The sequence below is a fragment of the Trichosurus vulpecula genome, chromosome 2 (assembly GCF_011100635.1).
Source record: "Trichosurus vulpecula isolate mTriVul1 chromosome 2, mTriVul1.pri, whole genome shotgun sequence".
Taxonomy (NCBI): domain Eukaryota; kingdom Metazoa; phylum Chordata; class Mammalia; order Diprotodontia; family Phalangeridae; genus Trichosurus; species Trichosurus vulpecula.
This window is the reverse complement of record NC_050574.1, coordinates 264,234,546-264,306,634: the sequence shown is the minus strand read 5'-3', so window position 1 is coordinate 264,306,634 and position 72,089 is coordinate 264,234,546. Positions and strand designations below refer to the sequence as shown.

The 72,089-nt window shown below is 37.9% G+C and overlaps 5 protein-coding genes across 7 annotated transcripts in view; 4 read left to right on the top strand and 1 right to left on the bottom strand.

The window, feature by feature from the left end:
• The window catches only part of LOC118839668 (von Willebrand factor A domain-containing protein 5A-like), a 31,320-nt gene extending 17,739 nt beyond the window's left edge, over positions 1 to 13,581 (top strand). For all 3 annotated transcript variants that reach the window (XM_036747174.1, XM_036747173.1, XM_036747172.1), the window contains exons 17-19: positions 10,759 to 10,895; positions 11,260 to 11,386; positions 12,291 to 13,581. In XM_036747174.1, the coding sequence (XP_036603069.1) occupies positions 10,759 to 10,895; positions 11,260 to 11,386; positions 12,291 to 12,370 (344 nt within the window). In that variant the 3' untranslated portion in view covers positions 12,371 to 13,581. The remainder of the gene's footprint in view (positions 1 to 10,758; positions 10,896 to 11,259; positions 11,387 to 12,290) is intronic.
• An 11,995-nt stretch (positions 13,582 to 25,576) lies between these two features.
• LOC118839667 (olfactory receptor 149-like) lies at positions 25,577 to 26,637 on the top strand. The gene has a single exon (XM_036747171.1). The coding sequence runs from the start codon at positions 25,577 to 25,579 to the stop codon at positions 26,507 to 26,509; it is 933 nt and encodes a 310-aa protein (XP_036603066.1). The 3' UTR covers positions 26,510 to 26,637.
• Positions 26,638 to 47,693: 21,056 nt separating this feature from the next.
• LOC118839666 (olfactory receptor 149-like) lies at positions 47,694 to 48,632 on the top strand. The gene has a single exon (XM_036747170.1). The coding sequence runs from the start codon at positions 47,694 to 47,696 to the stop codon at positions 48,630 to 48,632; it is 939 nt and encodes a 312-aa protein (XP_036603065.1).
• A 3,600-nt stretch (positions 48,633 to 52,232) lies between these two features.
• Positions 52,233 to 53,171, bottom strand: LOC118839665 (olfactory receptor 10G9-like). The gene has a single exon (XM_036747169.1). The coding sequence runs from the start codon at positions 53,169 to 53,171 to the stop codon at positions 52,233 to 52,235; it is 939 nt and encodes a 312-aa protein (XP_036603064.1).
• Positions 53,172 to 63,261: 10,090 nt separating this feature from the next.
• Positions 63,262 to 70,187, top strand: LOC118836978 (putative olfactory receptor 10D4). The gene is made up of 2 exons (XM_036744040.1): positions 63,262 to 63,273; positions 69,261 to 70,187. The coding sequence occupies exons 1-2, from the start codon at positions 63,262 to 63,264 to the stop codon at positions 70,185 to 70,187; spliced, it is 939 nt and encodes a 312-aa protein (XP_036599935.1).
• Positions 70,188 to 72,089: the final 1,902 nt, after the last annotated feature.

Below are 72,089 nucleotides of genomic sequence, written 5' to 3'. Positions count from 1 at the left end.
AATCTTGATATATATTCCTGATTTTTCAAAGCTTTCTCCTTACCTCCTTACTTTCCAGTTGCAATTTATCAATATATCTGGTTAACCAGAAGAGAAGAAAGACTTAGGAGTAGGAGTTTGCCAGTCAGAAATGAGATAAAGTCAAGACAGGATAAACAGATATCATCAAACATTTCCTGAGATCGCAGTACAGGATGAACCTACTCTTAAAAGTTTCTTTCTGATTCAAATGTTAATCTAGCTCTTCTGTCATTTAGTGCGTTAATATTTATTACTCGGAACTGGCAGAAAGATAAAGATAGATGGTATATACTCACAGGCTACTGATTACCCTCTATATATGCTCCTCTACCATTCCTATTGGTAGTTTTCATGGTCAGACTTTTTCATTGTGCTTGGGATGCTTTTTCTGTAGTTATTTCTTTTTTTTAAATCATTTTGTTTTCTTCCAATTACATGTAAGAACAATTTTAGTCATTTTCAAAAAAGTTTTTGAGTGCCAAATTTTAATTTGCCCTCTCTCCCTACCCCTACCCCAGATAGTAACTGATATAGGTTATATGTGTGCCATTATGTAAAACATATTAGGCATTTTGTGCAAGAAGCCAAGGATGAAGGAAGAAAGAAAGGAAGGAAAGGAAGGAAGGAAAGAATGGAAGGAAGGAAAGGATGGAAGGAAAGAAGGAAGGATGGAAGGAAAGAAGGAAGGATGGAAGGAAAGAAGGAAGGAAGGGAAGGAAGGAGGAAAGAAAGGAAGAAAGGAAGGAAAGAAAGGAAGGAAGGAAGGGAAGGAAGAAAGGAGGAAAGAAAGGAAGACAGAAAGACAAAGGAAGGAACAAGGTGAAAAATAGTATCTTCAGTCAGCATCAGTTTTTTCTCTGGAAGATGATAGCATTTTTCATCATGAGTCTTATCATTGTATTTCTGAGAATAGCTAAATCATTCACAGTTTTTCAGTGTACAATATTATTGTTACTGTGTACAATATTTTCCTGGTTCTGCTTACTTCACTTTTTATTAGTTCATGTAAGTTTTCTGTTTTTTTTTGAAGTCATCCTGCTTATCATTTCTTGTACCACAATAATATTCCATTACTATCATATTCCTGAACTTGTTCAGGCATTCCCCAATTGACAGACATTCCCCCGATTTCTAATTTGTAGCCATCATGAAAAGAGCTGGAATAAATATTTTTGTATGAATAGGCTCTTTCCCTGCTTTTTTCCTTTTCATTCTCTTTGGGATACAGACCTAAGAATGGTATAGCTGGATCAAAAGGTATGCACAGTTTGATTGCCCTTTGGGCATAGTTCCAAATTGCTTTCCAGAGGGTTGCATCAATTTACAACTCCACCAACAGTGCATTAGTATCCCAGTTTTCCCACATCCCCTCCAACATTTGTCATTTTCCTTTTATGTAGTATTATCCAGGGGGGCGGAGCCAAGATGGCGGCTGGAAAGCAGGGACTAGCATGACCTCCCTTCCGAGTCCCTCCAAAAACCTATAAAAAATGGCTCTGAACCAATTCTAGAACGGCAGAACCCACAAAACAGCAGAGGGAAGCAGCGCTCCAGCCCAGGACAGCTTTGATGGTCTCTGGGTGAGGTCTATCCCACACGGAGCTGGGAGCAGAAGGGAGCTGAGCCCAGCCGAGCCTAGGGTGAGCTGCGCGGACCAACCAGACCAGAAGCTGGGCAGAAAGTGCCCTAGCACACTGAATCAGTGAGCTATGGCAGTTACCAGACTTCTCAACCCACAAACACCAAAGACAGTGGAGAAGGTTAGTGGGAAAAGCTGCAGGAGTGGAAGGAGTTCGAGGTTCAGCTACCAGCCCCGGAGGCAGCGGAGGTGGGGCAGCTACAGCTGTTGTTGCTTCTGGCCCCAGGCCCACCTGGTGGGAGGAATTAAGTGGTGGATCAGAGCAGGAGTGCACAGCCTGCTGAAGATCTAAGCCCAATCCGGGTTGGCGGTTCTTGGGGAAGGAGCAGTGCTGGTGTGGCAGAGCTGGCACATCCCCCCCAAATGTGGACATAGAACTCTTTAGTCTACAAGCAGTCATACCCCACTGAAAAACTCAAGGGTCAAGTTAGTTGGTTGGGAATATGGCCAGGCAGCGAAAACACACCCAGATTCAGTCTCAGACTTTGGATTCTTTCTTTGGAGACAAAGAAGACCAAAACATACAGCCTAAAGAAGTCAACAAAGTGCAAGAGCCTACACCAAAAGCCTCCAAGAAAAACATGAACTGGTCCCAGGCCATGGAAGAGCTCAAAAAGGATTTGGAAAAGCAAGTTAGAAAAGTAGAGGAAAAATTGGGAAGAGAAATGAGAAGGATGCGAGAAAACCATGAAAAACAAGTCAATGACTTGCTAAAGGAGACCCAAAAAAATACTGAAAAATATACTGAAGAAAACAACACCTTAAAAAATAGACTAACTCAAATGTCAAAAGAGCTCCAAAAAGCCAATGAGGAGAAGAATGCCTTGAAAGGCAGAATTAGCCAAATGGAAAAGGAGGTCCAAAAGACCACTGAAGAAAATACTACTTTAAAAATTAGATTGGAGCAAGTGGAAGCTAGTGACTTTATGAGAAATCAAGATATTATAAAACAGAACCAAAGGAATGAAAAAGTGGAAGACAATGTCAAATATCTCATTGGAAAAACCACTGACCTGGAAAATGATCCAGGAGAGATAATTTAAAAATTATTGGACTACCTGAAAGCCATGATCAAAAAAAGAGCCTAGATATCATCTTTCAAGAAATTATCAAGGAGAAGTGCCCTGATATTCTAGAGCCACAGGGCAAAATAGAAATTGAAAGAATCCACAAATTGCCTCCTCAAATAGATCCCAAAAAGAAATCTCCTAGGAATACTATCGCCAAATTCCAGAGCTGCCAGATGAAGGAGAAAATACTGCAAGGAGCGAGAAAGAAACAATTTGAATATTGTGGAAACACAATCAGAATAATCCAAGATCTGGCAGCTTCTACATTAAGAGATCGAAGGGCTTGGAATATGATATTCCGGAGGTCAATGGAGCTAGGATTAAAACCAAGAATTACCTACCCAGCAAAACTGAGTATCATGTTCCAAGGCAAAATATGGATTTTTAATAAAATAGAGGACTTTCAAGCTTTCTAAGTGAAAAGACCAGAACTGAATAGAAAATTTGACTTTCAACCACAAGAATCAAGAGAAGCATGAAAAGGTAATCAAGAAAAAGAACAAGAAAAAGAAATTGCAAGGGAATTACTAAAGTTGAACTGTTTTGTTTACATTCCAAACATGGAAAGATGACATGTATGGTTCATGAGACCTCAGTATTAGGGTAGCTGAAGGGAATATGCATATATGTATGTATGTTTATGTATATATATATATATATATGTGAATGTGTATGTATGTATATACCTGTGTATGTGTATATATATACATATATATACATATATATATACATATATATGTATATACAGAGAGAGAGAGAGAGAGAGAGAGAGAGCAGACACAGGGTGAATTGAAGATGAAGGGAAGATATCTAAAAGAAATAAAACCAAATTAAGGGATGAGAGAGAAACATATAGAGAGGGAGATAGGGAGAGACAGAATGGGGTGGATTATCTCGTATAAAGGTGGCAAGAGGAAGCAGTTCTGTGGGAGGAGGGGAGAGGGCAGGTGAGGGGGGAATGAATGAATCTTGCTGTCATCAGATTGGGCCTGAGGAGAGAATACCATACATACCCAACTGGGTATCTTACCCCACAGGAAAGAAGAGGGAAGAAGATAAAAAAAGGGGGGGATGATGGAGAGGAGGGCAGATGGGGGTGGAGGTAATCAAAAACAAACACTTTCACAAGGGGACAGGGTCAAGGGAGAGAATTCAATAAAGGGGGATGGGTTTGGAAGAAGCAAAATATAGTTAGTCTTTCACAACATGAGTATTGTGGAAGGGTTACACATAATGATACACATGTGGCCTATGTTGAATTGCTTGACTTCTTAGGGAGCGTGGGTGGGAAGGGAGAAGGGGGGAGAATTTGGAACTCAAAGTTTTTAAAAACAGATGTTCAAAAACAAAAAAAAGTTTTTTGCATGCAACTAGAAAATAGGATACACAGGCAATGGGGAGTAGAAATTTAGCTTGCCCTACAAGAGGGGAAGGGAAAAGGGGATGGGAGGGGCGTGAGGTGACAGAAGGGAGGGCTGACTGGGGAACAGGGCAACCAGAATATACACCATCTTGGAGTGGGGGGGGGAGGGTAGAAATAGGGAGAAAATTTGTAATTCAAACTCTTGTGAAAACCAATGCTGAAAACTAAATATGTTAAATAAATAAATTAAATTTTAAAAAAATGTATTATTATCCAATCATTGGATGTGAGGTGTATGAGTTGTCAGAGTTATTTCAATTGACAATTCTCTACTCAGTAGTGATTTGAAGCATTTTTTATGTGACTGTAGATAGCTTTGATTTCTTTGTGTGAAAACCACCTGTTCATATACTTGGACCATTTGTCAATTGGGGAATGTTTTGTATTCTTATAAGTTTGACTCAGTTCTTTGTATACTTGAGAAATGAGGCCTTCATCAGAGAAACTTGCTGTATTCCCCACCCCACCCCCCAGTTATCTGCTTTCCTTATAATTTTGGTTGCATTAGTTTTGTCTATGCAAAAACTTTTTGATTTCATATAATCAAAATTATTCATTTTGCATTTTGTTATGCTCTCTAGATCTTGTTTGGTCTTAAATTCTTCCCTTATCCATTCATCTGACATGTAAACTATTCCATGCTCTCCTAATGTGCTAATAGTATCACCCTTTATATATAAATCATGTACCCATTTGATCGATTTCTCTTGGTATACAGTATGAAATCTTGCTCTATACCAAGTTTTTGCCATACTGTTTTCCAGTTTTCCTTGCAGATTTTGTCAAATTGGGAGTTTTTCTCCCAAAAGCTTGGATTTGGGTGTTTATCAAACATTAGATTACTATGGTTATATGCTACATTGTCCTGTGTACCTAATCTGTTTGAGTGATCCACCACTCTATTAGCCAGTACCAGATTGTTTCTAATAATTACTGCTTTATTAACTCCATTTGAGACTTGGTACAGCTGGACCACCTTCCTTCAAATTTTTTTTTTGTTGATTACCTTGATATTTTTGACCTTTTGTTCTTCCAATTGAATTTTATTTTTTCTTAGCTCTACAAAATAATTTTTTGGTAGTTGGATTGGTGAGACACTGAATAAGTAGACTAATTAAGGTAGAATTTTCATTTTTATTAAATTGACTCAGCCTACCCATGAGCAATTAATATTTTTCCAGTTGTTTAGACCTGACTATTGATGTGAAAAGTGTTTTGTAATTTTGTTCATATAGTTCTTGGGTTTGTCTTGGCAGGTAGACCCCAAAGTATTTTATATTGTCTAGTTATTTTATTTATTTTTTAATTTAGTATTTTTCCCTGATACATGTAAAACATGTAATTTAACATTCATTTTTAACGTTTTGATTTCCACATTCTCTCCTTTCCTCCTCACCACCTTCATTGAGAAGGCAAGCAATTTGGTTTAGGTATACATTAGTTATTTTCAATGGAATTTCTTTTTCTGTATTTCTTGCTGCTAGACTTTGTTGGTAATATATAGAAATGCTAATGCTGTATGTGGGTTTATTTTGTGTCCCACCACTTTAATAAAGTTGTTAATTATTTCAGCTAGTTTTTTAGTTGATTCTCTAGGATTCTTTTAAGTATATCATCATATCATCTGCAAAGAGTAACAGTTTTGTACCATTGCCCATTTTAATTCTTTTAATTTCTTTTTTCTTCTCTTATTGCTATAGCTGATACAGTGCAATATTGAATAATGAGATAATGAGCATTCTTGCTTCATCCCTGACTGTTTTGGGAACGTTTCTAGCTTATCCCTGTTACAGGTAATGCTTGCTGATGGTTTTAGATAAATATTACTTATCATTTTAAGAAAGGTTGAATTCCTATGCTTTCTAGTATTTTTCATAGGAAGGGTGTTGTATTTTGTCAAAGGCTTTTTTCTGTATCTATTGAGATACATATGAGGGCTGTTGGTCTTGTAAATGATGTGGTCACTTATGCTGATAGTTTTCTTTATTGAAACATCACCGGTATATTCCTGCTATAAATCCCATCTGTTCATAGTGAATAATCTTTGTGATACATTGCTATAATCTCTTTCCTAGTATTTTATTTAAATTTATTTAAAATTTTTGCACCAATATTCATTGGGAAACTGGTCTGTAGTTTTCTTTTTGTATTTTCACTCTTCCTGGCTTAAGTATCAGCACCATAATTTGGTAGGTCTCCTTCTTTGCCTATATTTCCAAATAATTTTGATAGTATTATGGTTTAATTGTTGTTTTAAATGTTTGGTTGAATTCGCTTATGAATCCCTCTGTCCCTGGGAATTTTTTTTTCTTCAGAAGTCTATTGATGGCTTGTTCAATATCTTTTTCTAAAACGGAGTTAAAGTTAAGTTTTCTATTTCCTCTTCTATTAATCTGGGCAACTTATATTTTTGTAAATATTCATCTATTTCGTTTAGAGTCTCAGATTTATTGGCATATAATTGGACAAAATAGCTCCTACTGATTGTTTTAATTTCTGTTTCGTTGTTGGTAAATTTGGCCCTTTCATTTTTGATACTGGTAGTTTGGTTTTCTTCTTTCCTTTTTAAAATCAAACTAACCAATGCTTCATCTATTTTATTGGCTTTTTTTTTCATTTTTTTCAGCTTCCAGTTTTATTTAGTACTTTTTCATTGTTTTCAGCTTCCAGTTTTATTTAGTAGTTCAATGGTGTTTTTCAAATTTTACTAATCTTTCTTTTGATTTTCAGGATTTTTAATTTGGTGTTTTATTTCACATTTAATTTTTAATTTGTTCTAGGTTTTTTTTTTAATATTTCCATGCACAATTCATTAATCTGTTCTTTCTCTGTTTTATTGATGTAAGCATTTAGAGATAGAATATTACCCCTAAGTACTACTTTGTCCTGTATCCCATAAATTTTAGTGTGTTTTCTCATTTTTGCTATTCTCTTTAATGAAATTATTGATCATTTCTATGATTTCTTCTTTGACCCACTTATGCTTTAGTATTGGATCATTTAGTTTCCAATTAATGTTTAATGTATCTTTCCACTTTATTGAATGTAATTTTTATTGCATTATGATCTGAAAAGGATGCATTTAATATTTCTGCCTTTCTGCATTTAATTCTGAGGTTTTTATGCCCTAGTATATGGTCAATTTTTGTGTAGTTGCCATGTACCACTGAGGAAAAAGTATATTCCTTTCTATTCACTTTTTTCTAGAGGTCTATCATATCTAACTTTTCCAGAATTCTATTCACCTTCTTAACTTCTTTCTTATTCATTTTGTGGTTAGATTTATCTACTTCTGAGAGGGGGAGGAGGAGGTCCCACACGAGTATAGTTTTCCTATCTTCAACTTCTTCAAAAACTTAGATGCTACACCATTTGGTGCATATCTGTTTAATATTGATATTACTTCATTATCTATGATATCTATTCACTCACCTTAGTTTTCTTCCTTGTCTCTTTTAATTAGGTCTATTTTTTCTTTTGTTTTCTCCCAGATTATGATTGCTATCCTTTTTTTTAACTCACTTGAACCATAGTAGATTCTGTTCCAGCCCTTTACCTTTACTCTGTATGTCTGTTTGTTTCAACAATCTGGCTAGCAGCTGCTTTGGGGTTGTAAAACCAACAACAACCAGTTCGCAGAACACTGCAAAAGCCCAGGTTCTTTTGATCTGCTTTACTAAGGAAAGCAACGTTAAGGGGTTAACAAGTTTAATTCAGCATACAAATACCATTCACTTAGTTCGGGGGAAAAAGCCAGCACCCTGAACTTCAGAGCAAATACAGACAAATTACAAACATCATCAGACAGGCCACGTACAATTCATAGTTACCAACATGTAAGTTCAGCCCGGGAGCTCATAACATGGGCTGGCCCGGAGTCATGCGTGCCACCACTGCTTGTGGGTCAGAGCTCTGAAAAAGAGAAAGCCAACCCCTGGTTTTATATCTTTTTCAGGGTCACATGCAACTCACCCACGTGACCTAAAATCGTCACAAAGAGGCAACTTAAACCCACGTGGTCTAAAAGCCTCTGATGTCTCAAACATGCCACTCAAACCCATGTAAACTAGGCCCTCCCCTGAGGCAAGGAGGTCACCAAGGACTCCCAGTCTAATCAAGGAAACAAAGGCCAAACTCTTCTAGGGCACTTGGTTGAACTGAGTGCTAAGAGCCCATTTTGATTGCCAACACACTGTTTAAAATGTATTTCTTGTAAACAAAATATTGTCAGATTCTTGTTTTTAATCTATTCTCCTATTCACTTCTCTTTTATGGGTGAGTTCATTCCATTCATATTTATAATAATGATAAATAACTGTGTATATCCCTCCATCCTGTTTCCCTCTGGTTTATCCTTCTTCTCTTCCCTTTCACCTTGTTGCTCCTCACAAGTGTTTTACCTCTGATCACTGCCTCCTCTAATCCCCACTCCTCTCAGCCCCCACTCCCTCTTCTCTTATCCTCAACACTTTTTATTTTCCTAAAGGGTAAGACAGATTTCTATATCCAACTGAGTATGTTATTCCCTCTTTGAATCAATCCTAATGAGAGTAAGATTAAACTTTGCCTACCACTCCCCCATCTTCCCCTCCATTCTAATAGCTGCTTCACGCCTCTTTTATGTGAGATAATTTACCCCATTCTTTATCCCCTTCCCTCTTCTCCCAGTATAATCTTCTTTTTTACTGCTGAATTTTTTTCGTATCATCCCATCATATGCCTCTCACACCTGTGTCCTCTGCCTATGGATAGTCCTAATTGCCCTTATAACGATAAATGTTCTAACAGTTACAAGTATCACCTTGCCATGTAGGAATATAAATAGTTTAAACTCATTGAATCTCTTATGTTTTTTCTTTCTTGCTTTTCTTTTACCTTTTTATGTTTCTCTTGAGTCTTGTATTTGACAATATTTTTTTTTTATTCAGGTCTGGTCTTTTAATTAGAAATGCTTGAAAGTCTTCTACTTCATTAAATGACAGTTTTTTTTCCCCTTACTGTTGGAGTATAGTCACTTTGGCTGGATAAGTGATTCTTGGTTGTAATCCTAACTCCTTCGCCTTCCGGAATTTCATATTCTAAGCCTTCTGGTTCTTTTATGTAGAAGCTGTTAAATCCTGTATAATCCTGACTGTGCCTCCATGATGTTGAATTGTTTCTTATTGTCTACTTGCAGTATTTTCTCCTTGACCTAAAAGCTCTGGAATTTGCCTATGATATTCCTTGGAATTTTCATTTTGGGATCTCTTTCAGGTTGTGATCTGTGGATTTTTGCCATTTCTATTTTTCCTCTGGTTCTAATATATTGGGACAGTTTTCCTTGATAATCACTTGAAATATGATGTCCAGGGACCTTTTTTTTTGATCATGGCATTCTTGTAGTTCAATAATTCTTAAATTATCTCTCCCAGATACCTAGGTCATTTTTTTTTCCAATGAGAAATTTCACATATTCTATTATTTATTCTTTTAATTATGTTTTATCATATCCTCATGTCTCATGGAATCTTTTGCTTCCTCACGCCCAATTCTAATTTTTAAGGAATTATTTTCTTCAGTCAGCTTTTGTACCATTTTTTCCCCATTTGGCCAATTTTTTTTTAAGGAGTTATTTTTTTTTTTGGTGAATTTTTTTACAACTTTTTCCTTTTTTTTGGTTTCTTTTACCAAGGTCCTGAATGTTTTTTCATGATTCTCTTACACTATTCATTTCCCAATTTTTCTTCTAGTTTTATAATTTTCTTTTAAAATGCATTTCAAATCTTGTGAAAATGAATGCTAAAAATGTCTTGACATATAATTGGGAAAGAAATAAAATACTATTTAAAATATTATCATTGGAGAAAAAATAAATAAAAATTCTTGTTAAGCTCTTCTGTTAGTATATTTTTAAGGCTCATACCAATTTGCATTTTTCTTTGAGACTTCACATGTATTCATTTTGACATAGTAGTTCTCATCGAAGTTTGTGCCTTGAATCTTCCCTGTCACCACAGTAACTTTATATAGCAGAAATTTTTTGTTTTTTGTTTTTGCTCATTTTTTCTCCTATTTTATGACTTTGTACTTGTATGTGAGTGTTGGGCTCTGCTTCTATACTGTCCCATGTCTCTTGTGCCCAGGTTCTGGGGCCTTACTACTGGCTTTCATTGGGCTTCATGGCCTTGGTCCTGGCTTGCCCTAGTTGGGAGGACCTCCTTGATGACTTTTACTGTGGGTAGGGTCTTGCTCCTCGCTGGCTAGGGGTGGTGGATGGGGAATTACTGGTCAGAAATTCAGGCAGGATTAGCTGGTGGCCTATTCTGGAGACCGGGGCTTGCTGTACTTTTGGTCTGGCAATCCTGACTTGCAGTGCCACATGGCCTCCAGATGGATTGCCCTGGGGCTCAGCAAGGCCTTGGAGGAATTTTGGAAGCATTTGCTGTCTGAGATCCCTTGGATGTGAAGCATAGGGGCTCTCAAACTAGGTTTCTGGGAAGGAGCCCTCTCCATTTCACCCTGCTCATTTTTCCCATTCATGTATAGTAGGTCTTTACAGAATGACATTTTCCCTCAGCTGCCATGGGGTGTGAGTGATGCTGAAGTTTACTATTTATTTCCCCCAGACACATCCTCTCCAGAGTCTCCACTTCTGCAGCTGATTTCCCTCCAGAAGGCAGATGGTTCCTGGGAACTGGATGAAGCTCTGGCCTCAGTCCTGGGTATGAGTGTTCAGAGTACATTGGCCGCATTGCCTGCCCAGGTAAAATCCCAGAGAAAGGAGGGTATAGGGAGGTGGGATGTCTATTAGAGGGAAGAGCAAGAGAGAGGGAGCAAGGGAGAGTAATCCACTTTTGGGCAGAGTGATGGGAACCATTGCCCATTAGGTATGGTCTGTGACTGAGGGAGGTTGATGGAAATGCTTTCTAGGCCTTCAAACTAGACAGTTCCTCATGCATAGATGCTCAGTAGACATTTGTTCATTGAGGAGAGCAATGAGGGCAGGAAACTGGAAGGAGAAGTAGATAATCTGCTTTGGATGAATGTTTCAAGTACCATCCAAAGGTTTGTCTGCACCTTTCTGGGGTCCCCTGACCCTGGGCCTTTGTGTTTCATATATTCTCTAGAGTAAAGATGTCCCAAGATGGGCCACCATCTTGGCTGTGCTGTGGATGCACAGCTCTAGTTGGGACCAGAGAGAAGAATGGGAACTCCTAGAAAGGAAGGCTGTGGCATGGATCCAGGCTCGATCTGGTAAGGATTCTGTCTTGAGAACCTTTTTCCTCATAAATCAGGACCTGTTTAGGGTGGGAGATGGAGGGATTGATGGCCTGATTCCTTTATGTTCTACTTTTTTGGTCTTTCAACCCAGAGGAAGGAGTCACAGGTAGTGAGGGACACAGAGGAGACACCAGAAGAAGGTTGGAAATGCCTGTGGGAAAGGGTGGTGGGATACCAAGAACTCTTGACAGAGTAGTCTTGGCTCTATTCACATTCCTGCTGCCAGGCTGCTAGCATCCCTCCTATTTTAGTCCCAGAGATGCCCCCAAGGTGAGCCTGAGACTGATCTAACAGCTATTCATTCACTCCTCTGCTTTCAAGAACATTGTACCTCAGAAGTGTTTGTGGGGCCAACATGAGTGAAAGGGGAATTTAAGGGATGAGAAAGGAGAAAGAGCATGACTGTTGGTGGAAATGTAGCAGTGCCTTCTTTTAAATGTAATACATGCTTAATGAATGTTTGTTGGAGCTAGAAATGGTCGGGGGAGGGCAGAATGGGAGTAGGGGTAATTAGGTAGTACAATGGATAGCTGCTGGCCCTGGAGTTAGGAAGATCTGAGTTCAAATCTTGCCTCAGATGCTTACTAACTGTGTGATCCTGGGCAAGTCACTTAACCCTGTTTGCTTTAGTTCCTCATCACTAAAATGACTTGGAGAAGGAAATGGTAAACTACTCCGGTATCTTTGCCAAGAAAACTCCAAATGGAGTCACAAAGAGTCAGACACTACTGAAATAATACAACTACAACAAAAAGGGGGAGAAAGAATGAATAAAGGAAGGAGTAATGAAAGGGAATAGAATACAGACTAGTGAAGTGAATCCACTTCTCTGCTTTTCCTGGCATTTGTCCTGTTATCCATCCTCTTGTGTTTACAGATTCCTCCCTGGGTGAATGCATCAAAGCTGCCAATGCTCTCCTGAAATCATCTGTGGATCCTGCTGTCTTTGGCCTGTGAGAATAGCAGTGGAAGTGTTTATCTTTGGCTGCTGCTCTTTATCCTCTATGCTGCTAAAACCTGTTGCTGTGCTGTCTGCTTTCCCTATTATGCTCATTCCCCGTAAGGACTTCTCTGTTCCAATTTAAGTGTTTATCAAGGGCCCTAGTGTGTGTTGGACATGTGGTAACAGCTAATGCTATGCACAAAAATGATAGTCTCCTCACAGAAGCAGCTTGCATTCTACTGAGGAAAGCAGGAAATTAGCAAGTTTGAAAATATGCACAAAATAAAAAAAAAACATTTTTGCGGGGGCACGGGGAGAAATGGGAGGAAGAATTAAACAACTCAGAGAATCAAGAAAAGCCTGTTTCAGTTCCACACTTTTATACTAGATCATTCTTTGTGGCTACCAGGATCTGTCACTGCATAAAATCCATCAGGTTCAGGACTGGGGAGGACAGACATTGCTCTAGATTTTCCTTTCCCCCCCTTTAGACTATCTTAAAGTATATGAAAAAAAGAGTGGTTCCCCCCGATTTATAAATGAGTAAACAGAAGGAGGGAGGGGCTGATTTGAAGTGTCTTTTAGTCTATGTGTAGGTGGGGATTTCACTTTTGAGGAATGAAAATTTAGATAATGGTAAGACATGCATCTACCACAACATGTTATTCTATAACAGAACTAGAATTATTTGCATTAGATGACTTGAAAAAAATTCTTGTTATACTTTATCTAGCTGGATAAAGCTGGTAAGCAGGTTAAGGTCCCCACACAAAGGCAGCTAGCGGTAGAAGGCAGGCATTAGGTTTAACCTAACTTTGTGCTTGGGGGATGGGCTTAGGAAGAGATACCTAAAGTGCACTGGACCATTCTGATTCTGTCTGTGTGGCGTTTACATCCCCTACCTCTACAAGCACTGATGAGCTCCCCACGCCACCTATGGCTGCTCGTGGAGACATAGAGACTAATCTGTGCTCATGGAGGTGGAACTCTATGATTATGCGCTGCAGGCCCTTGGCTTTTATGCCTTGTTGTCTGCTGAACAGCAATAGTAGTAGATCTAGGATAGAAATACACATCTCCCTCTCTCTGAGATGAAGGAAAAGGTTTTCTCTGCATGTTGCAATCTTATATCCTCACTTGCTTTGTCATGTGTACTTGAGCTCTTCAGTATTTGCTTATTTGCTGCAAATATTCTACTACCAAGAATAAAATGACTTGTCTATTAGTGCTGTTTGTTTTATCTGGTATTTTCTTCTGCCCAGTCACAGTATCTTGGTCCTTACACCCCCAAGGTGCTGTCCTGATTGCCTGCTTTTCCCAGTGGGCAAACTCCACCCCTTCTGCTCTTTTTCTCCAAGTGTCCATCTGTCCCATCTCATAAGTAGGACTCAATAATTCAGCCCCTAGGCTGAATTGGCAGGACTTCCCAGGAATGTCTAGATAAGCCTGTATTTCATGGTATTGGTAGAGGAGAAAGAGGAATAAAATGATCTAAGATCCTTAAAAATCTACCTAGTTATCTTGTTTTAGCAGAACATTCTCATTCTGTTTAGTGGGAGAGACATAATCCTGACTCCAACCCTTTTCACCTTTCTCATTTACTTATCAATTTATTAGCAGTGCAGAGTTGGCTCCCTGAGCAATGAGGTCCAAGACCCACCTCTCAGCCAAGGACCTTGATGCTCAGAGGCTGAAGGATTTTATCTATCCTTCGGAAGTCCCTGGGAGGTTCCTAATCACAGGCTAATCTTCAGAAGTTCGCTTATGCAGGGGGGATTTCTCATAACTGGCTAATGGCAATGTCTAAGTCAACCACAACCACTTTTATCAGTAGGCCTTTCATTGGTCATCAGCTGCAGCTCATCTCAGCCATGGCTTTCCACATGCCATCAAACATTAGTGATTGGCTGACTAGGGGGCCTAAGGGGCCCCCTAGGGGCCCAAGCAAGTTGTGGTTTTAAAGCAAAGGTTACTTAGGAATGGCAGTAGTGATTCCTAGGGATGAGGGATATTGCAGATACAAGTCCTTAACTCACGTTAATATATGTTTTTAGACCTGGCCTAGCTAATACAGCTGGTAATGATCTTTTAAATCAAATGCAATTAATATGATCAATACATGGTTAATTAGTCATAACTAATTTTAATGGCATTAACTAACATTGACTAAAACTATCCCATTCTGCTCAATTCACTAACATTCACTGATACCCATTAAATCACAATGAACTGAGTAAATACTGATTAAATCCAATAGAGATTATCAAAATTATATTCACACTAAAACCTGTTCTAAGACTCAGTAATATGAAACAGTCTTAAAACCTTAACTTTAAGCAAGTAGTTTCCACAACAATCTTAAGATTTGGAGACCAGCTAACTATCAAATATATAGGAGCTACAAGTAATTCAGAGTGCTTTGGGTAGTAAGGGTTAGGAAACAGAATGTTACCCCCTGGGGCACTTGAAGCTTTATTTAGGAAATAAGACCTCTATGCAAGAGGTGGAGCAAAATTTCTGACTTTGGACTCAGGAAAGAAGGGTTTTAGTCATCCCCTGCCCTGTGATTTGAAGGTTAGTTCATGTGAGAAAACGAAAACAAAAATGTGAGGATGAGGGGAAGAAAGGCTGGGAAGGGGAATAGGAACAGGTGATTCTAAATGCCATTATAGAAATATATTTCAGTTCTATATTCTACATTCTGATTTATTAATGGGGAAAGGAGAAGAAAAAGTGCTAACTAGCATTTATTAAATACTTTCTTTATCAGGCACTGTTAAACACTTGGATGGTTATAGATGGATGAGAAGGGCTCCAAAGAGGCCTAAGGAACAGCTGAAAGGAAAAGTGGTTAGAGCAGAAGATATGAATGGCATGCATAGAGGCTGAAGCTAACACTCCACCTCAGTGTGGACAGCCCCGATGTTCTGATAAAGATACTTTGACTGTAAATTTCTAGCCTTGGAACACTATTTCAGGGTTGTCCCCACTACATTTGAGGTGCCATTTAATTCAATCCAACCAAAATTTATTAGGGTCTTGGTATTATGGGCTCCATTTTTCTTAGGGAAAGAAATCATTGTCACCTCTTGCTCCTGAGGCATCTGTGTTGGAAGGTAGGGCTGCATCATCTGGGCAGAGGTGAAGCTCATGCTCTCCTTTTGTGGAATCAGGCTGACCTAGGAGGGCATAATTTTCCTTTCATATTCAAGTTCCTATTTCTCCTTAGGCATGAATCTGAAAAAGAGTCAGGTCTTTTGTCAGAGAGGTGGAGGGAAAAAGAGTAAAAAGGAAAAAGAGAAAGGAGGCTGTTGATAGTAGGTTCTGAAGTGAGTGTATAACTTCCTTGTAAGTCATTTGGATTGCCGTTAGGATAATGTATCACCTGTTATCTCTGTCCTGAAGACTTAATTATCACACTATCTTCACTCCAAATTTAAAACTCGGTTTTTTTTTTCTTTTGCGTGGGGAAACAACTTGAATGACTTTTTTTAACTTCAAAATCTTTTTTTTTTTTTGGTGAAGCAATTGGGGTTAAGTGACTGCCCAGGTCACACAGCTAGTGTCAAGTGTCTGAGGCTGGATTTGAACTCAAGTCCTTCTGACTCCAGGGCTGGGGCTCTATCCACCGGGCTACCTAGCTGCCCTCCCTTCCTCCCAAAAAAACACCTTTTTTTTTTTTAAATTAAGATGTGTTTGCCCAAGGGTTTATAAAGGTTCTAGTCATGTTTAAAGATTTTAGAAGTAAACTTTTTAGTTAAGTTACTACTTTTGTGTCTAAGCTCCTTTCACTTTTAAAAGCAAAAAACTGTCCTGTCTGTTTTTTGAGAAAGCAAGGTTATCTTCCTCTACGAGTCCTGGGGCTTGCATTTTAGAGAGACCTTTGCTTATTTAATTATTCTGAGGTTTGAGCTGTTGGTGCTTTCCAGTTTTCCCAGTATTTTTTGTCAAATAGTGAGTTCTTGTCACCAAATCTTGGATCTTTGGGTTTGTCAAATACAAGATTCCTATGTTTATTTACTGATGTGTATTGTGTACCTAATAGTACTCAACTGATACACCTCTCCATTTCTTAGCCAGTACCACATTGTTTTGATGATTACTGCTTTGTAATACAGTTTGAAATGTGGTACTTTCCGTGACGTTTTTTTCATTGGTTTCCTAGATTTTCTTGATCTTTTGTTCTTCCAGATGAATATTTTTATTATTCTTTATAGTTCTATAATTTGTGGGGGTTACTTTGATATGGCACTGGAAAGGTGGATTCATTTGGGTAGAATTATTTTTATTATATTGACTAAACCTACCCATGAGCAATTAATATTTTTCTGATTGTTTAAATCTGACTTTATTTCTGTGAAAAATGTTTTGTAATCATGTTCATATAGCTATTGGGTTTTGTCTTGACAAGTAGTGTCTCAAGTATTTTATGTTGTTTGCAGTTATTTTAAATGGAATTCTAATGACTTTTTTACATTTATACAGTTAGAAAGTGTAAGAGATTTGATCCAAACTCTCAGTCATCTTTCCCGCTCAGCCCCTTCTATGTTCTTTTGCTCTCATGCCTGTCGCTAACTACTTGAACAATTTCATCAGACCCTGTGCTTTATTTTGAGGGGTTTTGTGGAAATACTTTCAAGCAGGCTATTTCTTCATGTTTAATGGGTCTTATTGAGTTTGGGGTGGCTGTCAGACATATATATATATATATATACATACATATACATATATATACATATATATACACATATATATATAGTATACACACACACACACATATATATATATATATGAGATTTGAGATTTTGCTAAATGAATATTGTTTATTCAGAGTTTTAGAGATTGGTCAAAGAAAACACTGAATTTTCTTTCTATTCTTTGAGAATATGTTTTATGCCTTAGTTAATTTGTAGTGTGTATATTTGATGGTTCATCCAGAAGGGTTAGATAAATGGCAAATCCAGGTCCGGGCTGCCTGGTATGGCAGGGCATAGTGACTGAATCAAAGACAAAGGAAGCAGAATATGGAAAGTGGTAATCAATACCTTCATCAAGGAGAACAAGCAAAACCCCGGGATTCTAGACTACTGAATAGTGTCTAGAAAATCAGGTTTCTTCTGCTCCTTTCCTTTCTCCCAGTTTTCTTCTGAAAAGTTAAGAGAAGAGGAGAGAGAGGGGAGAGAGGAGAGAGGGAGACAGAGAGAGAGAGAGAGAGAGAGAGAGAGAGAGAGAGAGAGAGAGAGAGAGTCAGGGGAGGAGGTAAAAAGAAACATGGATGAATAAAATAAGCCATCCTAACAGAAGAAGTTTGCACATTTTGAATGGGAATTAATTAAAACTGATGTTTAATTGGCTGTATGGATTTACCAAGCTTCATCTGCCTGTAAACCTTTGGCTGAAAAGAACCTTAACCCTTCTTCCAGAGAGAATCCTAGAACTGTTGATGATCTCTAACTCCTTGCCTCTCCCCCAACTTTATCTCTACCTACAAAAAGAAGGCATTTTACTGTTAAGTTTCTATGTTCTTTAAGTCTGCTGTAATCTCTGATTTAATTTGTATTTTTGAAAGCATTTTGCCTTGACACAAAATTTATGAACACTTTGTGCTGCATGTCTATATGTTAATATAAGAGAAGTCAAACTAAATACACAGCCTGGTCAGAGATCTAACTTTTCTGTCCAAAACATTGAAGTGATGGTGGAGGATTCTATGAACTATTATAAGAAGATCTTAAACTGATGATTTTTTTTATTAATAAAACATATCAATAAATGCCTAAAATTTCAGAGAAAAATCCACAATTCTTGAGACCAAATCACCAGTAGACTAAGGCCAAGTAATTAATTTTTTTTTTATCCTGAGTCAGGCTACTTTAACCATAGGTGCCTTAGTCAAGTTTTCTGGCCAAGTAAGTGATGGGAAAAGGTGAGAACTAGGGGAAAATGATGTGCAGGCTCAATCATCCAGGGGGAAGAGAAAAGTATGAGAAGAATCTGTATCTCTTCTTTTCTATTTGGAGGATTTAGTAAGAAAGAATGAGGTTGTTTTTTCCCCCGTACTTTTGGTTTCACTTTTCACCCTAACCTATAAAACCTTGCTCCACAAAGATATTTGCTATTAATAGCTATGTGCCATCCCTTCAAATTGTTAAAAAAACAAACAAACAAAAAACTTGTTTATTCTTAGTCCTCTCTAAGTCTCCAGTTCCTTCAACTGTTCCTAATACGACATGGATTCCAATCTCATCATTTTTTTAACTCATCTTCCCCGGAAGCATTTTAGTTTCTTAAATTCGCTTTCAAATGTAGCACCCAGAATGACATCTAGAGGCTTAATACATATTTATTGACTAATACCAGCTTAATAATTTCCTTGAATTGAGACAATTGTTAAATAAAACAGAAATAAATGATGATAATAACATTGAAATGAAGTGATTGCAAATTGCATTACTTAGAAAGACTGAAAAGATAGGAGATAAGCAGACAATGAGCACAGTGAATGGGGATTTTGGGGTCAGGACTGAAGGTTATTACACAAGGTAATCACAACTGGGAGGCACCCATTTTAGATCCTTTTTTCTTATTCCACCATTGCTGTTGTCCAAGAGATGAATGACTGATAAGACGAAGGAAACTCTGAACTAATTGCTTCCTCAGAGGATTCACTGAATGCATCATGTCCCAAGAGCCACATCAGGGGATCCAAAGACCTTTCTTGCTTCTGAAGCCTCTGAGGAAGAAATTCAGGGGGTATGTCTTGGTTATAAGTCCCTCAGAGACACCCTTACTGATAAATAATAACAATATTGCAGCTCCTCTAGTAAGAGCACAATCTTCCCTGCTTTCAGTAGTTAAGAATCAATGATTGTTAGGGTACACTTGATAGTCTTACATCATTAGGTAGGGGAAACAACCTTCTACCAAGACCTGCCACATTCACACATGAACAGTGTAAGTACCTGGGCTAGTTGTCCAGATATCTGTCTTCCCTGCTTTCACAGTGACTGAAGAAAAGGAGAAGAACAGGACTGTTAGATGATACTTTGAAGGATCTGGAGGGTCTCCTTCTTACTAGGAAATCCATTGAAATATATCAAAGCCACAGATCTACTAAAGTAGGCAATAGGTTGGGTCCTACAAGTGAGGAGTAGGGGTTGACTTCCTTGGACCTGAGTCTTAATGGATATAAAGTCATTTAGTAGGGAGCGATAAAGAAACTTAGTCCTTACCTCTTTTACCTCCCATTAGAATTTTATCTTAGATATCCTGGTCTATATAGTCTTATTTCCCCCTTGTTCCCTTGATTGAATATAATGAGGAATGTACTCTAAACAAACCTTACATAGAATAATAAAATTATAAGCCTTAAGTCCCTTCTAGCTCTAGAATTAATAATAGCGTCTCCCATTTGTTCAATATTGCAAAGTTTATAAAATACTTTTCTCACAACCCTATCAAGCAAATAATATTAATTCTTCCCATTTTATAGACACTAAAACTGATCTCAGAGAATGAAAGGAACTTGATACCTTGTAAGTATCAGAACTGGGAGTCAAACCAAAGTCATTCCCAACTGCAAGGACCTTTTGATTACTCCACACTGATTTTATCTTATGAGTAATGACACAAATGTGAGAAAAAATATGTGATTTTCTCGAGGAGGAGAATTCATAACATGGGAATTAACCCACCCCAATATAGCTCATAGCCAATTTATGATTTAGCAAGAATAGAAGCTGGCATTTATATAACATTTTAACATTGAAGTCTTTTAATTTTAATTCATTCATTTGCTCCTTACTGTTATCTTCATTTTATAGCTAAGAAAACAGGGCCCAGAGATGTTCATTGATTGGACCAGATTGACAAAGCTAGTAAGTGTCTGAGACAAGATTCAAAGTTAAGTTTCCAGCACCAACACTCAATTCACTGTGCCATGATGCCTCGAGAGGAGATCAAGTTGTAAATTTGCTTAAGGTCCAGAGCAGTTAGTGATCTGCCTACGGTCGCACAGGAATATTTGAACTCATGTCTTCCTGACTCCAAACTCAACACATTTCTATATCATGCTGCATCTATATGAGTAATGGTAACTGAAATTTAATATTTTATGTCTACTTGGAAGGGACACAAAATAGGAGGGAATGGGGATATATGTGTTAGGAAGGTTTCTTGGAGAAGGTAGCATTTGAGCCAGATTATAATGTATTTCTAGACTTTCAAGAGACTGTAACATCTTGGGATCCTGAAGACAATAGGGCTACAAAATGTGGGCACACAATGAGCCAAACTGCTCTGTGTATGTATCTCTATTTAAAATGACTTAGAGTAATACTGATAACAACAATAATGCATCTGTACAATACTTCAAGGCTGTATATGTTTTTATAGCATGTAGACAGGGAATTTGGGCTCTCTCACATGTAGCTATATTACAGATACTTTGAGTTAGAGTTGGAGTTTGTTGCCCCAGGATAGCAAAGCTATGATAGACGTAAAAAATAATCCTGATGTATGTCTTAATGGGCATAAGGCTGGAGAGAAATCATGAGGTATTTCTGGTAAGAAGTAAAATCTCTTAATTTTTCTTGAGACTCTCTGGGTTGGAAAACTCAGGTGTATATATTTGCAGTCAGTGAATGGATGTTGGCCTTAGAGCTGAGGGTTATCAATAGGAAGCATTTGGTCCACCTTAGCCAAACACAGAGTACACATTTTAGCTGTCATCAGCAATTCAGAGAAGGTTTTGATTGGATGCCTTGGTAGGAGGAGAGTGGATTCAACTTCATGTCCATACAGATAGGTATCAGTAGTTTGGCATAGTAGAAAGAGTATTAGTTCTGATTTCAGGAGAAACCTTTGTTTCCATCTCCACTCCTATACTTGCCATTTGTAAAATGTTGAATAAGACCTCTTACTTCCCTGAGTCTCAGTTTCTTTATCTGGAAAATGTGGATACTTGTACTACTTCATGGTGTAATTGAAAGCCTTGAAAAAAACTATAGAAAATGTTCTTTTATTATTACTCTTGCCCTAAGACTTTGCCATTATTTGACTGATTTTTTGATTGATTGAGTAGAAATGTCATCCTCAGTGCATAGTCAGAGTAGGTCAAAACAAGGAAAAAGCCTCCATAATGCACATTTACACATTATTCAGGCAATGAGTTACTAGGAAATAATTTACACAAGTTTAGTTTTCAGTACTTTCTGGAAAGGCAGGTAGGTTGATAAGAAGATGGGTATGGCAGAATGCTAAGGATTGACTGGTTCTTTTTGCAGTTAAGTTGGTTGCCAAGAGCAAAAGTGACTGTCAGTTGGAGGCCCACTTGAGCACATAGAGTTCCATAATCTGGTCCTCATACTTCTATGGTCAGTTACTTTATTTGATCAATTCACCAACCAGGCTGGGGGAAATAAGTGTGCACTAACCTAGGTCAAAATAAATAAGTGTGACAATATTGTTTTATTAGCAAATATATGACATCATTTTCTTGTGCCCCACTGGTAGAGAGGAGATTTGCTGCTGTTCAGTCGTTTTTAGTCATGTCCAACTCTTTGTGACCCCATTTGGGATTTGCTTGGCAAAGATACTGGAGTGGTTTGCCATTTCCTTTTCCAGCTCATTTGACAGATGATGAACTGAGGCAAATAGTGTTAAGTGACTTGCTCAGGATCACACAGTTAGTCACTGTCTAAGGCCAGACTTGAACTCAGAAGGATGGGTCTTCTTGACTACAGGCCTGGCACTCTATCCTCTGTGTCACCTAGCCACCCAGTGGTTGCCATGGTTTCATCTAAGTGGTACTAGAGGAGGGTAAGATCTGGCAGGCCCCTTCAAACTGGAAGGCTTCAGATTCCAAAATATTGTACATAAAATTAGCCTTGCTAAATTTACAGAGATTTTTTTTCTTGATTGGTCTCAGGATGTTGAAATTTTGGCCACAGCAAAGTCAGAGACCATCCGCTATGTAACTTGTCATCTATGATTGCAGAGGCAGAATACATTTGATGAAATCATGTATCCTCCTAAGTTTTGGAGTTTATTCACAATGCCACAACCAAGTTCCAACCATTTCTTTTGACATCAGGGTGATGGTATTTCACCAAGCTTTGATAAGTATTAGCAATGAAAAAGAAAAATTGTGGGAATATTTCTTTTCCTGTTTTTTTCTCTCCCTATACTATGGGCCCCACATTTGACCAATGTTACTATGTAGGGCATGAGTGTTGTTCATTCAACATTCTTGCTGCCCACTGTGCATGAATGCCAATCTTTAACTTTATTGCATCCATCAGAACAGTTAAGCTGTATTTGACACACTTCAATCGCCTCTAACCATTAGATCATCAGTTAGGGTTGGAGGGGGGAAGGTACAGGCCTATAACCATAACTATAAAAAGCAAAAGGTAGCTGGAACTTTGGTCCATGGTGCTTTCAGAGGGGAAGCATTTCCAGAGTGTGATGGTAGGAGTTTATTTCCTTCTTTCAGGGACTGCCAGGCTCAGACCTCGCTGTAACATACTTTGCTAGTCTGTGCTGCTCACATCATGCCTCTAGGATCCCTTTTCCATAGGGCTTCTCTTCTAGTACCCAAGACTCCCCAACAACATCAACTGGGGCACAAGACTCCCTAATGGACAATGGTGCACTTGCACCCATGATCTAGTTGTCCTTAGGACCAATAATATTGTGCTCATGCTTTTCATTGAAGTTGCCCATAGCACCTGGATTGTTATAGCACTAAGTCTAATTGTACACAGGCAGTCCTTGTCATATTTCTAATAGAATATCACACATAGTGGCAAATATTCTCCCCATTGAAAGAAGCATAGGTAAGAAATGATGGCAGTGTCTTTAGAAATCAAACTTGAGAGAAAACAACAATAATAATGAATAGCACTTATACGGTGCTTATTATATACCAGTCACAGTCCCAAGCGCTTTGCAATTATCATCTCATTTGATCCTCACAACAAACCTGGGAGATAAGTGTCAGCATTACTCCCATTTTACAGATGAGGAAACTGAGGCAAACAGAAGTAGATAGTATCCAAGGCTGAATTTGAACTCAGGTTTTCCTGACTCCAGGACTTTTGCTCTATCCACTTTGCCAGTATAATTTATAAACTTCTCCGTGAGTCCTGCTACACAAAGGTTAGGAAGAATTTACTGTTTTCCCACTGCTCATCTTGATAATGCTTATCATTCACTAGAGAAAAGATAGGCACAACAATATATCCCTAGTCTTCCAAAGAGAGACTACTTTATATTATGACGCAAAACCATGAATCTCTTTTATACTAAATGAGCTCTGAGGCAGATGTCTGTCTACCCCATTCTCTGGTGTTCTGAAAAAAAATAAGAGATAAAGATAATTCTACTTGGGTGCCCCCTTTGTCATACTAAGGTTACCCTGAATTCTTAGAGGCTAGAAAAGCATAGTGCAAATTTAATCAAGTCCTCTTTGACTTAAAAAGCTTCAATAATAGGCATGGTGATGAACTGTCATTCAAGAAGTCATCTAGAAATATGCACGGAGGCTCACAACAAAAGGGGTGATGCCTTTGTGAAACCATCGACAAAAGTTTAGAGTGGCTGAGATCTGCACAGTGAATGGAGGACTCACATTGAGAAATCTTTCGAAGCCCTAATAAAATGTGAGAGATTATGCTTTTGATTTCATTCAGTCCTTGAAGTTTGGAAATTACAGTGATCCACAGTGAAAATGGTCATTAAAAGCTATGTAGTGTGAAAAGGTACAAATTCAAAATGTCTTATGCTTGTGGTATCTTAACCAGTGACACATTCACTGCAGATGTCTGTCTCTGTGTCCCATTATATGTGAAGGCTTGTCCTGGCCTTTACTTGCTTTCCGAGGGATACTTTCCTATTTAAGGCATCCTCAGTTTTCTCTGAGTTGATTTTTTAAAATCTTCCATATTTCAGTTGATGCTGCTCTTTTCAGTCTATTTGATCAAACATAGTGGAGAGTTTGTAGTCTCATGGAAACTTGGAGAGAAGAGAGTTTTAGGGGAAGAAGCTGATCAACAGTATCAAAGGCTGCAGACAAGTCAAAAAGGATGAGGATTATGAAAAAGACATTAAGTCTCATAATCAGAATTTTGATTATTGGTAAATTTGGAGAGTATATTTTGAATGGTTGGAGGCCAGACTATGGAAAATTATGAAGAGGAAACAAAGTGGAGGCTGTGGATGGAGTGTCTTGTTAGAGTAACTAAAAGTACATTAGTAGAGTTAATAGAAGTAAGAAGTATATACGGTGTAAGAAGAATGGAAAAGTAAGCCTCAACCAGGTTATGAAGAGTTTTAAGTTCCAAACATAACTTCACATATAATCTTAAAGATAATAGGGAGCCACTGGAGCTCATTGGGCAAGGGGATAACAATTAGACCTTTACTTTTGAAAGAGTACTTTGACACCTGGATGAAAGATGAATTGGAGCGGGAAGATATAAGGCAGGGGGACCATATATAAGACTATTTCAGTAGTTTAGGTGAGAGGTGATAAGCATCTGGGTTAGTGTTATGGCTGTGCGAGTACAGAAAAGGGAACAAGAAAGTCAACAAGGCAGAAAGGAAGATTTGACAATGGATTGGATGTATGGGTGACAGGTCAAGGTTGTAGGTCTAGTAACTAAGACGATGAAGATGCCCTTGATAACATTAGGGTAGTTCAGAAAGGGGGAGGCTTTGGAGAAAAGATAATCATTCATATTTTGAACATTTTGGATCTGCGATACCTATGGGACATTCAGTTTGAGAGTTCTAAGAGGCGTTTGGAGATGCATGCCTGGGTGATGAAGGTGATGGTGATGATGATGCTGAGGAGGAAGATGATGATGAATAATTGACTTGCCCAGGGTCAGACAACTTGTAAATATCTAAGGCAGTTTTCAAACACAGATCTTTCTTACTCCAAGTTCAAGACGCTAGCCATTAAGCTCTTCTATCTCTCAAATGAAGTAACAAATAAGAAAGCATTTTGTAACTATAAGGCTATAAATATCAGCTATATGTAAAAAATCAGCCAAAACTCTTCCATCATAAAGCCATCAGTTATTATTTTTTTTCTTTTATAGGTATATTTGTATCATGTCCATTGAACCTTGTCTTGGATCTCTGACACTAGCACCCACTCTTTGGGATCCTGTGCACTCCATACCAGGGATTGGTTGATTTTTTTTTCTACACAGATGAAGAATTATACAGTGGTGACTGAGTTTATTCTCCTGGGAATCCCCCACACTGAGGAATTAGAGATTCAACTTTTTGTTGTGTTTTTATCTTTCTATTTCTTTACCCTGCTGGGGAACCTGATTATTTTATTGGCCATTATCTCTTCATCTCACCTTCATACACCTATGTATTTTTTTCTGTGTAAGCTATCTATTTTGGACATATTTTTCCCTTCAGTGAGTTCTCCCAAAATGTTGTCCTACCTCTCTGGAAAAAGCCATGCCATCTCCTATAGGGGGTGTATATGCCAACTCTTTTTCTATCATTTCCTTGGCTGTACTGAATGTTTTCTGTGCACTGTGATGGCCTATGACCGTTTTATTGCCATTTGTTTTCCTCTGCGGTACAGAGTCATCATGAGCCATAAGGTATGTGCCATATTGGCAATGGGGACTTCATTTTTTGGCTGTATTCAGGCAACCTTCCTAACTTCTCTCACCTTTCAGTTGCCCTACTGTGGTCCCAATAAGGTGGACTATTACTTCTGTGATATCCCAGTGATGCTAAAGCTAGCCTGTGCAGATACCTCAGCCTTGGAGATGGTGGGTTTCATCAGTGTGGGCCTTATGCCACTTAGCTGCTTTTTTCTCATCCTTACTTCTTATAGCCGCATCATTTGCTCCGTCTTGAAGATCCACACGGCAGAGGGACGGTATAAAGCCTTCTCCACTTGCAGTGCTCACCTCACAGCCATTCTTCTCTTATATATACCTGTAGTCCTCATTTACTTACAGCCTACCCCCAATCCTCAGCTGAATGCCACTGTTCAGATCTTGAATAATCTGGTCACCCCTATGCTGAACCCCTTGATCTTCAGCCTAAGGAACAAAGAAGTGAAAGCATCCCTAAAAAAGGTGCTACAGCAGGTTGGGTTCCTTTCTGAGAAGTGAGAGAGAAACCTACAGATGGAGTGTTAGCATTTGTTACTCAACAGAGACTCTTGAATCTTCTATCTCTCCTCCTTAATTTCTTCAATCCTTTTGATCCTCTTTCTTTACAATATTGCTATTACTATTTAGACTGTTCTCTTGGTTCTGCCCACTTCACGTTGTATCAGTTCATGCGAGACCATCCCCTTCATCATTTCTTATAGCACAATTGTATTCTATCATATCCACACAACATAACTTGTTCAGCTATTCTCCATGGAGGAAGAGATGGGTAAAGGGAATTTACAGCAAATTTCTCTGATATAGGTCTCATTTCTCAAATATAGAGAGAACTGATTTTATAAATTTATAAATATATAATATAATGTAATGTAATATAATGTAACATAACATGTTATGTTATATTATATTATACTATACTATATATTATAATTTATAATAAATATAATTAAATATAAATTTATAAACATTAAAAGCCATTCCCCAATTGATAAATGATCAAATAGTCCCATCTCTTCCTCTATTTTCTTATAATTTTGACTGCATTGGTTTTGTTGGTGCAAAATATTTTAATTTTATGTAATCAAAGTTATCCATTTTACCTCCTGTGAATGTCTCCATTTCTCATTTGGTCATAAATGCTGTGGGATATTGATTTATGTCTAATTTATCCCAGACTGCTTTCTAGTTTTCCTAACAATTTTTGTCAAATAAAAAGTGCTTGTCCCAATAGCTGGGATGATCGGGTCTATCAAACACTACAATATTGTGCTTATTTGTTTCTGTATACTGTGTACCTAATCTATTTCACTGATCAGTGACTCTATTTCTTGTCCAGTACCAAATCACTTTGTAATATAGCTTGAGATATGATGCTGCTAGGCCCTCTTCTTTAATTTTTTTCTCTGTTTCCTTTAACAGTCTTGACCTTTTGTTTCTCTAGATGAATTTTACTGCTATATTTTCTAATTCTATAAAATAATTCTTTGGTAATTTGATTGGAATAGTACTGCATAAGTAAACTAATTTACGTAGTATTGTAATTTTTATTATATTAGCTTGACCTATCCATGAGCAGTTGATATTTCTCTAATTACTTAAATCTGTCTTTATTTGTGTGAAGATTGTTTACAATGGTGTCCATATGCTCCTGTTTGTGTTTTGGCAGACTCTCAAGTATTTTATACCATCCACAATCATTTAAATGCAGTTTCTCTTTTCTATCTCTTCTTGGTGGGGTTTTATTTTGGTAATATATAGAAATGTTGATGATTTGTGTGGGTTTATTTTATATCCTCCAACTTTTCTAAAGCTGTTAAATTTTCTGAGTAATTTTTAGTTGTCTCTAGGGGTCTCTAAATATGCCATCACATAATCTATCAAAAAAGTGATAGTTTTGTTTCCTCATTATTTATTTTTATTCCATTTTCATTTCTTATTGCTAGAGATTGCATTTCTTGACATTATTGAGTGATAATGTTGAAATGCATATCCTTGCTTTACCCCTGATATTATTAGAAAGGCTTGTAGTTTATTCCCATTACAGATAATACTTGCCTTTTGTTTAAGATAGATGCCACTTTTCATTTTGAGAAAAGCTTCATTTATTCCTATGCTTTCTAGTGTTTTTAATAGGAATGAGTGTTATATTTTGTCAGAAGCTGTTTCTGTATCCTTCAGTATAGTTATGTAATTTTTCTTGTTTTTGTTATTTATATGATAAATTAAGTTTATATTTTTCCTCATAATGAACCAGTTCTACATTCCTGACATAAGTACAGCCTGGTCATAGAGTATAATCTTTGTGTAATATTACTATAAGCTTCTTGCTAGCATTTTATTTAAAAATTTTCCATCAATATTCATTAGGAAGATCAGTTTAGAGTTTTCTTTGTCTTATGCTCTCCCTGCTTTAGGTATTAAAATTATATTTGTATCATAGAAACAATTTGGTAGGATTCATTCTTTACATATTTAAAAAAACAGTTTATACATTATTGGAATTCATTGTTTTAAAAATAATTCATAGAATTCACCTGTAAATCAAATCTGGTCCTTTTTTATTTCTCAAGGAGCTCATTCATGTATTGTTCAATGTATTCTGAGATGGGGCTAATAAAATATTCTACTTTCAGCTCTGTTAATCTAGGCAATTTATATTTTTGTATATTTATTCACCAGTTAAATTGTCAGTTTTATTGGCATTGATTTGGGCAAAATGGCTCCTGATAATTGCTTTAATTTCAGCTTCAGTGCTTGTGCATTCACCCTTTTCATTTTTATATGGATAATTTGGTTTTGTTCTTTCCTTTTTTAAAAAATTTTTTGGAGGGGAAGACAGGGCAGTTGGGGTTAAGTAACTTGCCCAAGGTCACACAGCTAGCATGTCAAGTGTCTCAAGCCAGATTTGAACTCAAGTCCTCCTGACTCGAGGGCCAGTGCTCTACTTACTGTGCCACCTAGCTGCCCCCTTTCTTTTTAAAATAAAAAATCCAATAGTTTATTTAATAGTTTTTTTTAAAATAAACTAGCTTCTTGTTTTATTTATTAGTTCAATGTTTTTTATAAACTTTAAATTATATTAATTTCTTTTTTTATGTTTTTTTTTATTTTTTAAACATTTCCCAATAACATTTTTTTTACTTTGATCTTTTTTTTTCTTTTTTTGAATTTCTTTATTTATTTTTAGTTTACCACACACGGTTCTACATGGTTTTGAGTTCCAGTTTTCCTCCCCTCCCTCCCCGCTCCCTCCCCAAGATGGCATGGAATCTCATATAACTGTCATGTATAACTTCGCATTGAATTAATTTATGCACTAGTCAAGTCGTGGAGAAGAATTTTGACCAATGGAATGAATCATGAGAAAGAAGAAACAGAACCAAAAAAAAAACCCCAAAAACAAAAACAAAAAAAGAAGCAAAAAAGGTGAGCATGTAGTGCGCCTCGATCTGTATTCAAACTTCGCAGTTCTTTCTCTGGATGAAGATAGCATTCTCCATCGTGAGTCCCCTGGAGTTGTCCTTGCCCCTTAGGTTGCTGAGAAAAGCGCAGTATGTCAGGGTTGGTCCTCACGGAATCAATATATCTGTGGCTGTGCACAACGTTCTCCTGGCTCTGCTCCGCTCACTCAGCATTATGTCATGTAGGTTTTTCCAGGTTGTTATGAAGTCTGCATCATCCCCATTTCTTATGGCACAATAGTATTCCATCACCTTCATATACCACAGCTTGTTCAGCCATTCCCCAATTGATGGGCATCCCTTTGATTTCCAATTCTTAGCTACCACAAAAAGAGCTGCTATAAATATTTTTGTACATATGGGTCCTTTTCCCGCTTGTGTGATTTCTTTGGGATACAACCCTAGAAGTGGTATTGCTGGGTCAAAGGGTATGAACATTTCTATAGCCCTTTGGGCATAGTTCCAAACTGCTCTCCAAAATGGCTGGATCAGCTCACAACTCCACCAGCAATGCAACAATGTTCCAATTTCCCCACATCCTTTCCAGCATTTATCATTTTCCTGTTTTGTTATTTTAGCCAATCTGACAGGAGAGATGTGGTATCTAAGAGTTGTTTTGATTTGCATTTCTCTAATCAGTAGTGATCCAGAGCATTTTTTCATATGCCTGTAGATAGCTTTAATTTCTTCCTCTGAAAACTGCCTGTTCATATCCTTTGACCATTTCTCAATTGGGGAATGGCTTGTATTCCTATATATTTGGCTCAGCTCCCTGTATATTTTAGATATGAGGCCTTTATCAGAGATACTAGTTGCAATGATTTTCTCCCAATTTTCTGCTTCCCTCCTAATTCTTGTTACTGGTTAAGAAACAGGGGTGTGGATCAGTGGAATAGGATAGGTACACAAGTAGGTGAAATCAACAAGTTTAGCAATCTACTCTTTGATAAACCCAAAGAGGCCAGCTTCTGGGCTAATAATTCACTATTTCACAAAAACTGTTGGGAAAATTGGAAAATGGTAGGGAAAAAACTGGGCATAGACCAATATCTTACACCATATACCAAAATAAAGTCAAAATGGGTTCATGATTTAGGAGTAAAAGTTGATACTCTAAGTAATTTGGGAAAGCAAGGAATAGTTTACTTATCAGATTTGTGGAAAAGTAAAGAATTCATGACCCAACAAGAGATAGAGAGCATTACAAAATGCAAAATGGATAATTTTGATTATGTCAAATTGAAATGTTTTTGTACAAATTTTATTAATTTCTTATATGATTTTTAGGATTTTTATTTTGATATATATTATTTTGGCATATTGGGGATTTTAAATTTTTTTCTAGATTTTTTTAGTAGCATTCCCAATTTAATTATTTGCATTTCTCTGTTTTATTGATATAAGTATTAAGAGATATAAATTTCCCCCTAAGTAATGCTGCCTTTGTCTTTTTGTACTTCATCTGAAGTATAATCGATTCTGCTCTGGCCTCCTATTTCAACTGTGTGTCTTTCTGTTTCAAATGTGTTTCTTATAAACAACATAGTTTGTTTTGGTTTCTAATACAATCTTCTATTTTCCATTTTGTGGGTGTCATTCCATTCATATTCACAATTATGATTGTTAATTGTGTATTTCTCTTATTAATATCTTATTATTATCATCTTTATTCTCCTTTTTTTTTACACTGTGCCCTCATTAAAAGTCTGTTTTGCTTCTTACCACTGCCTCCCTTAATCTATCTTTCTTCTTATTCTCTTCCCCTTTCCTTTAACCCCTCTTTCTTCCACTTCCATGTTGGGCAAGATGAATTTCTCTACCCCTTTGAGTGTGCATGTGTATTCTTCCTTCCTTGAACCAGTTCAAATGACAGTGAAATTTAAGTGTTCCATTCACATTTTTAGAAGCTGTTTTCATGTTTGTCCTATGTTGCCTATACTCTAGGCTAAATACCAGATTCTTTCAACTGTTTCTAGGCAATTGCACACAATTTCCAATACCTTCACCAATTTTTCTAACCTTCTTCTGGAAGCACTCCAGTTTGTCAAGGTTCTTTTAAATGTAGGTGCCCTAAAAAGATGGATGTTTAATATACAAGTTCTAAATGATATTGATTGAATTCTTTCCTTGAATCAAGACAATCATTAAATTAAATATAAACGAAATCTATGATAACCAAGATGTAGGAATGCAGGTTGGAGTAGAATTGGGATAAACTGTAATACTTGTAAAGATCAACAGAATAGGAGATGGAGCACAGTGAAAGAGAACTTTATGAAGGTAGGGTAGAAGGTAATTCAACCAGACCTAGAAGGCATATCTGGAATTTCCCATTTCAGATCCTGTGTTTCCTATGACCTCACCATCACTGTTACCCAATGGGAGAGATGGGGGGTTACTCTGAACTAATTGCTCCTTCAGAGTATCATGTCCCAAGAGCTGCACCAGGAAATCGAAGAATTTTTTTTCATTATTGAAGTCTCTGAGGAATCAATTCAGGGTGTATGGTCTGAGGTGGGTCTTGTTTGTGCAATCCCTCAGAGATTCCTTTGCTGATAAATAAGGATAGAATTGGAACTCCTTTGGTGGGAGCCCAACCTGCCCTATTTTCAGTTTCTGGGAATCAATGAATGTTAGGTTATAGATGATATTCTTAGACACTAGGTGGGAGAAATAGCCCTCCACCAAGGTCTGCCACATTCACCCATGAAAAAGGTAAGTACCGGAACTGTTTGTCCCTCTGTTTTTCCTGCTCTCACATTCCATCAAGAGAACACAGCCATGAGGAAGAGGGCTGCTGAATGATCCTTTGTTCTAAGAATCATACATTTTTTGGTGCTATTTTTAGGACTTTCCTTCCTACTGGGAAGTCCTAAAAAATACAGCAAGTCCATAGCGGTATTGGAATGGATGGTAGGGTAGCTTCTGTGGGGGGGTGGGGTGGGATTGAGCTCCCTGGACTTGGGCTATTGACCCTCTTACTAAACTTTCATCTTGGATATGGGGATCAATATAGTCTCATTTTTTCTATTTGTTTAACCCTGAATATAGTGAGGAACAGTATCCTTTATATGGTCATGGACATAGACTTAGGTCTCTTCTAATTTTAAAATTATATGAATATTTAGGATAAGTACTAGACTTACAATTGCATTATTATGGAGAACTTTCAGGTGAGAAGACTCCTATTAATTCAGGTTGAAGGCTACTCTGCAACATATACTCTTAATGAGTTGCCACCTTAGAGTACTGTGAAGTTAAGTGACTTGTGTAGGTCACACAGTAGTTTGTGTAAGAAGCATGACTTGAACCCAGGTCTTCCTGGCTTCAACACTTTAGGTCTCCATACCATACTACCTCTCTTGACAATAGTAGTTCAAATTTGTATAGTGCTTTAAGGTTCATAAAATGTTTTCCCCACAACACTGTGAAATGGGTAATATAAGAATAATTATGCTCTTTTACATATGAGGAAATTGATGCTTAGAAAGGTGAAATGACTTTCCCAGGGTGATAGAATTATTGTGTCAGAGAAGGGATTTGTATCAGGTTCTCTCCTAACTTCAAGTATCTTTTCTTTTCCCAATACTGATTTTATGTCACCGGTGAAGATATAAACACGTAAAAGATCTGGGATTTTGTCAATGTGAGGCACTCCTGATATAGGAATTTCCTCTTCCAATATAGCTCACAGCCATTTTATGATTTAGTATTAATAAAAGCAACTTATAATTTTTTTCTTTTTAATTTAATTTATTTAATATATTTAGTTTTCAGCATTGATTTTCACAAGAGTTTGAATTACAAATTTTCTCCCCATTTCTACCCTCCCCCCACTCCAAGATGGTATATATTCTGGTTGCCCTGTTCCACAATCAGCCCTCCCTTCTGTCACCCCACTCCCCTCCCATCCCCTTTTCCCTTCCTTTCTTGTAGGGCAAGATAAATTTCTATGCCCCATTGCCTGTGTATTTTATTTTCTAGTTGCATGCAAAAAGTTTTTTTTTGTTTTTGAACATCTGTTTTTAAAACTTTGAGTTCCAAATCCCCACCCCCCTTCCCTTCCCACCCACCCTCCCTAAGAAGTCAAGCAATTCAACATAGGCCACATGCGTATCATTATGTATAACCCTTCCACAATACTCATGTTGTGAAAGACTAACTGTATTTTGCTCCTTCCTAACCTATCCTCCTTTATCTAATTTTCTCCCTTGACCCTGTCCCTTTTTGAAAGTGTTTGTTTTTGATTACCTCCTCTCTCATCTGCCCCTCTTCTATCATCCCCCCCTTTTTTATCTTTTTCCTCCTTCTTTCCTGTGGGATAAGGTACCCAATTGAGTGTGTATGGTATTCCCTCCTCAGGTCGAATCTGATGAGGGCAAGATTCACTCATTCCCCCTCACCTGCCCTCTCTTCTCTTCCTACAGAACTGCTTTTTCTTGCCACTTTTATGTGAGATAATTTACCCCATTCTGTCTCTCTCTTTCTCCCTCTCTCAATATATTCCTCTCTCATCCCTTAATCTGATTTTATTTCTTTTAGATATCATCCCTTCATCTTCAACTCACCCTGTGCCCTCTCTCTCTCTCTCTCTCTCTCTCTCCATATATACACACACACACACACACACATATGCACATATATGTGTGTGTGTGTGTGTGTGTGTGTGTGTGTGTGTGTGTATATATATATATATATATATATATATATATATATATATATATATATATATGCATATTCCCTTCAGCTACCCTAATACTGAGGTCTCATGAATCATACACATCATCTTTCCATATAGGAATGTAAACAAAACAGTTGAACTTTAGTAAGTCCCTTGCGATTTCTTTTTCTTGTTCTTTTTCTTGATTACCTTTTCATGCTTCTCTTGATTCTTGTGTTTGAAAGTCAAATTTTCTATTCAGCTCTGGTCTTTTCACCGAGAAAGCTTGAAAGTCCTCTATTTTATTGAAAATCCATATTTTGCCTTAGAGCATGATACTCAGTTTTGCCGGGTAGGTGATTCTTGGTTCCATTGACCTCTGGAATATCGTATTCCAAGCCCTTTGATCTCTTAATGTAGAAGTTACTAGATCTTAGGTTATTCTGATTGTGTTTCCACAATACTCAAATTGTTTCTTTCTGGCTGCTTGCAGTATTTTCTCCTTGATCTGGCAGCTCTGGAATTTGGTGACAATATTCCTAAGAGATTTTTTTGGGGGGATCTATTTGAGGAGGCGATTTGTGGATTCTTTCAATTTCTATTTTGCCCTGTGGCGCTAGAATATCAGGGCAGTTCTCCTTGATAATTTCTTGAAAGATGATATCTAGGCTCTTTTTTTTGATCATGGCTTTCAGGTAGTCCAATAATTTTTAAATTATCTCTCCTGGATCTATTTTTCAGGTCAGTGGTTTCTCCAATGAGATATTTGACATTGTCTTCCACTTTTTCATTCCTTTGGTTCTGTTTTATAATATCTTGATTTCTCATAAAGTCACTAGCTTCCACTTGCTCCAGTCTAATTTTTAAGGTAGTATTTTCTTCAGTGGTCTTTTGGACCTCCTTTTCCATTTGGCTAATTCTGCCTTTCAAGGCATTCTTCTCCTCATTGGCTTTTTGGAGCTCTTTTACCATTTGAGTTAGTCTATTTTTTAAGGTGTTGTTTTCTTCCGTATATTTTTCAGTGTTTTTTTGGTTCTCCTTTAGCAAGTCATTGACTTGTTTTTCATGGTTTTCTCGCATCCTTCTCATTTCTCTTCCCAATTTTTCCTCTACTTCTCTATCCTGCTTTTCCAGATCCTTTTTGAGCTCTTCCATGGCCTGAGACCAGTTCATGTTTTTCTTGGAGGCTTTTGTTGTAGGCTCTTTGACTTTGTTGACTTTTTCTGGCTGTATATTTTGGTCTTCTTTGTCACCAAAGAAAGATTCCAAAGTCTGAGACTGAATCTGAGTCCGTTTTCGCTGCCTGTCCATGTTCCCAGCTAACTTACTTGACCCTTGAGTTTTTCAGCGGAGTATGACTGCTTGTAGAGTAAAGAGTACTATGTCCCAAGCTTGGGGGGATGTGCTGTTGATTTCAGAGCTATTACAGCCAGCTCTGCCACACCAGCACTCCTCCTTCCCCAAGAACCCCCAAACCAGACTGGACTTAGATCTTAAGCCAGCTCTGCACTCCAGCTCTGATCAGCCACTTAATTCCTCCCACCAGGTGGGCCTGGGGCAGAAACAACTGCAGCTGTAGTTCTTTAGCTGCCCCACCTCTGCAGCTTTAGCTGCCCTGGGGTGGTGGCTGAACTGCAAACTCTATCACCCTGTCCCCAGAAGCTTTTCCCACTAACCTTCTCTGTTGTCTTTGGTGTTTGTGTGTTGAGAAGTCTGGTAACTGCTGCAGCTCACTGATTCAGGGCGCTAGGGCCTGTTCCGCCTGGCTCCTGTTGTGGCCCATGCTGGGCTCTGCTCCGCTCCACTGCACTCCCAGCTCCGTGCATGAAAGACTTCACCCAGCAACCATCCAGGCTGTCCTGGGCTGGAGCCCTGCTTCCCTCTGCTATTTTGTGGGTTCTGCAGTTCTAGAATTGGTTCAGAGCCATTTTTTGTAGGTTTTTGGAGGGACTTGGCGGGGAGCTCATGCTAGTCCCTGCTTTCCAGCCACCATCTTGGCTCTGCCCCCTGGATCAACTTACAATTTTAATGGTCCTCAAAGATTCACAGTGAGGATGAGGACAGCCAAATGGTACAGTGGATAGGGTGCTGGGCCTGGTGTCAGGAAGACTCACATTCCTGAGTTTAAATCTGGATTCAGACACTTACCAGCTGTGAGACCCTGGGAAAATCACTTAACCCTGTTTGCCTCAGTTTTCTCATCTTTTAAATGAGCTAGAGAAGGAAATAGCAAAGCACTGTAGTGTCTTCACAAGGAAAATCCCAAATGGGGTCATGAAAAGTCTGACATGCCTGAAATAACTGAACAGCAAAAGATTCACAAAAGTTTTTATTACAATATCTCATTCAGTCCTATTCTTATAGTAACTCTGTAAGGTAGGTGATACTATATCTATTTTATAGCTAAGGAAATTGAGACTCAAAAGATAACTTACTTATCTAGGGTTGCACAGCTAGTAAGTATTTGAGGAAGGATTTGAACCTGGGTCTTCCTGATGCCAACTCCACAATCTTATCTGCTATGCCATTCTGTCTTTCAAGGATACAAGTTCTGGGGAGCTGCCCAAGGCTCATAAAGGTTGAAGAACTTGCCTATGGTCATACAGCTACTAGGTGTTACAGGCAGATTTGAAACCAGATCTCATAGAAACTTTTAAACTCTATTCACTATTCCATGCTACTCCCAATCTCCCACCCCTCTGCCCAAGTTATTAATTACATATGTGAAATGATAAATGCAATTACATACTTTCTGACTGTTTGGAGAAGGCATGGGAACAGGAAAGAATTAGAATACATATACCAGATAGAGATCAGGGAAATGTTCTTAAAGAAGGTAGCATTTGAAATAGACTTTAAGGTCTTTGTAGAATTTCAAGAGGCTGTATCATCTTGAGGGAGTGGGGTTCAAGGCTTCTTCACTGCCGCAAGGAGAGCCAAAATGTCACACATATCTCTGTTGAAAATGGTTTAGGGTAGTAATAATAACAACCATGACAATAACAATTTACGTAAGCCCCAAGGTGTCATTTTGTTTTTATACTATGTGCACGTGGACAGAGAGAGAGAGAGACAAAGAGAAAGAGAGAGAGAGAGAGAGAGAGAGAGAGAGAGAGAGAGAGAGAGAAACACACAGAGAGAGAGAGAAAGAGAGAGAGAGAGAAAGAGAAAGAGAAAGAGAGAGAGAGAGAGAGAGAAAGACAGAGAGAGAGAAAGACAGAGAGAGACAGACAGACAGAGAGAGAGACAGAGAGAGGAACAGACAGAGAGACAGAGACAGGCTGGCCTTAATTCTACCTGGGCCACTGTAAAGGTGTCTGTACCTCAGGAGGTCACTACAATTCTAGGGTCTTATCCTCAGCCTTGCAAGTTCAGGGCTTTGATATTATCAGTTCATCTTGGGGGAGCTGATTCATATTTACTAAGTTCACCCACAAACTGATTTATAAAACATAATGGCAACAAGGAGTTATATTAATAAATAATCATATCATTCTCCTATGCCTCACTTGTGCTAGTATAGTGTAAAGTGTGGCAGGTCCTACCTAGTCAGGAAAAGCTTTGAATGCCATATTAGTGCCATATTGTATGTAAAACATCCTAGACAAGATTAAAGAGGCTTAACTCTAGATTTGTGGAAGAGTGATTAATTTTTGGCCATGACAAAATCACTGCAATCAAAAAGTATCTTAGAGCCTTGTAGGTTGGCTCATCTCTAAGGGGTTGATGAATTTATGAAGATATCTACTGAGATTTAGAAGGGTTGAAATTTGTGTTAAGGAAGGGATCCCCCACATTAAAAATGTTTTTTAAAGTATTGAAGGTGTATGAACAATTATGCTCCCAAATTCACCCAATCATTTCAATTAACTCACAGTGGAAATTCTCATAGAAAAGTAGCTATTTTAGCAGATGCCACAAAGATGCAAGAGATAGCTAATATAGTGGATGTCAGAGTGACAATCTAAATCAATCTCGATAGGCTAGGTTATTGGGATAAATCTAATAAATGAAATTCAGTAGGAATAAATGCAAAGTCTTACACTTGAATACAAATATCAGTTTCACAAGTATAAGATGGAGGAGGTATGGGTGTACAGTAATTCTTCTGAAAGAAGATCTGGGGCTTTTGGTTGACTGCAAACTCAACATGAGTCAGTAGTGTGATGTGCTGGCCAAAAAAAGAAAATGAAATCTTAGGCTGCTTTATAAGGGGCATAGCTTCCAGGATTAAGTTAGTTCAACTGTGCTCTGCCTCTTTCAGACCTCAGCTAGAATATCATGTTCAATTCAGGGATTCATAGTTGAAGAAGAACATTAATAAGCTGGAGTGTGTCCAGAGAAGGGTCTTGATTCAATGTCACATGAAGATTAATTGAAAGAACTAGGTAGGTTTAGCCTAGAGAAGAGAAGACTTGGGAGAAATGATAGCTGTCTTCAAGTGTTTGAAAGGTTGTTCTATACTGGAGGAACCAGGCTTGTTACCTTTGGCTGAAGAGGGCAGATCTAAGAGCATTGAGTATAAGTTTAGACTCTTTATTAGGCAAAAATTTCCTAACAATTATAAGTATCCCCAAGTATTATGGGCTACCTAGAGAGATGGTGTGGTTTTCTTCCTGGGAGTTCTTCAAGCTGAATGAGGACTTCTCAGGTGTGTTAGAGAATTCCTTTCAAGTTGTGGTTTCAACTAGATGGCCCTGAGGTTCCTTTAAACACTCAGATTCTATGAATCTATGGACAAGTAGTCAAAAGTTACAAACAAATAATTCCTCCCAATAAGAATCACAAACAATTTACAACAACATTGAAGACTGATCCAAATTACTAATTATAAGAGAAATGCACACCAAAACAATTTGCAGGGCATTTAAAAAAAATCTCACATAACACTTTGGCAAAGATAGCAAAAGGTAGAGAAAGCAAATGTTGGAGAGCACCTGGAAAGACAGGTACCATAATGGATTGTTGGGAGAGCTGTGAATTGGTCCAGTCTTTCTGGGCAACTAGAATTTATGTTAGGAAATTAAAGAAGAGTTTCATAACTCTTTGATCTAGCAAACTCACTGCTAGGAATATGTTATAAAGAGGTCAAAGATAGAAAGAAAGGTTAGTGAGAGAAATGATTATTAAATGACAAATTCCCTGACCTTTCCTAAAATTTTGCGCCACCTAGCCTATCTTGTCTGGATATAGTTGCTTCACCCAACTAGAAAACCTTACAAAGAATTTAATGTAAGGTAAATACTGACCCATTGAGTTCCACTGAGGCAGATTTGGGTAGGGGGTATAGATCCTTTGTCTAGGTAGCCCAAGGCTTGAGGTGATTTGGAAGTAAATGGCATGATCAAAGTCATATCACCCAGCCTCTCATTAGAATAGTTCTATCTTTCATTGCAATATTCATTCTCTCTCATTACTTGTTAACCAATCAGTGTTGATTGCTACCCTCAACAACACCCACTCTTCCAAGGGCATATAAGCATTGAGTGGGTTCTATAAGGGGTCTTTAACATTAGAGAGTATTGCTGACCTTTTTATTACTTGTATGCTAGCATTATGAATAAAATTATTGATTACTCAGAAATGCCTCTCATACTTTTCATATGTCATAGTTTGGTGACCAGATGAAGGGACTAGAGCTCTGTGTTTCATATTCTTGGTTTTGTGTTTGTTTGTTTTTAATTTTTTAATTTTTAATTTTTTTTTTGCATTCCAAATTCTTAACAAAAAACTGCCCAATATCTTGGGCCCAGATGGAGAATTTCTCTGCAAGGGGAAGATTTTTCTTAGGACTCTGTGATCTGACTCTCCCTTTTGCCAGTAATTAGATTTTCTCTGGATATGTTTTGTTTGTTTTAAGCTTTTGAGCTGCAGCTTTCCAATTCTGACTTTCAACAGTAATGGAATGATCAACAGGATCAAGGTCTCTTGGCAAGATCCTCTCAAGGCCAGGCTAATGGAGCTATATTGAGGCATACACAAGTTGTGGGAAGCCTCTGCCAAAGAAGGCTTTCAGAGAAGTCTTATTTTTAAACTGAGTTTCTGGGGGTGATTTGGCAGAGATATTGGGTGAACTACCTGGGAAATTCAGCGTTTATTTTGAGATCATGGCCTAGGCATCTCAGCTCTGCTATTGAAGTAGACATGGTCCAAAATTTCTTGCAGGAAATGTTTCAGAAAGGAACATCGAGGCAAGCCATGAGGATATAAACTCTTGTAGAAGCTAAAAGACTTGGGAAGCCTGTTTTTAGGTAGATAAATTTAATTACAGGAGTAGGTGTGGCAATGAGTAAAAAAAGTCTGTAATGAGCACGAAAGGAAGCATACAAGTCACGTAAAAGAGGAGAGTAGAAAAATACTCACAAGCAAGAGAAGTAGTTTTTATTTTAACTTTGATTTCCATTTTTTTTAAATCTGTGTCTTTGTTTCACCTCTGTGGGAATCATTGAGATAATGGCCCTCATTTGCTAGGTGGAGGAACTGAAAAAGCAAGGTGAGACTCTCTCAGCTATAATATTTTGAAAGGGGTAATATTAATTTTAGAGTTCTCTTTCTGTCTTTTGTTGTGAGTCTACAGATTTGGAGGTGGAATGGGAGAAGAGATTTTCCCCCCTCTACCTTCCCACCCTTCAATATATCTGTCATTGGAGTATTGTGTTTACAACCACAAAAACAAAAAAGTTTTTTAATCTTTTAAGACAATGTTGATCAGGGTTTTTCTATCATAGCCTTAAGTGAAATCACTTTAGTATGAGAACATTATACATGATTACAGACCCACAGTATCTGTGATGGCTAACTTTAATAGACTTGGCTCTTCTCAGCAATACAGGGTTCAAAGAACTCCAAAAGACTCATGTTGGAAAAAGCTATCTACATCCAGAGAAAGAATTATGGAGTTTGCAGATTGAGGCAAACTATTTGCTCTCTTTTTTTTCCCTTCATTTTTTGGTTTTGTTTTTTCTTTCTCCTCATCCATTCCATGGGTTATAATTCTTCTTTACAATTTGACTATTGTGTAAATAAGTTTAATGCGAAGGTATATGTAGAACCTGTATCAGATTACATGATGTCTTGGGTGGGGAGGGGAGAGGAGAGAGAGGTAGAGAAAATTTGGAACTCAAAAACTTGTGGAACTGAGTGTTGTAAACTAAAAATAAAAAATAAATTAAAAAACGTATATTAACCTTGTGAAAGCCACTTTTATAAATAATGTTGGCAAAAGGTGTGAGAGAAATACAACTCTCATGATTTCTAAATTATTGAGTGTTAACTCTCTCCAGATTGTGAAAATTGAAGAGTAGCAGGAAAGAAAGGAAGGTGAGTATGACTTTTAATAAGATAACACAATAGATCTCTACAGTTAAGTAGGCAGTTAAGCCTTCTGTAAACTGTTAACAGGCTTGGGAAAAAAAATGGAGGGCACATGCTTCAAGATCCTATTGTTCTCAAAGTTGACCTGGGTGCCCAAGTCATAGTTTCAGATGGTTTGAGTGAGTATATTGAGAATATATAGGCAAATTTTATTTTTTGTGTAAATAGATATATTGAGAATTTTCCAACTTAATTTGAAGGCCAATACAGACATGGGCATTAGGAGAAATTTGATGAGTAATGTTTTCACAACTGTGACAATTAAAATCTCTTTAATACTGTCACTTTTAAAATCTTCGGCAGTGGATTAGCTGAAAATAGTGAATCCCATAATATAAAATGCGTGAAATAAATAACCCTTGTGTAAAATATAATGCTAATTGAAATTAGAAGTTGAAGTTCTATATGATATTATTTGAAAAAGAGATGCAGGTGTGATAGAATTTATTATGGTCTTATTTTAAATGAAATTTATTATTATTATTGTATCATATGGGTGAGGAAGCATGTTAGCTGTGTGACCAAGTTACTTCAGTTATGTGATTTCTAATGTGTTTTTAAAAAGTGCCAATATTAGGCATTTAATTTTAAATTTGATTATTCATTGTTTTTAGAAATATGGTTAGAAAAAATTTCTTTTCTTTCATTTTTTTAGATTATGGATTTAATTGTTAAAAGACTGAAGTAAATATGTTATAAAAATAAATAAACAATCAGTAAAATTGAGTGTTTGCAGATTGGTAACTGAGTTAGGTGTCAATATTTTAAGATTTTAGTTAAGAACCAGAAATTCCAAAGGAAAAGATTTTTTTATTCCTTTAAAAAAAATCAGTCTTTAACCAGCTTTAGCCTAGAGTTCATGTCCACTCACTTTTCTGGTCAATCTGAAGGAAGCCCATATTAAATATAACAGCATATAAGTTTTGGACATGGCAAAAATATTGATTCTTGTTATCTGTGACTATTATACAGAATTTGAAAGTTTCTTTTTATTCAAATTGATAATTATTTAATTAAATCTTGGGGAAACTGGCCATGCCTTGCCAGCATTAGCTCAAATACCTTAGATCTCAGAATCTCATAATGTTTTAGCCCAGCTAACTTTAAGTTAACCTAACCACACCTAACAGGTGTGAATTCAAACTGTTTGTAAAACTTTATAAATATTTCTAAGTATGTGTCTATATTGGGAATTGGAAGCTGAATACTTAGGCCAGCCCCTTGTCTGAAAAGTCTCAAAGATAGGCAAAGGAGTCAGAGATTGAGAATTGATCTAGCTCTTTGAGGAAGTAAGGGAAAAGATTATACAGAGCTAGAAATGGTCACCACTGATCTATCTCATTCATGTGTGTTTATACCTATACCTATACCTATACATATACATACATACACACATATGTAATATACACATGCATACATATATACTAACATGAATTTATGGATAAAAATCTTTTTTTCTTTTGAATCATTAATAGTAACTGGGCCTTGGAGATTTAAATGTTAACATTAATGATTATAAATCTGGATTTGACTTGATTTGATTTAAGCCAAACTCTGTCCTGAAGGGAAACAGAATGCAGTCTGAGTGTGTTCTCCCATCAGGATAATTATGGCAAATCAGAACCTAATATAAAAGACATTTGCTATTTGGTATTAAGAAATTTATTAGCCATGTGACCCCAAGTAAGTTACCTTATATCTGTTTACCTCAATTTACTGTTCTTTTTTTTGGAGGGGGAAGGCAGGGCAATTGGGGTTAAGTGACTTGCCCAAGGTCACACAGCTAGTAAGTGTGTCAAGTGTCTGAGGCAGATTTGAATGTAGGTCCTCTTGACTCCAGGGCTGGTACTCTACTCACTGTGCCACCTAGCTGCCCTCAGTTTACTATTCTAAAAGGGGATAATGATAGAACTCACTTCCCAGGGTTGTTGACAGAATCACACAATTATACAGTGCTTAACACAGTGCCTGGTATAGGGCAGATGCTGTATATTAACTTTTTAATTATTTCTTTAATTAGATGTAATTGCTTCATATTAGATAACCTTATAAGGAGTTTTCAGTATACTCTGTGAATGGTGAGGAGATGAATGGTTTTCTGTGTACAGTAATTTGGAAACACATTCCACTGAATGGTGGCCACTTGATTGGTAATAGGTTTGTTTCGGGTTTCAAATACATAATATTGTTTACGGTATTGTCATGTTCCTAAATTTTCTTGTATTGTGAAATTTGGTAAACCATTGTTATCAGATGTTAGAAAAGCAACTTCTCTCATAATCTAGATGCTGTTAGATTAAGAATTGTAATATTAAAAGAAGGTAAAAGAAAAAAAAAAGATTTGAAAACTGTCATATAATTTTACCAGCCCTGCTGACCATGTGCATAATATTCTGAAGTACTATAATTAAGAAATTATAAACTTTGAGGTTTGCCTATGTATTTAAGAGAGAAGTTTCATCTAAAATTTTTTGACTATCACATAAAAACTAAGAGATTGTTAACTAAGTTATTTGGACTTATCGTCATAATGCTAAAACCTATCAAATGTTTACATAGGTATTTTAAAAGGAAAATTGATACTTGATTAATGTGTGGGTAAAGGTACAAAGAAAAGACCTTGTAAAATCATCTAAGGTAAAGGTTAGTGTGTGTGTGTGTGTGTGTGTGTGTGTATGTGTGTGTATGTTAATCTGGAGGTTTATAGCAATTGGCCAGTGCTGTTTTTCTAGGGATTTAAATGAACTATGTGGAATTCGAGAATGTAATTATTTTCTTGGTTTCCAGTGATATATTTTATACCAGGATGAATTTATACTTTAAATGAAGAAAAATGAAGAAAAACATATTGAATAAATTGTTAAAGGCCTGTAAACTTTGTTATTGTGATAAAAGTAATTTAATTGGGTATATTTTTGGCATTGCTTCACTTAGGAAAAACAGAATCTCCTCCTCAATGCAATACTTTTTTGACTGGGGGGCGGTGGTAATTAGGAATTTATTTCATTTTCATTGTACTTTTGGAATTGATTTACAGACAATTTAAACCAACTTAGTCATGATAAATTACAATTTTGAGGATTAATTTTTGCTTTGAGTGTTGAATAAGAAATATCTGTCAGTTTAGAGGTTTCCAACTAATTTGCTTCTTGAAAGTCTAGTGATTATCTTTTTAACATCAGGATAAATTTTAAGCTATTTTTAAGAAAAAGAACTACTTTTAGGAAGGAATGCTTAGGCAAAAAAAAAATCTGGAACCATCCTGGAACCTTTTGTTACAATTGAAGTTAATCTGGCAACTTATAAATAAATTCTTTTTTGTATTAATCCGTCTTTTTTATAAAAAGTGTTCTGTTAATAATTCTTTAGTGGAATCTCACTTTTCTAATGTAGGAATTCTCCATGCTAAGTGTAAAAATGGGTTCTAATTTTTGGTTTGTATCTGAGTTTCTTGGATATATCAATATGACAATTGCCCAACCTAAAAGTGTAAAGTCTCTGGTATAAAAGGTTCCAAATTTGATTTTCTAACAGGAGAGACAAGGTTTTAGCTAACTTCACTCTTTGACCTGGTTATTGACAAAGTAAATTTAAAATTTTGTTAAGACCAATTTTGTAGCATATTTTTTTTAACAGAGAAGAAGATCTTTCCAAGTGACCTGAACCAGAGAAGTCAATCAGCTGGAAACTCTTCTGAAACCACACCCAAAGCAGAAGGCTGCATCAGATGTTCCCAGAGAAGCAGATTGCTATATGAGATGAGACTTCTATGAAATGATCCATTTTATTTTTTTTTTTATTATTTGCTTTTTCCTATGCACCTTTTATCTGTAAGTTTACTTAACAGAGGAGACTTTCCCCTTTGATTTTGTCAATATGATCAATCTTTTTGGCTTTTGCCCTTATGTGGTTTCCCATCATAAGCCCTGTAATTAGAAGGCCCCAATGAAGTGTTTGTCATATCAGTTAGTGATTCATTGAAGAGATTCATGTCTGTAAATGGAATCAAATGGGGAATGAGAAAATGATTATTAAATAAAAAATGATTGGGGAGATTCCTGAACTTTCCCCAAAATTTACCCCACCTATACTATCTTATCTAGGTGCAGTTATTGTCTCACCCAACTAGAAAACCTTACAAAAAGTTTAATCTAAGGTGAATTCTGATCCATTGTGTTCCACTCAGGCAGATATGCGCAGATAGATTGCCCAAGGCTGGAGTGATTTAGAAGTAAATGACATGGTGAAGTCAAATCACCCAGGCTCTCATTAGAATAGGTCTATCTTTTATTGTAATATTCATTCTCTCTCATTACTTCTTAACCAATCAGATGTGATTGCCATTCTCAGGAACACCTACTCTTCCAAGAGCATAGGTATGTTGAGTGGGTTCTATGAGGAGTCTTTGGCATTAGAGAGTGTTACTGACCCCTTTTGTTAATTATATGCTAGCATGATTAATAAAATGATTAATTACCCAGAAATTACTCCTTGAACTTTTTAAATGTCGTATTAGATATACTACAAAGTATTTGTAGCATCACTTCTTGCCATTTCAAAGAATTGGAAACAAAGTAGGCATTCATTGATTGGAGAACCACTAAACAAATTGTGTACATGAATGTAATCAAGTGAAGAATACAGGGAAGATCGGGAAGATATTGATTAAGAGTAAACAATCAGGAAAACAATATGAATGAAGACTAACACAATGCAAGGGGAAATCACAACAAAAAACAAAATTGAAATAGAAGACTGTGCAAAAGCAATGACCAGGAATGATCTTGAAAACGAGACATGAGAATGAATCTTGGTCCCATTTTTTTTCAGAGGGGAGGAGCAATGGTTGTGGAACACTCCAGGCTCCATCAGACTTGATTGATGTGTTGCTTAGTTTTGTTAAATTGCTTTTTTTCCTCTATTTTCATTCTTTATCACAAAGAATTGGGGATATATTAGGAAATGAAGATGTTACAAAAATTCTTATAATTAATTTAAAAACCGAAAATATCTAATATAAAAATGTATAAAGTCAAAATGCCCTCAGCTTATGGGGTAAAGTGATGATAACTGACACATTCACCTTAGAAGAGAGTACCATACTCCAGTTACGTGAAAGGGCATGCCTTGTCTGAATCTAGCTATTTGAATAATTCTTTCAGATTCAGGACATCTTTCACCCCTTCTAAGTCCATTATGAGCTTTTCTCACTTCTGAGGGGTTTCGAATCTTTTCTGGTTGTTTAACCAAACACAGCTCTAAGTTTTTGAGGCTGATGTTGTATTATACACAGTCATGCTGTCCCATAAACCAACCTTGATCTCATTGTAGAAAGCAATCCACTGTCCAGATGGTCCTTGGCTCTTTCCCAAAGTAATCCTTTTTGTCTTGTTATATACTTAATAGAAGGAATGATGAAGAAAACTGGCTACTATCAGAGCTCATAAAAAACAAAAGAAGCCAATAGAAGTTCCATAGCAATGCAAGGCTCATTCTGCAGACATGACTGATTTCACTCCATTGTGAACCTACTCAGTGGATATTGGAAAGAAGTTGGTGTCCTAAAATATAGTTTCAATTGCTTCTTCCACCACTTATCAAGTAGGTAAACTTGTGGAAATCTTTGAACTTCTTTGATCCCCAATTTCCTTCTCTGTTAACTGAGGATAAAAATAACCATCCTACCTTCACCACAGAGCCATTATGAAGATTAATTATAGGAATAATAACAGCAGCAACAACTAAATAGCACTCTAGAGTTTGTAAAGCACTTTACATTTGATCCCCAAAATGGCTTTGTGAGTATATTATCCTTGTTTCACTGATGAAGAAAGTAAGGTTGAAAAAGACTGTGTCTAAGATTGCACATCTGGTGTCTGAAGCAGTGTTCCTATTTAGTTCTTTCTTACTCTAAGTCCAGAGCACATCATTCCATGCTTCCTCTCAAATGAGATGCCATATGAGAGAGCAGTTGGTACCCTTAAAGCAATATAATATAGTATGTCAATCATATATCTATAATCTACTGAAAGCCTCTATTTCAACCAAAAGTAGTTTTATTTGTATCTTTGTGTGCATATTTTGACAGGTATATTTTCTTCATGCCTATTGATCTTCATTTTGCATCTCTGATGTCTGTACCCATCCTTTGGTGTCCTGTGCTCCAACACTAAGTATTGAATCTTTCATGGAGATGAAGAATCATACAGTGGTAACTGAGTTCATCCTTCTAGGAATCCCCCACACAGAGGGGATGGAGATTGAACTCTTCTTTGTGTTCTTATCTTTCTACATTTTTACCTTGCTAGGGAACCTAACCATTCTGTTGGCCATAATTTCTTCCTCTCGTCTCCACACCCCCATGTATTTCTTCCTGTGCAAGTTGTCTATTTTTGACATATTTTTCCCTTCAGTGAGTTCTCCCAAAATGCTATTCTTCCTTTCTGGGAATAGTCATGCCATATCTTATGGAGGCTGTGTATGCCAACTCTTTTTCTATCATTTTCTTGGCTGCACTGAGTGTTTTCTATACACCGTGATGGCCTATGACCGCTTTGTTGCCATCTGTTACCCTCTTCGGTACACAGTAATCATGAGCCATAAGATATGTGCTATGTTGGCCACGGGGACTTCATTTTTTGGCTGTATTCAGGCAACCTTCCTAACTGCCCTCACCTTCCAGTTGCCCTACTGTGGTCCCAATAGGGTAGAATACTTCTTCTGTGATATCCCAGTGATGCTGAAGCTAGCCTGTGCAGATACCTCAGCCCTGGAGATGGTGGGTTTCATAAGTGTGGGCCTCATGCCCTTCAGTTGCTTCCTTCTTATCCTTACTTCTTATAGTCGCATTGTTTGCTCCATCTTGAAGATACGCTCAGCTGAGGGCAGACGTAGAGCCTTCTCCACTTGCAGTGCCCACCTCACAGCCATCCTCTTATTTTATATGCCTGTGGTCCTCATCTACCTACAGCCTACCCCCAATCCTTGGCTGAATGCCACTGTTCAGATCCTGAATAATTTGGTCACCCCTATGCTGAACCCTTTGATCTATAGTTTGAGGAACAAGGAGGTAAAATCATCCCTAAAGAAGGTACTACAGCAGGTTGGGTTCCTTCCAGATCAGTGAAAGACAGATCTAATGGAAGCAGAGACAGATTAACAGAGGCAAATGTGGAGATAAAATAATTGATTTTTTTTTGTCGTCAACATGTCTTGAATAGTCTTTCTCACCTTAATCTCCTTAACCCCCTTTTCAAAACCACTCCTTCATCTCCGAGTGGCCCTTTTTGCATTTGCCTGCAATGATAATTACTATCATTGAATTTCAAAGTTTACTAAGAACTTTGAAAGTGCTAACGGAATTATTGTCCCTACTTCTAAGAAGAGGACAGTGACAGTGACTCTCAGACTCTCATATAGCTAGGAAGGGTTTAAGACATGATTTGAACCAAAGTCTGGCCTGCCATCAGGCTCTTTGACCCTTGGAGAGATATTAATGACTCACTCTCATAATTAATAGCCAAATTAATCCCCCAGAGGTGGCCAGTTGGAGCGATCTAAATGTTAGTTCAATAAGCAAACTTGAACACAACCAGGTAAAACACATCTGGGACCTGAGGCACAGAGAGAAGAGTCATTTCTTCAGCCTTCCACTCATGTTCAAGGGCTTTTCCTTGACTCATACTCAGAGCCATTCACTGAGGTGGGCAACAGAGATTGTAAAGAAGATGAAATGATAGTAGACTAGAAAAATGTCTGAGATGAGATGACTGTAGCTCATTGTGGAATGTCTTACCCCTGCCTGACCTGTTGGGAAAAGCCAATGCAGAGTGCTCAGCCCAGACTAATCCTGTGCAAAGACTGTGGGTCATCTCTTTATTAAGTTGATGTGACATTGTACTTCTTCCATGAAGACCATTCCAATTCCCTCAGAAATGTCATTCCAACATAGGAGGCTATTGTTTTCATGACCCAATTCACCAAAAGTCAGTTTCTGGGAGTCCCTTCAACTACTGTGGAGTTTGTTTTCAACAATGAACTCAAGACTCCTTGGGAGGGAGAAAGGGGAATAGGAAGAGGCCTGAGGCAGTCCCTATTGCTCCTTTCTGTCTGTCTAATTTCAGGAGGCAGTGAAAGCTTCTGGACTTAAGAAATCATAGGGACACATTCTGTGGGCTTGTATATGTGCAAGAAGCTTGAGGACCTAGTTCAGTTCTCCAGATCTATTCATTGTGGGGTTCTCCTCAGTCCTACCTAAACGTCATTCTTAAGAAAAGAATTGTAGAAGGTGGGGCATGGGAGAGCAGGAGGAAGATATGGACAAGGACCAATCTGCCATGATTTATTTTATCTTATTTTACATTGTGGGATTATCACAGACTCTGATGATCTGCACATGGAGTCAGGGTCCTACCCTTAAATACTTGAAACACTGGGAGACGCAGCGAGACAAGTCCAATACAGGGTCTCACCACCAACAAGGAAGTTGAATAGGAGACCAGAGACCTATTTAATCTCTAAAGGCCAAGTGGGGTCTGCCAATGGCACCCCAGGGCTGGGAACTAACTCCAAATTGGAGATCATGCAAGGATAAGGAGACCAACACCAGAATAGTGCAGAACCTGTAGCAGAATATCAAAGAACTGAGGGAGAAGTCATGGTTTGGTATAGAAAGTTGGGCCTAATACTACTCAGCCCATCTGGATCAGTAACAGATGATGTGTGAAAATATCTAGAGTACTGTTCTTGCTGATTCACTTCATTAACTTCAATCCAGCCAACAATGTGGGAGAGACAAAACAAGGCAATTCAGTTTGTTCATGGTTGGTTTGGATTGGATGATGTCGAGAGTCCCTTTCAATATCAAAGAGACAGTTGGTGGCACAGTGCAAAGAATGCTGGGCCTGGAGTCAGGAAATCCTGAGTTCAAATCCAGCCTCAGACACATATTAGCTGTATGACCCTAGACGTCATTTATGTTTAATTCAATTTCCTCAACTGTAGAATGGGATAATAATAGAACCTGTTTTGTAGGGTTTTTGTGTGGATCAAAAGAGATAATATTTGTAAAAGCACTTAGCACAGTGACATAGTTGGCACTTAATAAATGTTTATTCCCTTTCCCTTTTCTTCCCCTTTCTGCCAAGACATAAGGTCATGTAAAAGCAGTGGAGATGAATACAGACCTAGAGAGCTGGGTTGTTTACTTAAACTAAACTCAGGAGGAGAGACAGGAAAAAAAAGTAAAATGAAGTATTGCCCAAGCTCATTTCCAAGCTAATCAGCTCCTCTTCCATTATTCACCATAATTTTCTACTGTGAGTCAAAATGCATATAGATACTACTGGAAGTCCTTCTTTCTCATAGCAAGGACATGTTTAATGTTCCAGGATTATTTTCTTTTCCTGCTCCTGCCCAGTTGTCTGCCCTTGAATCCATTCCCATATCTCAGTTAATGATACAGTCCCCTCCTTTTTCACAATGATTTTACAACAGGCTTTTTACTCAAAGTGCAGGGTTAAGCATGGTTTTCTCTAGAGACATGTTATCAGCTCTTCAGAGAGTTGAGAGGGGACACCCACAGTACATTCTGCCAGAGATAACGGTCCTTATGTATTTTTGTGAAATCTGATCTCTTTTAATACAATTTCTGTTTCAAGTAGTATTGTTTCTTCTTCTTACTAACCAGAAGTGTTCAAAAGTCCAATGTTCTGTGATCAGCCTGGTAAGGACGATTCCTCTTAAGTGAAGAAACATATGGGGTGTGTAGAGGGAGTCTTGCCTCCACCTCCATGAGCCACATTTTCCCATCTTTCCCACAGCTCCCATATATTTTCATGGGATATAATAATAACGATGATAGTTGACATATTCATGGGGCTGCTAGATGGCACAGTGGATAGAGTACTGGGCCTGGAGTGAGGAAGACCTGATTTCAAATCCAGCTTCAGATACTTACTTGCTCTGTGACCCTGGGCAAGTCACTTAACTACTGTTTGCCTCAGTTTCCTCATCTGTAAAATGGGGATAATAATAACACCTGCCTCCTCAGCTGGTTATAAAGATCACATGAGATAATTAAAGCATTTAACATAGTACCTGGCACATAGTAAGTACTGTACAAATGTTAGCTGCTATTATTAATGTTCAGAGTACATTAACACCTCATTTCAGAGTTCACATCTCATTCCTCAAAAATACAGTGTCAATGGAGAAAATAAATATTATTTCCACCATTTTAGAGATGATAAACTGAGATAAGAAGCAAGGCAGTGTGATCCAAATCTCTAAAGCAGTATGAGACAGAGTTGGAATCCTAACCTAAGATTTCTCTCTCCATGTAAGTCCTCTCATCATGACCACACTGTTACCTCTCATTAATCAGATGAGTTCTTCAACCCTGTTATCACAGCTTTTGTAAGACATCCGTGAGGAACCCAGTGAATAGGATGTTCATACACCCTGACTTTTCTTATTTCTAAATTTCCTTTCTTTTTTAATTTTCAAATAAATTTCACAAGCATAAATATGTTAAAAGACCACAGAGTCATCATTAGGAGTATAATAGCAGAGATAATTCTGGCTACAGAAAGAAATCCCAATGGAGTTTGGCAAGATATACTTACATACACACATATATACTCACATAGATATACATATATATGTATACACACGCATACACACATCAGAAAATATACACATGACCAAGCCACTCACCCCTAATTATCTATTTTCTTTTAGCAAAATCTCTGCTTCGTAGCCTGAGCAGAGCTGTCTTCACCTCTTTGTTCCTCAGTGTGTACACCATGGGGTTCAGCATGGGTGTGAGCACAGTAAAGAAAATAGCAACAATTATATCCACGGCGTCTTTGGTGCCTGGTCTCAGGTAAATAAAAAGACAAGGTAAAAAGAAACAGAGAACTACAATGCAGTGGGAGGCACAGGTCTGGAAGGCTTTGTATCTGCCCTGTGCTGTGTGGATCTTCAGGATAGCACGGACAATGGACATATAGGAAAGGAAAATCAGGAAGAAACAAGTGAAAGTAAGTACTCCAATGTTAAGAAAAATTACTGTCTCATTGTCTGAGGTATCTGCACAGGCCAATTTGAGAATGGGGGGTGCATCACAAAGGTAATGCTCAATCTGGTTGGGTCCACAATAGGGAAGACGGAAGGTCAAAGTAGTCTGGATAGCAGAGAGAAGGGCACCAGTGAGCCATGTGCCTCCAGCTAGAAGGGCACAAGTTTTCCCACTCATCATGGTAGCATAGCGCAGAGGGTAAGTTATAGCCAGGTAGCGGTCATAGGACATGACTGTATAAAGTAAGCACTCAGAGCCCCCCAGAATGTGAAAAAAATAGAGCTGAGCTACACAACTTTGAAAAGATATGGCCCCACCCTCTGGAGATAGGAGACCCATGAGAATCTTGGGCACGGTGACAGTGGAGAAACATGTGTCAATGAAGGAGAGGTTGGCCAGGAAGTAGTACATGGGAGTGTGGAGATGGTTATCTACCTTGATCACTGTCAAGATGAGAAGGTTTCCCACCAGAGTAAGTGCATAGATCACTAAGAATATTCCAAACAGGGTGCTGTCCAGTTCTGGTGGATGTGGAATCCCCATGAGGATGAATGTAGTTACAAGGCTCTGATTCTTCCTTTCCATTTAGATTGTAGGTACTTTACCTAAAGGAGAAGAAGGAAATGTCAGTGAAAAGAGATCCACCACCATGTAAATTACAAATTATCAGAGGTGGAACTTGTTAGTCCAACTCCTTCATTTACAGGTTGGGAAATTGAGCCTGAGAATGGTAAAAGGAAGAAGTGAGGTGCTTTGGAAAGGTACAGATTTGACATTGAAGGACCCATGTTTAAATCCTGATTTTAATACTTGCTAAGTGTGTTATTTAGCAATACTTGCTAAGGGAGTTAGCTTTTCTGACTCTCAGTTTCTTCCTATATAAAGAGAGTTGATTGATCTGTACAGTTTGTTCCAACTCTTAACCATATACAATTAACAGTATAAGAGATCCAGAGGTTAAATATAGGTCTTCTGACTACAAATCCAATACACTTTCCATTATCAATAAATTCCCCCAAAACTCCACACTGTTTTCTCACATTCCCAGGTTAGTGGTCACAGAGTACCTGGGAGTGGAAGGGTGTCTAGGATTAACTTTGTAGTATTATCCTATGGATTTCAGAAGCAACTCCATCACACCATACTTCTCATTAATAATCAGCCAGGAGACTCAATTAGCTCAACTACACTTGAGCTCAAGTGTCCTCACCTACAAATACATATAGAATCATCAGGGAGAGTTGGTACAAACTTAATATACAATTTCTATAAGAAAGAATTTGAAAGAAATCTAATGGAGTTTCCCTCAGATGCAGCTCTCTTCTGTTTGGTAAATTCAGTTGTATCCAATGGTCTTCCACCACCTTGAATCCATAGCTGGTGCTTCTCTCTGTCATTGATGAGTCTTTTCACTCCTAATACAGAAAAGTTTCCTACTCTGAGCCACTGCCACTCCTGGAACATTGTAACTGCTATCTCACAGTCTACCTGGGGCCTCTAGACCTTTCAAAACCCTGAAGTTATCCTTAGGTGTTCATTCACCTAACATCAAGACATAGAGACTGATGAGGGTATGTGCTCATGGCCACATGGTACCTGGGTGTGAGACAGGACAACTGGCGCCACCTAAGTCTCAGTGCCAGCATGAAATAGTCCTCATATCTCATGGATAGGAAGATTTGAAAGGTTCTGTACCTTGCTTTTACATAATTCCCTGGACTATTAGTTTTTCTGGATCAGCAGCCAACTAGGGAACTCATTATTAATACACAGTCCTAGGCCCTTAGTCATGTATAACTGCAAGTAGACTTGCCCTAACTTTCCAAGTAGTTTACAAAGGTTTAGCAAAGCAGGGCATATCTGCGTATGCTCCAAGGACTGTCCCCTTTATGCCAATTGACTCTATATACAAAATAGATCCAATGTGATTTGGCTGGACAGAGAATTAGCAGTTATGAGGGTCAGGACAGCTTTCATTTAGAAAGTAGCACCTTGGGTTGAGTGTGTATGGAAACTGGAAATTTTATGAAGCTGTGGTTAAAAAAAGGCAGTTAAATCCAGGAATGTAGGACAGCTTCTTCAAAAGGCTGGAGATGAGAAATGGAGTGCCATGCCCCACTATCCATCCCAAGGGCACCTTGGATGGATGGCAAAACACATGAAAAGGAAAATATATAATATGGCCAGAAAAGCTTATTTGAGCCAAACCATGAAAAATTATAAATGCCAGAGGGAGGTAAGAAAAGGCTATTGTTTTAGGAAAATCACTTTGGCAGATATGGAAAATATGGTTTGGGAACAATCAGGACACTATTACAATAGTGTAGGGAAAAGATGAAGAGGATCTGAATTAGGGTGGTTGATGTCTGTGTGGACAGAGAAAGGAGAATGAATGAAAGGAATGTTATGCTGATAGGAATGACACCCCACTTTCAAGAAACATGACATAAATAAATATCAGAGAAAGGATTGCACCTTTATAGATGGCTGCATACCTCCATATTTGAATCAATGAAGTGACACAAATCTCATTTGCGATATACCCTATAGGACAGAGTGCTAAAACAAAGAAACCAAGATCTAGTATTGAACATGCTTCCTAGTAGGATAATAGCCTTTAAAGTATTCCACAGGGTTCACTCTCTACAGATCTCCCTCTAACAAATGACATCTTTCTCATAATCTCCTCCAAAATACTCTCCTTCCTTGTCTTTTTCCTTTTCTAAGATTCTTTTAGGAGAAAATGTTTTCCCTATGACTAGGTGCTGTTGATACCATGGCTCCGCATAAAGCCTAGAGAGCAGTGCTTGCTGGCTGTCATTAAGAAAGTACTCAGTTCTTTACACACATATCCATCTTATCATATCCTAATCCTGACTCTATTCTGAAACTGTAAGATATCAAGTGTCAATGTAGTGGCAATACAGAGTTCCTCCACTAACGGCTAGGGTGGGGACCCACTGGCTAACAGTTCTCTCATAGAACATCGAGTCTAAATTAACCCTGCCATTCTTATTTGAATAAGCCGCATTTTATTCTTTCATTTCTCCCTTCTCTTCAATCATGGGCAAGTTACAAACTTAGAAAATCTTAACTCATAGGGACTTCAGAAGTCCTCTAGTTGAATATTAGAATGCTTGCAAATAAGGTAACTGGCCCCACAGAGAAAAGGAACCGACTTACCTAGGGAACTCTAGCAAACTAGTGGCAGAGCCAGAAATAAAGCCATGTCTCCTGATGCCTTAACCCTTACTGCTTTTGTCCATGACTATTTGTGGGCATGATTAATATTATAATACCACATTTGCCAAAAGTTTTCATCTCAATATTGATCAAACTCAGGGAGGGAATAATTTTTGATTCTCTATTTTGAAGGAAAATCAAGGAATATAGAGTCAGTCAGACTAGACCCCAACATTACTGTCTGAAGAGGCAGCAGATGCCTAGGAGATTTCTGAGCTTAGAGTTACAAAAATTATATTTTAAACTCCTAAAGACTGAAAGATAAAGAAAATGGTTCACTGGTATGATGAACATGAGAATCACTCATCACTTAGCTTCTCATTATCATTAGGATTTCTATTGTTAGATCAGTGTTTCTACAGTGGAAACTTTCTTTAAGAAAAGGGAAGGGAGTGAAACATTGATATTTCATAGGGCTAAGTTATTACATTTTTGTTGTGTGAAGTTATAGAATAGTTCTGTAGCCTTTATTTCACACAATTTCCCTGTGTACTATGCATTATTGGCATTATCGTCTCCATTTCCCACATAAAGAAACCAAGGCTCAGAGACATTAACTGTTTATATAGGAATTTGAATCACTAGGACTAACACTCAAGTCTTTTGACCCTTATTTCCACACTCATTTCATTTGGCCATGCCGTAATTCCAAATAATAAATAGGAAGGAAAATAGAATAAAAGACTCACAAGACTCCAAACCTAAGTCTGAGATGAAACAATTACATCTGTTAGTTTGCCAAAATTTCTGTACTTTTCTTATGATGATAGGGCCTATCCATTCTTGGCATTTCTAAATTAATCACTGAGGATCCCTTCTGCCTCACCTTTAGAGTACAGCTATGTGCTCCAAATTCTGATTTTATTTATTTTCTTATTTTTTGGTAGTGAAGTAGCTTCCTGGTCTACGAAATGGCCTTCTGTGGGGTATAAGCCAAAGGCTGCAGAGAAAATTAGCAACTATGTAAGGTGTGCAGAGCTTAATAAAAAAGCAATATGAGGAGAAGACTCACCCCACAGCCTGTGACTCTTCCTGGTGGTCAAAATTATCTGTGTTTTTTCCCCATTGTTCACTAGTTATCAGCTGGTTGGAGATATTGGTCACAGGATGCAATTCAAAGAGTTTATACAGCAGTTATTAGAGAGTGTTAAAAGATGGTTAATATATATGCAAGAACAGAATAATTGGCATAACAAAAAGAAGTGGGTAAAAGACATCTTAAAATGGAAAAAGGGCCCCTAGGGATGAGGTTACTCTCAGGGTCCCTGAGCTTCCTCACTTAGATGAAAAAGAAGAGTAAACAACTGAGATACTGTTCTTAAGGACACATATAGGAGTACTTGATATTTGCTTCTCCATCCTTCCATACTCATATATAGATTGATGTAAAGAGAGAAGCCATGTCTTTATTTGCTAATTTTTGTGGCTTGACATTGCCATGTGCAATGAGCACCTATGTATCCTGTTTTTCTTATATTGAAGTACTTTCTTCATAAATTTAAAGACTGCTCTCACCCTACAGTGTGTTCTCTCTGGGGAGCCTTGAAGATCTTTCTGGACGCTCATTCTTTACTTTCTGAAAGGTTGTTTCCCAGTTACTTGCAAACAATTAGACTTGAAGTCCTGACAAGTAGCTCTCTAGCTTCTCTGTGGAACACGGAAGAACATTACCTTGGCAGTTTCCTAGCCTAGAAAGGATAATAAGACTGGCAATCCAGTAATGAATTTTTCTTCATTTTCATGCTACTATTTTACATCTTTTTTAAAAAGTTTATCAGTTCTGTTTTTGTACTATAGAAAAGCCTAAATAAAACCGAACTTTAACACACAAATAATATGTCATTCCCTCAAGATAGTTGAGCAAAGTGGCATGAAATAGCCTTTCTCTAGTAGAAGACTTAAAATTGAAATTGTAAAATTTATCAATTAATAATAGAAATTGAAGATGGCGGCTGGAAAGCAGGGACTAGCATGAGCTCCCCACTGAATCCCTCCAAAAACCTATAAAAATGGCTCTGAACCAATTCTAGAACTGCAGAACCCAAAAAACAGCAGAGGGAAGCAGGACCTCAGCCCAGGACAGCCTGGATGATCTCTGGATGAGATCTATCCCACAGGGAACTGGGAGGAGAGTGGAGCAGAGCAGAGCAGAGTCCAGCATGAGCGGTGTGGACCAACCAGACCAGGAGCTGGGCAGAGCATGCCCTAGAGCCCTGAATCAGTGAGCTGCAGAAGTTACCAGACTTCTCAACCCACAAACACCAAAGACAACAGAGAAGGTTAGTGGGAAAAGCTGCGGGAATGGAAGGAGTTCCCAGTTCGGCTACCATCCCAGGGGGCAGTGAAGGTGGCACAACTACAGAACTACAGCTGCAGTTGCTTCCGGCCCCAGGCCCACCTGGTGGGATGAATTAAGTGGCTGATCACAGCAGGAGTGAAGAGCCTGCTGAAGATCTAAGTCCAGTCTGGGTTGAGGGTTCTTGGGGAAGGAGGAGTGCTGGTGTGGCAGAGCTGGCGCATCCCCTCAAGCGTGGAACATAGTTCTCTTATATCCACAAGCAATCATACCGCACTGAAAAACTCAAGGGTCAACTTAGTTGGCTGGGAATATGGCCAGGCAGCGAAAACACACCCAGATTCAGTCTCAGACTTTGGATTCTTTCTCTGGTGACAAAGAAGACCAAAACATACAGACAGAAGAAGTTAACAAAGTCAAAGAGCCTACAACAAAAGCCTCCAAGAAAAACATGAACTGGTCCCAGGCCATGGAGGAGCTCAAAAAGGATTTGGAGAAGCAGGATAGAGAAGTAGAGGAAAAATTGGGAAGAGAAATGAGAAGGATGCGAGAAAACCATGAAAAACAAGTCAATGACTTGCTAAAGGAGAACCAAAAAAACACTGAAAAATACACTGAAGAAAACAACACCTTAAAAATTAGACTAAATCAAATGGCAAAAGAGCTCCAAAAAGCCAATGAGGAGAAGAATGCCTTGAGAGGCTGAATTAGCCAAATGGAAAAGGAGGTCCAAAAGACCACTGAAGAAAATACTACCTTAAAAATTAGACTGCAGCAAGTGGAAGCTAGTGACTTTATGAAAAATCAAGGTATTGTAAAACAGAACCAAAGGAATGAAAAAATGGAAGAGAATGTGAAATATCTCATTGGAGAAACCACTGACCTAGAAAATAGATCCAGGAGAGATCATTTAAAAATTATTGGACTCCCTGAAAGCCATGATCAAAAAAAAGAGCCTAGATATCATCTTTCAAGAAATTATCAAGGAGAACTGCCCTGATATTCTAGAGCCACAGGGCAAAATAGAAATCGAAAGAATCCACCAATCGCCTCCTCAAATAGATCCCCAAAAGAAATCTCCTAGGAATATTGTCGCCAAATTAGAGAGCTCCCAGATCAAGGAGAAAATATTGCAAGCAGCCAGAAAGAAACAATTTGAGTATTGTGGAAACAAAATCAGAACAACACAAGATCTGGCAGCTTCTACATTAAGAGATCAAAGGGCTTGGAATAAGATATTCTGGAGGTCAACGGAGCTAGGATTGAAACCAAGAATCACCTACTCAGCAAAACTGAGTATCATGCTCCAAGGCAAAATATGGATTTTCAATAAAATAGAGGACTTTCAAGCTTTCTCAGTGAAAAGAACAGAGCTTAATAGAAAATTTGACTTTCAAACACAACAATAAAGAGAAGCATGAAAAGGTAATCAAGAAAAAGAATGAGAAAAAGAAATTGCAAGGGACTTACTAAAGTTGAACTGTTTTGTTTACATTCCTACGTGGAAAGATGATGTGTATGGTTCATGAGACCTCAGTATTAGGGTAGCTGAAGGGAATATGCTATATATATATATATATATATTTATATATATATATTTATGTTTATGTATATATATATATAAGTGAATGTGTACGTATGTATATATGTATGTGTGTGTGTATATATGTATATATATATATATATATATATATGAGAGAGAGAGAAAGAGAGAGAGAGAGCAGACACAGGGTGAGTTGAAGATGAAGGGAAGATATTTAAAAGAAATAAAATCAAATTAAGGGATGTGAGAGGAATATATCAAGAGATATAGGGAGATAGGGAGAGATAGAATAGGGTGGATTATCTCCCATAAAGGTGGCAAGAGGAAGCAGTTCTGTGGGAGGAGGGGAGAGGGCAAGTGAGGGGGAATGAGTGAATCTTGCTCTCACCAGATTTGGCCTGAGGAGGGAATACCATACATACTCAATTGGGTATCTTATCCCACAAGAAAGAAGAGGGAAGAAGATAAAAAAAGGGGGGATGACGGAGGGGAGGACAGATGGGGGTGGAGGTAATCAAAAACAAACACTTTCGAAAGGGGACAGGGTCAAGGGAGAAAATTCAATAAACGGGGATGGGTTGGGAAGGAGCAAAATACAGTTAGTCTTTCACAACGTGAGTATTGTGGAAGGGTTGTACATAATGATACACTTGTGGCCTATGTTGAATTGCTTGACTTCTTAGAGAGGGTGGGTGGGAAGGGAAGAGGGGAGAGAATTTGGAACTCAAAGTTTTAAAAACAGATGTTCAAAAACAAAAAAAACCAGTTTTTGCATGCAACTAGAAAATAAGATACACAGGCAATGGGGCGTAGAAATTTATCTTGCCCTACAAGAAAGGAAGGGAAAAGCAGATGGGAAGGGAGTGGGGTGACAGAAGGGAGGGCTGACTGGGGAAAAGGGCAACCAGAATATATGCCATCTTGGGGTGGGGGGGGTGGAAATGGGGAGAAAATTTGTAATTCAAGCTCTTGCGAAAATCAATGCTGAAAACTAAATATACTAAATAAATAAATTTAATAAAAATAATAGAAATCAAGGTTATATATTTCCTTTAAGAAATTAACATCACAAAAGCAAGGAATCCCAGAATTTCAGAGTTGTAAGGGAGCTTAGAATCCATCTAATATAGGCTGCATCTGAACAAGAGCTTCCATTACAAACTACCTAAAGAATCTTTGCTTGAAGAACTTTGGAGAGGGCAGTGTAGGGAACATAACCTTACTAGACACCAGTTCCACTTTGAAATGGTTCCAATTGTCAGATCCTGTCTGATCACGGCCATAGACAACAAGTATATAACCTCCCTAGTTCTATATGTCATGTGCCTGTATTAATATAGCCTAAGATTGTATTAGTGTTCTCAGATGTGATTTCATGATACTGACTCATAATAATGTACTTACTGTAGGGTCCAATAAACCTCCAGATCTTTTTCAAATAAATTACATTATAGCCATACCTCCTTATCCTATATAATATCAATAGATGCCAAGCCCTATGCCATCGTTACTTGAATTTTGTGAGAGTAACCTAGAAATGAATCAAAGGGTTTTTTTAAAGGAATATTTGAAAAGGAATCATGAAGGGCTTGACCAACAGTATCTGTCAGCAGATCAAATCTTTCATGTCACACAACTACATGAATGGTTTAGGGGATACAAGATCCCTCTGTATTTATTGTTTGTTCACGAGGGAAAAAGCATAGAATCCAGCAACTTTTTACTTTGGACCTTATTATGAACTGGGTATGATATAGGTTCTTCCAATGCTCAAGTTTTGGAATTTAAAAAAAATAGGATGCTTGTAGACTATATGACAGCTAACAAAGACCAGCCAATTGTCAAGAATTTAATTAGAACTTAATATGTGCCAGAGAGTGTGGGAAGCACTGGAGATACAAAGAAAGGCAAAAAAGTCTCTGTACTCAAGGTACATTCATTCTAATGGGGGGAGAGAATGTCAATAACTAGATAGTTACAAGAAATACACACGTATGTATATATGTATATATGCATGCATGTATGTATATGTACATAAGTATATACATACACACCTGACATATGTATACATACAAATCTGTGTGTATATATCTCTGTATATGTGTATATGTGTGTGTATTATACATACTCTCTTCATGTGCATACATGTACATATATTTGTATCATGTGAATCCCATGAACCCCAATTCGAAATGGAGTCTGTTCTAGAAAGAGACAAATGAAATTAGGGTGCATGTGTCCATGATGTAATTTCTCTCTAGCTGGCTTGACACACATTGCATGGGTGTTACAGTATAAAACTGAGTCCCCTTAAGGGGGCCATTTCAGAACTAATTCAGTTTGGAATTGGGGGCTGCAGGTTATATGCCTTTCAAAGAGTAGGTGTTCCTGTGGAATGTCAATCAACTCTAATTGGTCAATATGCTGGGAGGTGGGCTATATTAAAATGAAGTCTTGAGGGACTTAGGTCACTTAATCCTGATCAAAGAGACATCAATTTCTATATCACCTGTCTTAACAATAGAGAGGAATCAACATTTTCCCAGACTTGTCTGGGCAACATAATGAGCAGGAATAGATCCATTTAGATTAGATCTTAAAGTTCTTCTAAAGAAGGACTAAACTTTGAAAGAAAGGGAGATGGGGAAGCTCTCCATTTCCAAGATAATGATTACTAAGAAAAATATTTTTCATAATCTATCTATCTAGCTATATACACATGTGTATATGTGTTTAGATGATCCTGTATATACAGTCAGGTGTGTGTGTGTGTGTGTGTCTGTGTCTGTGTGTGTATGTATGTATGTATATGTGGGAGAAGTAGACAGAGATGGAAAGAGACAGAAAGAGAAAAATAGAGAAATAGAAAGAAAAAGTAGGTAGAATGCTTTCTGAGAGGTGAGACATTGGCAGCTGGGGGGAATGGGAAAGTAGGAAAAGCCTCTTCTAGGTGAAACTTTTAATGCCAAACTGAGGAATTTATATTGTAATAGAAAGGCACTGGAATTCACTGAGCAGAAGGCTGACTTGGTCAGTTCAATATTTTAGATAAATCACTTTGGAGACTTCTAGGTACTTCTCGTGACTAATAAGATAGAGGACTAGACATTTTCTCAGATTCTCATAAACTCTCAAACCTCTGAAAACTAGGCATTCTATCCAAGAGATAAGGCTATTTTAGCTGTCTCCACACTCTATGACACCAAGAACTCAAATAAGGAAAAACTCCAATGAACTAACAACAGAGAAAAATCCCTAACTCTTAATGTACTCACTCAGCATCCCCTCCCCCACCACCCATGATACTTCTAGCAGCAAAGTTTCAAAGAACTCAATTCTACACACCACTCCACCTATAGGAGATCCAAAGGACTGAAATTTGCTTAAGAACAAGTGTAGCATGCATAGCATGGCAGCACTCTGTGGCACAACAGAGTTCAGCCAGACAATTGAGGAACAAATGGAAAGGGGACTGGACTTAAGTGTTTGCCTCTACAGTACATCTCCAAGCCTAAGGGAAAGAGTTCAAGATCCATGTGGGTCCATTTCTGACTTCTGGGAGGTCGCTATGAGCAGAGAGAGTATTGTTAAACATGAATTTAACAGTGAGTGAGAAGATTGCAACACTTTGGTGAGATCCAACATGTAGGGTAACTACTGTCAAAGAGGAAGGAGTCAGAAAGTGATCAATAAAGGAAAATAAGGCCACCCCTCCCCTCAAAAAAATTAACTGAAATCTAAAGAGGAAGAAAACACAATTAATGATTTTGAGCATGAAAAGTCAGGTAAAAAGATTTCAGGCATCTATGAGTAAATATTGTAAGACAATTGAAAATAAATCAATACTTAATGTTGCAGAAGACCGGGTGGACTCTAAAGAGAGCATGGAAGCATAGCGAGATATTCCAAAATGGTTTAAAATAGAAATAAGAATTTTGAAAACTGAATTTATGACCTGAATAGTGGAAATAATTGGAAGAATAGCAAAACTTGAATCCACAGTAGCAAGTTTCACTAAAGAAACCATGGAGAAGATCACTGATTATATGGAAGTAAATGAAATCTGGAAAAGTAGAAGGAAAAAGCCATAACATTAAAAGAAGTCATGATCTATACAAAAAATTCATACTGTTAAAGACAGGACATGTAAATTTAATTTAAGGATTAAAGTGTTCCCATAATAACATGAAAAAACAAAAAACTTGAACACTGTTATGCAAAAATAATATACAATATGATGTGATACAATATAATATAATACAAACTGCCCAGAATTTCTGAACAGAGAAAACAAGATGTCAATTGAAAGAATATACAGATCCTCTTCAGGAAAAAAAAATACCTATGGAAAACTCCAAGGCACATAGTTGTAAAAATGAATGGTTTCATTGATAAACAACAAATCCTGCAAAGAAAGATTTTAGCCTTGCAAAATGAAAATAGGAATCTTTTTTTATTTATCCAAAATGATCTAGAGATGCAGAATCTAGCTACCAGCAAGCCTAGTGGACTTATGTCTGGCTATATGAAGTACAAGAAATTCTGGCATTCCAATTTAGTCCAGTCTACACTAAATCAAGTCATGTTAATCTAAGCCAAGAAAAATGAAACCAAGCCAGGCAATAATCATTTATGAAGCAACTACTATAAGTGGTAGTACCATTTATGGTACACTAGTACTATTATAAAAAGGTACATCCATTTATAAAGAATCTATCATACTTTTCTAGCTTCTGGAATGCAAAGACACAATGACAGATATCATGAATTCAATTTAACAAACATTTATTAAGAGCCTATTATGTTTGCGTTCTGGGGATACAAAACAGGGGTGAACCTGGCACGGGGGCATCTTGTTCCATGGATTTGAAACCTAGCAGAATTATAGATAGAAAATGAAATAATTATGAAACTGATGATACTATGTTGCATTTGCATGAATAGAGTTATCAATACCTATAACTTGTTGCAAAGTGTTGCTTAAAAAAGTAGCTTTAGTACAGAGATTTTGTTGATGCAAGCTACGATGAAAAGAAACGAGAGCATCTAGATCTGTTAATACTTTTTTTATCTGTGGAATAAATCTTTCACGCTTTCCTGTCACAGAAGGTGAAGCATCTGCATATACACCCACTAAATTTACAAAATTCAGTCTAACTTCATGAGAATTATTTTGAAAGTTGTTGAATAGATCTATTCCCCATGTTCTGTTTGGAAAGTGAGTTCTTCTTCAGTGAGGAACTTCTCATATGGAATAAGTGAAATCCAAAATCTAGTCCAATTCTCTCAGGAGAAGTTACTCTGAGAAGTGCCATACTTGCTTGGGAATGCCCCCAGGTTAGATGGGGTCAAACATAAGAAGACAAATGCATCCTATGGGATTCCCATTGGGACAAAGGTGGACATCCTGTCTGGGGATACCTAAAGAAAGATCTAGTAAGCTGTGTAAAGTTTGGTTTGAGAATACAAAGAGATTTCAATGTTTGTCTGTGTTTCTATGCTATTTGAAATTTCTGTTTAAGTATATGGAGATGCATCATGAATTTAGTCCAAGTCAATAATGGCACAGTTCAAGATTGAGCAAAGAGTATACGTTAACCCCAAATGGGGAGATTTTCTTTAGCTTAAGGAGAAGTCTGGTTGAGCTAATTAGTCATTTTTTCTCTAGTTTTAATAATCTCTGTGACATTCATAACCCATACTCCTTTTAAGTCCTGAGAAATACTTAATAAGGAAATGAACAAGTAGCTGAAAGAGATAGAGATTGATGTGTTGGATTTTTTCTCTTTTTTTGGTAACCACCCCACACAGCACTCCAGCAAAAAACCTCACCGACTAGACAGTTAAAATGAATGAACACCAACGTTATCCAAAAGGATGAGTTCCTTCTTCTGTTTCTGCCTTGGTGGTAATGGGACTGTTGTGTGTGTATATATTTGTAATACATACATACATATGTATGTACACACGTATGTATTTGTATATGTATGTTAGGGCGCATTAGAGACTCTTCTTCTATCTCTATCTACTAAGTCATTATCAAAACAATTATTATCTCTTTCCACACCTGAAGGGTCAAAGTCAATCCTCATTTCCCTAAAACCTAGATATATTAATGCTACAAGAGTTGCTTGGAATCACAGATATTGGTAAAACTACATATAACAAACCTCACAAATCTCTATATTATTACAAATGCCTCCAGAAAGAAAGAAGGGATGCAGAGTAAATTGGTCCCTCTGTTCATCAGGCTCCCTAAAGAGTCAGGAGCATAGCAGGGAATGGATTCCAAAGGGAGATCAAGGCCATGTAAGCTCCTCTATATATGGGAATATCGAGGTTCTTGGAGTCTTAATGGAAATTACTACATGGGACAAAAGCACAGCCAGGTCTGTGTGATTCAATTTAACTGTCTCTGACAAAGGAGGAGGATTTCAAAGGATTCCTGCTTCTGGAACCCAAGCCCTTCTCCACAGCACCTTTGCAGAAGGAACTTTTAACTAGAGACTTTCATTTCTCATTCAAGGAAAACTTGGGGAAGGCACAGAAAAATTTTCTCTCAAACTAATTTAACCATGTAAATGTCTAAGACTTAACCTGTTCTTTATGTCTTTTTACTTCTCCTTTTCTTCCTTTCTGTCCATCCCTTTCTCTCCTTCTCCCATACACCAGAGAAGATGAAGTCAAGGATTCATTAACTGATAAAAGTTGTTAAATGTACATCTAGTTGTGTACATGTCACTGTGTTCTTATGTCATGGGGAACAGTGATCCACAGCTGGGAGGAACCTTAGAGGCCATCTAGTGCAACACCCTCATTTTTCAGAGGAGAAAACTGAGCAGTGGGAAGATTAAATTACTTGTTCAAGGTCACACAGGTTTGGTGGAGGCAGGATATGAACCCAGGTTCATGCTAGACCTCCAGATATTTCTGGCAACTTCTTAGAGATGTAGAAATTCTTTTAACTGAGATGGGATTATATTTTCAACTTACAAATAAGTCTTCAATTGCAAATACACCTTTGAGGGTTAATCATTTAAATTAATAGGAATTCAGAAATGACTGACATTCATAGGCTATAGAATAAGATCTTAGAGATTATCTCTATTCTGTCATCCCTTACAGACATCCCTTACACTGAGGCTTGGTGACTCTGACCATTAAAAATGGAGCAGGAGAGGCAGTAGATTATCATGGATAGAGAACTGGACTCAAAGTCTTGAAGACCTAGGTTGTAAGACAGTCAACCTCTCAGTGCCTCAGGAAACTCTCAAAGACTATAAGTTACAGAGAAGGTGCCCATCAGTATTTTTATACTGATTAAATCACAAATCCAATTTTTAAAAATGTGAAGCAGAACAACTGAAATGATCCAAGCAATGGTTACCTGAAAAATGTCTGAACAGATGGGTAAAGAATCAATAGAGAATGGCCTAAAATACATAGATGCTCCCTGTGAGAGATTTCTAAGGGAAGACAATAGGCAGGAAAAACCAGGTGTCAGAGTAATTGTATAACAACCAGAAGGTACAAATCTAGGAAGCTGGCAAAAAAGGAGACCAAGTACAGTGTAACAATAAAGGATTCATTTATCAGGGCTGTAATCAAAATTCCAGTTGTTAGGGGAAAAAAAGTGAAATCAACACAAGACCCTAGTGGGATATGGGACAGGTTACAAGGCAGAGACTTGGGTCCAAGGGAACAAAATAGATCCAGTTTGAGAAACTAGTGTACAATTACCAGAGCCAAGTCCAAAGTTACAGGGGTAAACTAGCAGTTAGATTGACTTAATACTAAGTCACTTCAGCTACTTCAACTGACCTATGGGTCCTTTCATTTCCCTACCTAGGGAGAACATTGGTCCTAGTACTTTGTGCAGGGTTAAACTTTGAGGCAGGGGCTAAGTAGCCTCAGCCACATGGGGATAGATGAAGGGGGTCATGGGTACTATACCAATCATTGCAAAAGTCTCTTCTTAGATGTAGCCATCCAAATTCTGCTTGAATACCCTCATTGATGAGGAGCTCACAACTTACTGAGTAGCTCATTTTATTACTGGTTATTAGATTAGATATTTTACTGCTGATTATTATTAGATTATAATTAAATTAATTGTTAAAATTTTATTCTCATGTTGAGCTGAAATTTGATTTTTTCTCAAAGACTCACATTTTACAGCTTTTTCTGAAAGCTGATTTAGAGAAAGGGTCCCTGGGCTCCAAATTCCTGGAGAAGGGAGAAAACTGGCTCAGAAACAGGGTGTTAGATCTACTTAATAGAAATTTATCCAATGGCATAGTTTCCTGAAGACTTGGACCTGTCCCATACCTGTGGCTTTCAGTGGCTGGAGCCTGCTTAGAGTAAGAGACAAGGGAGGCTCCAAAGGAGACTTGTGTGATACAGGGGAAATGGCACTGATTGTAGGATCAGAGAAGGTGGATCCAAATCCTTCCTCTGATGCTTACTGACCTTGGATAAGACATTTAATCTCCATCAACCTCAGCCTCCTCATCTATAAAATGAGAGTGGTGAACCAATTAGTTTGAGGCTACTTCTAGCCTCAGATCTATGGTACTTTACCAAATTTGGGGGGCCCTGAGGACAACTTTTCCTGCGATTCATTCCCTGTTGGGTGCACGTCAAATATCAGAAGCTTAGTTCATATTATCATAGTCCAGAAAGTATGAAACTTTTTAATAACTTAGTGCCTTTATATTTCAGTTGATAACATGTTTTTAAAGGGTTTTTAAAGGATCTTTTGAGAAGTTTAGGGCTACTTTTGCCCATTGGGCAGCCAACTGATGCCTGATCACTGTCCATGTTATAAACTCTACAGGTAGGTTGGCCAAGTTCCCTGCAGCAAGCCTAGAATTGGATCTAGCCTTTTTATTTCTTAGGTTTTAATACATCCCAGAACAGACTATTAGATCAGAACTGGCTTCCTTAACATTTCTTCCCCAACAACATGTTCTCTCACAGAAGTGAATTTTTTAAACATAAACTGAGCTGATTATTTGAGAGCAGGGTCTGGAAGGGAGCAGGGTTCTATAGGTAATTTTTAGGGAGACTGAGAAGTTCCCTTTCCTCACAAAGATGAATGCACATAAAGCATTCATTAAGCATTTGCCATATTTCGAACACTGTGCTAAGTGGTAGGGATACAAATACAAAAGTAAAGATAGTCCTTGCTTTCAATGAGTTTATTTGCTAATAAGAAAATGCATCTACCTATTATGATTTATTCTGCCTGGCTCCAAAATGTACAACTAAGAGCAATGGGTAGAGATTACACAGAAATAGATTTTGACGGTCTATATTTTCTCTCACAATTCAAATAATAAAAAAGTGGAATGGGTTATCTTGGCAAGGAGTAGCTTCCTAATTGTTGAAGATCTACTAGCAGAGGTGGGATTGTCAGGAGTGGCATTAATGACATTGTGCTTGGGTTAGCTGTTCAGATGTGTGTTGGACTAGATGGCGTCTGAGTTAGCTTCCAGTTCTAGATTTCTGTGATTCTCTTACTCTGTTACTTATAACATTCTATCTGATTATTTTTTATTTTACCAGGGTTGATCCTCCTTGGGGGCTGAAGAATCACACAGGAGTGATCAAGTTCATCCTGATGGGAATACCCCACACTAAAGGGCTGGAGATTGAGCTTTTTATCCTGTTTCTGACATTCTACCTCCTCACCCTACTGGGGAATCTGCTTATCCTCACAGCTATCATTTCTTCTTCCCAGCTTCACACTCCCATGTATTTTTTCCTGGCAAATCTATCTCTGTTTGACATATTTTTTCCTTCAGTAAGTTCTCCTAAGATGCTGCTCTACCTCATGGGATACAGTCACACCATCACTTTCCAGGGCTGTGCATCCCAACTATTCTTCTACCATTTTCTGGGTTGCACTGAGTGTTTCCTCTATACTGTGATGGCATATGACCGCTTTGCAGCCATCTGTCACCCACTGAGGTATACAGTCATTATGAACCAAAGGGTGTGTACTGTCCTGACTATGGGTACCTGGTTGGGTGGTTGTCTGCATGCAGCTGTGCTTACATTTCTCATCTTTAAGTTACCCTACTGTGGCCCAAATGAGGTAAATTATTTCTTTTGTGATATCCCTGTAGTGTTGCCCCTAGCTTGTGCAGATACCTCTCTAGCTCAGATGGTGAGTTTCACCAATGTTGGCATTGTGGCTCTTCTATGTTTCCTGCTTATTGTCATTTCATACATTCGCATTGTGTTCTCCATACTGAAAATCGGCTCATCAGAGGGCAGGCGCCGAGCTTTCTCCACCTGCAGTGCTCACCTGACTTCCATCCTCTTGTTCTATGGGCCTGTAGTCCTCATCTATCTCAGACCTGCTTCTACTCCTTGGCTGGATTCTGTGATTCAGGTGTTAAATAATATTGTCACCCCTTCCCTGAATCCCTTAATTTATACACTGAGGAACAAGGAAGTGAAATTGGCCTTGAGAAAAGTACTGCATCAAGTGGTAAACACTTCAGGAGTGTAAGCCATGGGACCATTTCTTCCTTATACCTTCATCTCAGTTTCTGAGAGGTTGCTCAAGTAATTTCCTCCATCCTATGCTCTGAATGGGCTTGTTGCCAAGAGGAGAGCAGAAAAGTTTGAGTGAGTATGAAGGATACACTTCTGTTATTAAAAGACCTTACTGTTATCTCAGAAGGAAACATGCAGAGACTGGAAGCCCAGCAATGACTTGTTACCAGAGGGCCTTCCAGATTTATTCAGTCCCTTCTGGAATTTGCCAAAATAATTTCTAACTCCCCTTTTCTGCTTGATGCATTTTTATAATTTTGTACTTATTTCAACTGAAAACATGCTTATTTTTTCTAACCTCATAGACTCTCAGCCTCTTTAGGGCCTAGGATGCTGTCAGTTTGTTGTTGTTGTTTTAAGAAAGGTTTATCATTGAGAAGTTTAGTGCTGCTTTTCCTTGTGAGCACTTGATCAACACTTGGTGACTAACTATGGCCTAAACTCTACAGGTGGGTTGGTCAAGCTCCCTAGGTTTAGCCTAGGACTGAAGTCAGACTTCTCCTTTGTTATCTTTTAATACTTCCCAGCGCTGATTAATTCTATTAGGTAGGGGGTTTAGTCCTAACCTGGGGTCCATGAACTTACTTTTTTAAAATATATTTTGATAACTACATTTCAATATACACAATTTATTGTATAATCCTGTTTTATTTCGTGCATTTAAAAACAATATTCTTCAAAGGGGTTTACTTGTTTCATTAAACTTTCAAAGGGGTCCATACCATGACAAAGGTTCAGAACCCCTATATATGGTCAATTCCCTTCTTTTGTGTTCATAGAAGCTATGTTGGACTTTTCTCACTTTGTCTTGGAGGACAGGTTTGGAGGACTTTTTCTTTTCAGGTCAAACACATTTGGTCTGTGTGGGACTTTTAAAAAATTTTTTTAATATATAGGCAGTTGGAATAGCCAGGACCCATCAATGACTCCTTTGGGGAGGCAAGTGGCAGGTGGTTAATGATGATATACTTTGAGTAGTCTGAGTACCAGGAGGGCCCTTAGCTGGAACTGGTAGAACCTAGATAGGCAGAGGTTCCTCCCCTCCATCCCTGTCCCATCTCCCAGCCTGGGGAAACTTCTCTGATGCCCTAAAGCCTGAGAGGGTGGAGCTGAAAAAAGTACAGCTGGGAGGGGTCATCTAGAAGGGAGATATCTAACCAGTCACACTGACAATTCTCAGTCCCACAGGGTAAAGAACAAATGACTGTTAACCTGCAAAGGGAAGCCTTCCTGAGCCAAAGCTGTGAATCTAGTTCATGTACAATGCTATCTCAAAAACAAAATGTGAATATCTCAGAAACTTGTTCCATTCATAAAGGGCTGGACAGGGCATCTCAGGAAGGACAAAACACTGAATAGTAGAACTATTAAGGATTAGCTGTCTAGAACAGGGAAGAAAATGACAGTTGTGTGCAGACCTCTAGTATCTAATCAGGTCCTCAGTCCATGACTACAAAGACTTGTGTGGCATTTAAGTGACTATTTCACAAGTTGAGAAGTCCAATATTTCTTAGAGTTGTGGCACAGTTTCCCCAGCAGCTCTCTGTTAGGGAGTGTTGTACCCTCCTTTCATGTTCTTCTAGAGGCAGAATGGTTAGTTGGGAATCAAGCAGAATATTTCCTGGGGGACACATGTGGAGGTGGCAGTCATTTGGGAATGGATCTCAGTGTTTCATACCTGTTTCATTTGACTGTTTTGCATATTTACTCTGTTCACTTTAGTCTCTTTACTTTTAATTCATGGCCATTTGGTTTCATTTGGTGGAGAACAAAACTTTGAAGGAAGATCATTAGTGATGAAGATGAATACATAATTATTCCTGCAGTGTTGTGGACCTAGGTCTAATTGAGAAGG

Bases quoted from the DNA above. Each gene is read 5' to 3' on its own strand.
- LOC118839665 (XM_036747169.1), bottom strand. From the start codon at position 53,171: ATGGAAAGGAAGAATCAGAGCCTTGTAACTACATTCATCCTCATGGGG.
- LOC118839667 (XM_036747171.1), top strand. From the start codon at position 25,577: ATGAAGAATTATACAGTGGTGACTGAGTTTATTCTCCTGGGAATCCCC.
- LOC118839666 (XM_036747170.1), top strand. From the start codon at position 47,694: ATGGAGATGAAGAATCATACAGTGGTAACTGAGTTCATCCTTCTAGGA.